Genomic DNA, 63745 nt, shown 5'->3' on the forward strand with positions numbered 1-63745 from the left:
GTGCATAATACTCTCCATGCGCGATATTAGACTGAAATGTACGCACATATGTGTAACGTCGCGAAGTTTTTTCTTCGCAGAAAGAGTATTTGCACACAAATTGAACACGTTAGACACAAAATCGCGTTCTTTGCCGTGTCAAAAACTGTCCTCTAAGAATTTACAAATGTTATTTTCACTGTAACGAAGACATGTAGGTTCTATTTCTAATTAAGTTTGTGCTCGATTAATAAGTTCTTATACAGTAATATTTTTCAATATGTCAAAAACGGAATTTCCCCATAACATACCTTAATATTCTCAAATGATGCTCCACGATGACGGCCATTTTTTGTTCAGCTGAATTGTTCACTTTCTCATCATTCTTGTCCAGTTCGTCTAAACGCTTATACAGAATGTTTAATTGGCCGCACGCATGTGTTGCGAATACAGCAGCCAAGCTACAGATACCTGCTGTAGAGGCACTCATTACGAATGTCGACAAAAATTGCACAGACAGCACAATTTCATTCGTGGGACTAAACCTCGTGTCGATAAATTTTTGGTACGATGGACATGTCATCGGATACATCGTCATGGTCTGATTATCGATCACGATAGTTACAGTTTTCATCGCCCTGGCTATACTAAAAAGCATAGTACTGCCTTGCATAATTACTCCACAAATTCCGGAGATGAGGCGGCCGAATTTGGCGTATTGTATCATAATCTCACAGTTGTCGATCCTTTGGATTAGTTGCCAGTCTGTCTCCATGTGTTTTATACAATCACGAAGATCTCTCCTACGTTTGAGCAATGTCAAATAATTTACCGAACCCATAGCCCTATGAAAGAGTGGACCTATCGCATTCAGTATCGCCGGGATGTTCTCTGCTTCGAATAATATGTATAACAGACACGGCCCCCCTATAAAAATTGCCATCGTCCAACAAATTAAAATCTGTACCGGCACAAAGACATTTTCTACAACGCTAGATTCATTTATTTCCGGCCAAGCGCCGATCGGTTTGAGGAACCAACGATTCAGTTGAAGACTGTTATCATAGTGGTTTATGAACTTGTTTCTTAGTACTAGTTTCGAATTCGTCATGATCACTTCGCGAAAGCTCCCAGTGCACTGTCGCGATGAACAGTGCTCCAGGAGCGGTTAGACATGCAAAGAAGCGCCTGCGCTAACTTCGAGAGAAGTTTAACGGTCGTTCACGTTGATATTTGTTCTCAAGTTTCGCGTGTACGTCAAATCAATAATTACTTCTAACGGGTACTCTGTTCTATCAGTTTTTCACAGAGCTGACATTTCCTTCAGTGAAACATGGAAATATCTCCAATATTCCCAAACTTTCAAAACTTGCGATATGATGGGAACGAGATAGAATAGCACTGTCTTCTCGAAAACAATTGAAAGAATCGCACATTTTTGTTTTTCATATTTACAATAATTGTGAGATCCTTTCAAATGAGCAAACTCAAAAAGGTCCCACAGTGCCCTCTGGTTTCCCTGATTACGTTGGCAAAATATATGATATATAATGGCGTTCTTAAATCATAAATTTATGTCCCATTTGAATATATTGTAATTTATATATTTTTTAATTTAAATACAATATGTATTTAAAGAGTTATGGTGGCAACTAGAAAGTTTGCTAATATTTTGTACAAAATTTGCAGTGTAATCGATCGTTTAAGTCGTCATGGTCCGAAGCATATTTAAATATATCATTGAAGTCTTCATCACCTGGAATGTCGTGCGACCATAAAGATCATATTGGGCTTATACGAAAAGCAGTATACGTATTCATACACTCACATCACCAAACGTTGCAATAGAAAGATGGACCAGTTTTCCCGCCGTTAATTTAATTACCATACTCGATCGGGAAATAATCAGTATCAAACCAAGAGCCGTTTTGTGGGGCAAGCGATACCACTTAGTCATGTAGGCTGTTTCGCCTATTTGCTTACTCTGTTAAACGACTTATTTTACAATGTAAAAAAATTTTAACATGTTAAATATTTCATTTTATAATTTTGTAATTGTGCTTCAATTATATACCATTAAATATTTTATTTTCATGATTTCCACTATCTTCTAAAGTAATTGAATATTTAAAATGTCGCGTATGTGTATGTGTTTTTAATGCATCTCATTTATTTCAGTATGCCGTAAACGTACCGTGTGCAAATACATCGCATTCATCTTCGCTGCAAAATTTGTCAGAGATTAAAAAGAAATAGGGGGAAACATAACTGTTTACAAATGTGCTGAAAAATATACGAGGGTGGTCCCTGAAGTACCCGACCTGACCTAGAAATGGCGGTAGTTGTTTGAAAAATATCACTGTATTAGAAAGTACACAATCTATAAAGCATATGTTTCAAGTTTGAAGACGCCACGTTGTTTAGTATTTGTTTGGCAGCCATCAATAGTGAACGTTTTCAGTGAATTTGTGAAAATGGAGAAAATTAGTCATCGTTATGTGATACAATACTTTTATTTGAAAGGCCTCAGCCCAACCAATATAAAAGCTGAACTGGATTCTACTCTAGGTGAGTCTGCTCCTTCGTTTACAACAGTAAAATATTGGGTAGCAGAGTTTAAACGAGGCCGTAAGAGCTGCCAAGACGAGCATCGCAGTGGTCGACCAAATGAGGTGACGACTCCAGAAATGGTGAAGAAAATCTACAAAGCGGTACTGGATGATTGTCGACTGAAAGTGCGCGAGCTAGCAGACATAGTAGGCATTTCAAAAAGTGCGGTACATCGCATATTATCTGACAAATTTGGGCATGAGAAAGCTGTGTGATGCAAGATGGGTGCCGCATTTGCTCACACTCGAGCAAAAACAGTGTCGTGAAGATGTTTCAATTGAGTGTCTGGTGAACCCTATTCGCCAGATTTAGCCCCCTCGGATTATTTTCTGTTCCCAAACTTGAAAAATGGCTCAGTGGTCAAAGATTTTTCAACGATGAAGAAGTGATGTCGGCAGTTAATGGCTATTTTGAGGAGCAAGACAGTTCTTATTATAAAAAAGGTATCGAACTTATTGAACATCGCTGGGAAAAGTGTATAGAGCTGAAAGGAGATTATGTTGAAAAATAAATACATTTTTTTCCCAAATTTTTGTGTTTTCTTTGTTGGGTCGGGTACTTCAGGGACCACCCTCGTATATACTTCGGAGGATAGCTGTGAGAGACGCAGATTTTAGGTTCACGATGTACTGAAGTAAACGAGTCACAATAAGAAAGGAATACATCAAGTTATTTTTGGATGAATAGTGTCTTTTTTACCTGTTCTGTAAGTATTTCGCCGATGTAACAAAATATAAAAATGTTGAAAGTCATGGACATATATATGATCATATAAGCGATTGATGTTTGCTTCTCTATTACATTCCATCCCTGAAAAATTTCATATATTTTTCGCAAAGGAGATCATGTGTTTAAATTACACCATTATTACTAGGGATGTTATAATTTTATATATAAGCTAATAATGTGGTATCAACGAGACATTTTTCTCGGCAGCTGATCGGCTCTGAATGAAATTCATGGAATGCCATAGATTGCTTCAGTTACATATTCACCTTTTTAATTCTTTAGCATACCGTAATGGTGTAATATCCGAGCATACATAAGTTAAAAGTACATCCTAGCAATTCCACGAAACATATCTGATTCAAAAGTGCCTCCATACGCGCCACGAAGCTGTAATATAACATAAATTACGATTGTGCTACTACATGCATCTCATTTTCTCTCTTGAGTGTGAATTATATTTCTTCAACTGCGACCAATACTGCATTGAACGTTGAAAACGTAGAACAATAACAATTGAATTAAACATATAATTGAATTGAACGCGATATAAATAAATAAATAAATAAATATATATATATATATATCAAGAAGAGAATTTATAGATAAGAATTCATGTGTAGATGAAAATGTTCTTGATGAAATTTCTGTCTGCAGCGCACCTCAGTATTCTCAGATGGTGTTCCACGATGATCGCCAATCGACGTTGAACCGTGTCGAGCTGATTTCGGTGGTCCACCAAGCTATCCAACCACCTCATCAGCACGTTCAATTGGCCGCACGCGTGCATCGCGAACACCGCCGCTAGGCTGCAAGCGCTAACCGTTACTGAATTGACGACGATGCTGGAGACAAGTTGCAATACTAGCGCTATCTCGCCTTCTGGACTGTATCTGATATCCACAAACTTGCTGTAAGAGGGACACGGCAACACGTGCACCGTCATGCTCTCGTTGCCGATGTAGGCGATTGTCGGCGTGATACCTTGCAGCAGGCTATGGGAGAACACGCCGCTGTGCATGAAAACTGCGCACAAGCCAGCGACGAACCGGCCGAATCTGGCGTACCTTAACATCACTCGCCGGTCTTCGAGTTCCGTCACTGTTCGCCAGTCGGTCTTCATGTGCTGCATGCAACGGCGTATTTCGCGACTGCGGAACAGCAACGAGAAGTAATTCATGCCGCCCATGCACCAGTGGCTCAATGGGCCCACGGCTTTCAATTTCATGTGAACGTCGCTCTCCTCGAACAGGATGTTCAGGATGCACGGTACGACCGCGAAGGCTATCAGGGAATAGCAGATGACTATCTGTATCGTCGACCGCACTCTCTCTCCGATTGTTGTAGCGGCTGACTTCGGCCACGCACCCACCGATTTGAGGAACCAACGGTTCAACTGAAGACTGTAGTCACTCGCGTCCCGCGGCGAGACCGCGGATTTCACTGGCTCGCCGGTGTCCATGATCACTCGAGGAAGCCGCGGAAGCTACTGAATGGGGCTACCAGTCACCGCGTGACTGGCGGATAGGAAGTGGCGCTTGCGCCTATGCTTGCGTCTATGCTTCTTGGCAGGTAATAATAGGATATTTTTTGTGTGCGTCTACTAGTAAGTCGATCGATAGTCACAGCTCATGGAATTACATTGTATCCGTGAGCCGTGTGAGTGGCCTCAGAGGTGAACTGAGACTTCGATGATTATACATCGGCGAATTGTGTGCTTATCTGTTCTCGTTTACAGTTTATAAATGTTTTCTTATTATCCCGCATTCACATTTAGGTATCTGAGAATCGCGACTCACTCATGGCGATTCAAATGTGACTCAAGAGAAAATATTTCCGACTCGATGTAACAAGCATTCTGCAAACTCGCGAGGTAAGCATTCTTATGATCTTACGAAAAATATTGTTAATGAAGTCCCGAGTGATTATCCTATGCTAAAAGCGTCAATGCTTTTAAACGACTTAATGAGAAACACGTGCATATATATTTTGGCATTCATAGTCGTTTATTCTATTTATTAAATACTTGTTCTATCTTGAAACTTGCACATATGTATTGCACACCTGGCTTGTACAAAATATATATTTACGTTTCCTAATTTAACATTATTTATGTGGCTGGTGTCATCGTTCTTAATATATTTAAATATACCACAGAAGTCTTAATTACCTGAAACAGCAAAGTCTTCCTCTTCCTATTCACAATAAAGTTAATTATTTTGAAAAAGTTAACATTAGCATGTTCACACTCGTAAATATTATGTATTTAAAAACACTGACGGATAACAAATAAAGTAAGGAGAGGAGTATTGCAATAATTTATAATATATATATAATTTATAATATCATCATTTATGTTATTAATGTTATATTAATGTTATATTAATGTGTATATAACAAATATAAATTTAAAAAATGTATTAAATTTGTATTAATACACTGTCATTATGGGTGTGATATTTGTTTTACTTACATCACCAAAAGTTGCGATAGACAATTGAAATAATTTTCCGGCTGTTATCTTGATAACATTACTCGATCGCGCTATGATCAAAACGAGACCGAGGGCAGTCTTGTGCGATAATTCATACCAATTGGTCATGTATGCTTTTTCGCCGACATTTTTGCACTGATAAGTAAATATACACTTACTAAATCTTATATGTTTTGTATATATATATATATACAAAAATATATGAGAGCGAACTAAAAAAAATATCACGCAAAATAAAATTCAAATGCAATCTGTGATTGAATAAAAATGGAATAATAAAGTCACAATATGAAAGATATGATGTTTGCACGTGTGGGGAAAAAAGTCCCAAATGCTTAAATATTAATCATTATTTCGAACTAATACCTGTTCCGTGAGAATCTCGCCGATGAAGCAAAATATAAAAATATTGAAAGCCATAGATATGTATACCATAACATACGACGTTATTTTCGCCCCGTCGAAATCACTCCAATTCTGAAAAATCAGAAAAATCACGTTTAACATTTTATAAATGAGGAAGCTACAAAACGCTACTACAACATATTCACCTTTTGAGGTCTTTAGCATACCGTAATAGAATAATATGCAAGTAAACACATATTCATCGTGCACCCCACCAATTCCACAAGACAGATATATTGCATAATATTCTCCATACGCGATATAAAACTGCAACGTATACGTGTAAATGTATCGCGTGCTTGTCGTAAAAAGGGGAACTTTAGTAAACCGTAAACTTCCCCTCCAGTAATTGACTTTCAGTCGATACAAATTATTTATCGTTAATATATATATACATAATTAATTAATTTATCACTCATTAACTAGAGTAATTTGCTCTTATTTGCCTTTTTTATGATTACTTTAACATTTCGCGAGTAAATTCTCATGAAACACAATGCAGCCTTCAATACACGAGTCAACTACCTCAGCACTCTCAAGTGATGCTCCACGATGACGGCCAGTCTCTGCTCCGCGAGCTCGTTTCCCTTATCCCCGTCGGCGACAAGTTCGTTCAACCACGAGAACAACATGCTTAGTTGCCCGTAAGCATGCATGGCGAAGACTGTGGCGAGACTGCACGCGCCCACAGTAACCGAATTCACTATAAAACACGACACCAACTGCACCGCCAGCATGATCTCATTCGCCGGGCTAAATCTCGTGTCGATGAACTTGCTGTAGATCGGACAAGTCATCGGGTGCATCGACATGGTCTCGTTGCCGATGACGACGGGTATAGATGTCATCGCCTTGGCCACGGTGAAGAGGAACGTGCCGCTCTGCATAAAGATCGCGCAGAACCCGGCGACGAAGCGGCCGATTTTCGCGTATCGCAGCATCACTCCTTGATCGTTGAACCTCCGTACTAGCCTCCAGTCCGTCTCCATGTGCTGGACACACTCGCGAATGTCACCGCCGCGCGTCAGCAGCAGACAATAATTAATCGTGCCCATAATCCAATGGCTCAGCGGACCCATGGCGATCAGTTTCATCTGAACGTCCTTCTCCTCCAGCGACACGTACAACAAACACGGCACCATGATGATCACTATCAGAAAAGTGCAAGCGAGAATATGCGCTCGTGAGGAAAGCCTGTCTATCGTCGTCGACGTGCTCGCACGTGGCCAGGCTGCGATCGGCATTAAGAACCAACGAGTAAGTTGAAGACTGTAGTCGTTGTTGTTCTTGTATGTGAATTCGACGTCTGTCGGCACGCGTCCGAGTTTTGTCATCGTCACTTCGCGAAGGCGCACGATAGACTGCCTGCTGACAGGTGATGCACCTGCCCGTACATTCACGAACGGGCGCCTGCGCGAATCATTAGAGTGAACGGGTCTAATGAACGGGCAGGATGATGCGCTTCCTGAAAGAGGCGCGTGCACACCTGATCGATAATTGATGCACACGGAAGTATCGCGCGCCCGTTGACCGTGTGGGCGGAGAACCATGAAGGGAACGTACGCGGGACGGTGAAGTGCTCCACGTTGTTAACTTGGTCCTATGGGGGTGTATGTGCGACTTTATGTAGGGTTGGGTAAGTTAATTTGTATTTTAAATTAAGTGAAAGTTAATAGTCCATAAAATTAACTTAGTTGAGTTAAAAATATGTCTAAATCGAAACTAACTTGAAAGTTAAGCTAATAAGTTATCTTATTAAAGTTAAAAATTAATTATACAAAGCCACATATATATACATATACTTTTTACCCACGTATACTTTTTTGCATAATTAACTTTCTAATCGCATATTTCACTGAATAAAAAAGTTAGTCTATTACAAGGAAATATCGACTGTTCAGAAATTTGTGCAAAAAAGAATATTACCCTTAAAAATATGTCAAATTACGATAATTAATATCTTGCAGCCATGAATCCTGTAAATATTTGATTTTCTGTTACATAAAACGTTAACGCGTTTAATTTGAACACCATGCAATTATATTGCGTTTAGGAATAATATGGTTCAAAAATATCTGTATTGTAACGTATATATAATCGATCACATATTTTGTTTATTGAATACTGTTTCCTACTTTAATGAGACACATCTCAATTTTATATAAAATATATGTATATACTTAGTACGTTTCTTTGCTAAAGCTAATATTCATACTGAGGGTGTCATAGTTCGCAACATGTTTAAATATACCACGGAAGTCTTAATAACCTGAAAAAGCAATATCCCTTCTTTCCTATTTATAACATAGATTAACAACATTTCAAAAGATTTTTATATTATTTTTGAAATCAGTGCATGAACGTAAACCAATAAGTGGAGCCCTATAGGTGCGTAATAATTTATAATGTAAAGTAAAAACGGCATATATAAATTTTTTATTAATACAGTTCATAATGAGTGCAATGTATGTTTTACTTACATCACCGAAAGTTGCGATAGACAATTGAAATAATTTTCCAGCAGTCATCTTGATAACGTTACTCGATCGCGCTATTATCAAAATAAGCTCAACAGCAGTTTTATGTGGTAATTCGTACCAGTTAATCATATATACCTTTTCACCAACATTTTTGCACTAGCAAATACAAATTTTAAAGTTTTTTTATGAGAGATGAGAAATGTGAAGAAATTTAATCATATATATAATTTAAATAATTTTAATGTCTTTTTCCAAATAGAGTTTAGAACGTAATTAAATGCATAAAATATTGTTAAATAATTACCTGGTCCGTAAGAATTTCGCCAATGTAACAAAATATAAAAATGTTAAAAGCCATAGACAGATATATAATGACATATGACATTGTTTTTGGTGCGTCAAACATATCCCAATTCTACAAAGATCGAAATGTAAATTTAACTGAATAATAATTAAATATTAATTCTTTTTGATATTTTGATTGAGTGATCTGAACGTTAAACTGAATATTTGATAAATAAAGCAATATATGTTACAGGCGGTCACATATTCACCTTTCACATCATTAGCGTACCGTAATAAAGTAATATGCGAGTAAACACATATTCATCGTACATCCCAACAATTCCACAAGACAGATATTTTGCATAAGACTCTCCAAACGCGATATAAAACTGCAATGCACATATGTAAATATATAAAAGTCTATTTGCATTTTCTTCTTACAAGAAGAGAAAGCAGAAAAAATCGTGTGTGTATGGAAATTTGATTATTAGTTTACATTCTTATATAGCTAATTTGTAGTGAAATTTTCGAAAATTATTTGGTATGAATGAATCGAGTGAAACAGTCGATTTCAATGCTGAAGCGATATACCTCAACACCCTCAAGTGATGCTCCACGATAATGGTCAACCTTTGCTGCGCCGACTGATCCCTTTTATTATTTGTATCCACGACGAGTCCGTTCAACCATGAGAACAGCATGTTCAGTTGGCCGTACGCGTGCATAGCGAAAACCGCGTCGAGGCTGCAAGCGCCCACTGTGACTGAATTCACAACGAAACATGAAATTAACTGGACAACCACCATGATCTCATTCGCCGGACTAAATCTCACGTCGATGAACTTGGTGTAAATCGGACAAGTCATCGGATGCATCGACACAGTCTCATTGCCGACGACGACGATTGTAGTTGTCAATGATTTGGCTATGGCGAAGAGGAATGTGCCGCTCTGCATGAACACTGCACAAAATCCGGAGACGAAGCGACCGATCTTGGCTTGTCGCATCATCACCTCTTGATCCTCGATCTTCTGCACAAGTCTCCAGTCCATCTCCATGTGTTGCACACATTCCCGAATGTCATCGCCGTGCGCGACCAATAACCAGTAATTAATCATGCCCATAAACCAGTGGCTCAGCGGGCCGAAAATGCTGATTTTTATTTGAACATCCTTCTCCTCCAACGACACGTATAACAAGCACGGCACTGCGATGATCGCTATCAAGCCGGAGCAGGTAAAAATATGCGCGTGCGACGAGAACCTCTCCACTCTTGTGGTTGTGCTCGCTCGTGGCCAAATGCCGATTGGCATCAAGAACCAACGGGTAAGTTCAAGACTGTAGTCGTTGTTGTTTTTGTATGTGAATTCGACGTCCGTCGACACGTGCCTGAGTTTTGTCATCGTCACTTCGCGAAGGCGCACGATAGACTGCCTGCTGACAGGTGATGCACCTGCCCGTACATTCACGAACGGGCGCCTGCGCGAATCATTAGAGTGAACGGGTCTAATGAACGGGCAGGATGATGCGCTTCCTGAAAGAGGCGCGTGCACACCTGATCGATAATTGATGCACACGGAAGTATCGCGCGCCCGTTGACCGTGTGGGCGGAGAACCATGAAGGGAACGTACGCGGCACGGTGAAGTGCTCCATGTTGTTAACTTGGTCCTATGGGTTTGTTTGTATATGTATGACTTTATGTAGGGTTGGGTAAGTTAATTTGTATTTTTAATTAAGTTAAATGTTAATAGTCTATAAGATTAACTTTTTAACTATACTATTTTAATTTATATGAAAAAAAGTTAATAAGTTCAAGATAATGCATTTTAAATTGATTAGTTTCAGTTAAAAATTAATTCATTTTTTCGTTCATTCGTTGATGTTAACTTACGATAATTAATACCTTGCAGCCATGAATCCTATAAATATTTGATCTTCTATTCTATAGAATTTTAACTTTTAATTTTAATATCATGCAATCGCATTGCATTTGTGAGTAATATGGTTGAAAAATAACTGTATTGTAACGTATATATAATCATTTATACATTTTGTTTATTAATTATTGCTTTCTACTTTAATTGTATGACATATATTTCAGTTCTATATAAAATACATGTATATACTTGTTATATTTCTTTGCTAAAGCTATTATTCATTCGGAGGATGTCATCGTTCGCAATATATTCAAATATACCATGGAAGTTTTAATTACCTAAAAAAGCAACATTCCTTTTCTTCCTATTTATGACATAAGTTAACAATATTTTAAAAGATTTTTATATTATTTTTGAAATCAGTGCATGAACGTAAACCAATAAGTGGAGCCGTATAAGAGCGTAATAATTTACAATGTGAAGTAAAAACGGTATATATTAATTTTTTATTAATAAAAGTTCGTTATAAGTACAATGTATGTATTACTTACATCACCGAAAGTTGCGATAGACAATTGAAAAAATTTTCCAGCTGTCATTTTGATAACGTTACTCGATCGTGCTATTATCAGAATGAGTTCAAGAGCAGTTTTATGTGGTAATTCGTACCAATTAATCATATATGCCTTTTCACCAACATTTTTACACTAGTAAATACAAATTAAAACATTTTTTATGAGAAATAAGAAATTTGAAAAAATTTAATCATATATTAAATTTAAGTATTTTTAAATATTTTTAATTCGTTGTCTTTTCGGATAGAGTTTAAAAAGTAATTAAGTACCACGAAATATCGTTAAATAATTACCTGTTCCGTAAGAATTTCGCCAATATAACAAAATATAAAAATGTTAAAAGCCATCGATATGTATATAATGACATATGACACTGTTTTTGGTGCGTCAAACATATCCCAATTCTACAAAGATCGAAATGTAAGTTTAGCTAAAGAATAACGAAATATTAATTCTTTCCATATTTTAATTAGGTGATCTAAATGTTAAGCAGGATGTTTAATATATAAAGCAATATATACTACAGGTGGTCACATATTCACCTTTCAGGTCATTAGCGTACCGTAATAAAGTAATATTTGAGTAAACACATATTTATCGTACATCCCAACACTACCACAAGACAGATATTTTGCATAAGACTCTCTACACGTGATATAAAACTGCAATGTATATATCTAATTGTAATGTCCTGCTGCATTTTCTTTTTATAAAAAGAAAAATCAAGAAAAACGGTATATGTGGAAATTTGACTATTAATTTACATTCCTATATAGCTAATTTCAAGTGAAATTTTCGAAATTTATTTGCTTTTAATGAATCGAGTGGATTTCCAGAAACAGTCGATTTCAATGCTGAAGCGATATACCTCAACACTCGCAAGTGATGCTCCACGATAATGGCCAGCCTCCGCTCGGCCGACTGATCCCCTTCATTATTCGTATCCGCGACGAGTCTGTTTAACCATGAGAACAGCATGTTCAGCTGGCCGTACGCGTGCATGGCGAAGACCGCGTCGAGGCTGCAGGCGCCCACCGTGACTGAATTCACTATGAAAGCTGAAATTAACTCGACAACCACCATTATCTCATTCGCCGGACTGAATCTCGCGTCGATGAACTTGGTGTAAATTGGACAAGTCATCGAGTGCATCGACACAGTCTCATTGCCGACGACGACGATTGTGGTTGTCATTGATTTGGCTATGTCGAAGAGAAATGTGCCGCCCTGCATGAACATCGCACAAAATCCGAAGACGAAGCGGCCGATCTTGGCTTGTCGCATCATCACCTCTTGATCCTCGATCTTCTGCACAAGTCTCCAGTCCATCTCCATGTGCTGCACGCATTCACGAATGTCGTCGCCGTGCGCGATCAGTAACCCGTAATTAATCATGCCCATAAACCAGTGGATCAGCGGGCCGACGATGCTGATTTTCATGTGAACATCCTTCTCCTCCAACGACACGTACACGGCAATACGATAATCGCTATGAAGCCGAAGCAGGTGAGTATATGCGCGTACGACGAGAACTTCTCCATCCTCGTGGCTGTGCTCGCTCGTGGCCAGATGCCGATTGGTATCAGGAAGCAACGAGTAAGCTGAATACTGTAGTCGTTGTTGTTTTTGTACGTGACTTTCGCGCTCCTTCGCACACGTTCGGAGACCGTCATGATTACTTCGTAAAGTCGTTTGATACACTGAATTTGCGGTGAGCAGTGCTTCGATTAAAGCTATATTTGGACAAGCGTTTGCGCTTGAGCGATTCATGAAAGCGCATCTGAAAGGATAGGGTGTTGCGCTTTCGAAGAGAGACACGACTGATCGATAATTGATGCTCTCAGTAAAGAATGCAGTAGGGATGTACCGAAGGCAGTGAGTGTTGTTACGTTATCAATGTTCTCTTATGATGTTGTGCGCACAAAGTGCGATATTAATTGTAGGAAAATATTAGCTCATTAATTAATCGACCTTTCGACAGTCGTACAAATTGAATAAATGTTTAATTTGTATTTATATTGAACTTGAACGTATTACGCGTCTAATTTCAGGAAACATGTAAAATAATTCTTCAGCTGTTATCTTGATAACGTTATTCGATTGTGCTATCATGAAAACCAGACCAAGAGCAATTTTGTGCGCAGTAATTCATACCGATCATATGACTACTGTACGTAGAGGCGTTTCATGTATTTTTCGCTTGTAAAAATTTTTTTTACAAGGCGCTGTGGCGAGAAGATTAAAATATTTTCGCGTATGTAATTGCGAATTTGACTTAAGGTTTTACTTGCCTCTTGCGTATAGGGTGTATAGTGTATATTGCTGTTAATAATACTGAAATGTAAAGCATCATAAGAAATGGTTATAATTCACTCTTTCGAGTGAAATGCCAAGGCTTAAAAGTTGCTCCACAATGATGATTATCGCACGTAATAGTATTTTTTTATAAATCCATAAATATTTTTGTTAGATATTTATTGGGTTGGCAAATAAGTTCGTTCGGTTTTTTAATCGGAGTAGGTTTACTCATTCTGCTATCTTTTTTCCACAGCGTTATAGCACAACGCGCTTGTGCAGCTGAAAAACAACGTTCCACCTAACCTATTTGTAAACATACGCCGGTTAATACCAGAGTATTGTGCGTACTGCACGGTTGCAAATATGGAAGAAAAGAACGTCCATTTTCGCCATATTTTACTTTTTTATTTCAAAAAAGGCAAGCGAGCTGCGGAAGCTCATAAGAAGATTTGTAATGTGTATCGGGACGATGCTTTAACAGAACGTGTGTGTCAAAAATGGTTTGCCAAATTCCGTTCTGGAGATTTTGATGTTAGTGACGCGTCCCGTTCTGGTCGTCCAGCAGAGATTGATTCAGCTGTAATAAAGAATACCGTCGACAAAAATCCATCGCAAACAGTACGAGAGATTGCTACGACACTTAATATATCCCACACAAGTGTAGAAAACCATTTGCGTCAGTTGGGATACGTTTCTCGCCTCAATGTTTGGGTGCCGCACGAATTGACCGAGGCCAACTTAACCGCTCGCATTTCCATCTGTGACGCGCTGCTGAAACGCCAAGAAAACGATCCATTTTTGAAGCGGTTGGTTACGGGAGATGAAAAGTGGATNTTGGATCGTCTACGATAACGTAGTACGTAAAGATCATGGGGAAGCAGCAGTGAACCACCACAAACAACCTCGAAGGCAGAATTGCACCCGAAGAAAATTATGCTCTCAGTGTGGTGGGATTATAAAGGTATCATTTATTATGAGCTCTTACCATCAGGCAGGACGATCGATTCAACTATATATTGCTCCCAATTAACGAAATTGAATCAAGCAATACGTTCGAAACGTCCAGAATTGGCAAATCGAAAAGTAGTAGTCTTCCACCACGACAATGCCAGACCCCATACTTCATTAACTATTCGGAACAAATTGTTAAGGCTTGGCTGGGATGTTTTGCCTCACCCTCCTTATTCACCGGCACCCTCTGATTAGTATTTGTTCCGGTCGTTGCAAAATTCTCCGAACGGGAAAAACTTTGCTAATAATGAAGCTGTTAAAACGCAACTGGATCAGTTTTTTGCCGGTAAACCTCAGACGTTTTATGAATGTGGGATTATGAAATTGGTAAAAAGATGGCAAGAAGTCATAGAAAAGAATGGTCAATACATTATTGATTAGTATATATTTTGTATATTAAATAAATTGTATTTTATACCAGTCAAAAAAACCGAACGAACTTGTTTGCCAACCCAATATATTTCAGGATAAATAAATATATATTTATAATTAGGATATTTACATCCTAAAGTATTGTGTGTGTTTATTTAAATAGTGCTATAGCCAGAGAGAACCATAGAAAACCTATTACAACGTGTGCAGATTTACGTTGTAGTAACGGTCCGCAACATATTGAGATAGACGAAAGAAGTTTTGATAACCTGAAATAATAACTTATTCTAACAACAATCTGCAAGATTATTATTGACACTTACGTCGCTGAAAGTCGCGATAGAGAGTTGGATCAGTTTGCCAGCAGTTATCTTGATCACGGCGCTCGATCTTGATATAATCAAGACTAAGCCAAGAGCTGTCTTGTGAGGTAAGCGATACCAATCGGTCATATATGCCGTTTCTCCAACTTTTTTGCACTAATAAATAGTTCGCTGTATTAAGGATACACAAATATATTAACATCTGTATGAGTCGATATTGCTTCCTCACCTGTTGCGTTAAAATTTCACCTATGTAGCAAAAAATGAAAATATTGAAACTCATAGATACATATACGATCAGGTATGCCACTATACTCTTCGAGTCAATTTTATTCCACCACTAAAAAAATCGTAGTGCATTTTCTTTCGGGCGTGTAATAATATCTTTTGAAAATCATTGAAGAGATATCGTTAATTAACTCCGATTACATATTCACCTTTCAAGATGATTAGCGTACCGTAATGGAGTAATATCCAAGCATGCATAAGTTAAATGTACATCCGACTAATTCTATTAGACATATTTGGTTCATAACTTCTTCGATGTACGCTATAAATCTGAAATCCATGCATTTAAGTCAAATCTTTCTTTCATGGGTATTTTCATTGCACTTTAAAAGACTTCGTGTGTACATTTTATATGGTACACTATATAATATATTAAGTATATGTAAAAAAATTTAGTCTCTTTTCGCTTTACGTTTGCGCTTTATTTTTATATAGTCAATAGACTAAAACTTTTGTACACATTTAATATATTATTATTTTTGCCTATGTCCAATTTCCGTTGCCTATATACACTTTTTGTTCAGAGTTAAGTAATTTATAATATTACACAGTTTNTAAATAAAATAATTGTAAGTCTTTTATATATCCGAGACAGTTCGCAGTAACGATTCCTTAACAAAACCTTAATATCAATGATATATCAATTTTCTCGAACCCATGCATGGATGGAACATGCAAATTGACGATCATGCGATAAGTTTAAAATCATATATCTTACTTTTAGATACTTAAATCTGTTACTCCACCTCAAAACGCGCAGGTGATGATCCACGATGTCAGCCATCTTCTGCTGTGCCGACTGGTTTTCCTTCGCATTCTGACCCTCGACAAGCTTGTTCAGCCGCTGGGTTAGGATATCGAGTTGCCCGCACGCGTGCATAGCGAAGACAGCGGCTAAGCTGCACGCGCCAACGGTGGTGGAATTCACTATGAAGCACGAGAGCAGCTGCATCGCCAGGACGATCTCGTTCGCCGGACTGAACCTTGCGTCGACGAATTTACTGTAAGACGGACACGGCAGCTGGAGCATCGAGATGCTTTCGTTGCCGACCAACACTTTTATCGTCGTCATGCCGGACACGATGCTGTAGGAGAACACGCCGCCGTGCATGCATATCGCGCAGAAACCCGCGACGAAGCGGCCCAGCTTCGCGTTTTTCGCCATGATGTCGCGATCCTGAGGCCGCCTGACGATCCTCCAGTCCGTTTCCATATGCTGCATACATCGGATTATGTCGGTGCTGCGCAGCAAGAGGGAGCAATAATTCATTCCGCCCATGAGCCAATGGCTCAGCGGACCGATCGCCCGCAGTTTCAGGTCGAGGTCCTTCTCCTCGAAAAAGACGTTCAGCGCGCACGGTATCACGGTGAAGGCGATCAAGAAGTAACAAGTGAATATCAGTGTGTTCGACATCGCCCTCTCTCTCCTCGTGGCCGCGGAGAATTGCGGCCATGCGCCTATCGGCTTCAGGAACCAGCGATTCAGCTGCACGCTGTGATCGTGCAAGTCTCTGCTCGCTGACTGACACATGATAGCTACACGACGGCACGACGTCTACTAATAGTCTTTCACATACGCGCCTAGTAGTCACCGCGGCGTCTGCGCGAAGGTAAACGGTAGTTTACCACGAAGAGAATCCGATCGATCGACTAGCAACGTCGGATTACTTGTTGCTTTGCTGACATCGGGACGAACGTGTATAGATCGAGTCGATGGACTGAGTAAAGACGGCGGGGAAAAGTGATCTGCCGCGCTCGCAGTTAATTTGCCATGCATCAAATATAACGTATCTTTGTCCAAAGAACGACTGTCATGGTGAGCAAGGAGTGATTTTATAAGTGTGCCATTGTTAAGATTTTTCTTTTCTTTATAAGTAAAGGTTGACGCGTGGTTTTCTATTTAATTTATTCTAATGATCATGCGATAATTTATAACTCACAGAGCGACAGTGCGAAGAATGTTTAAATACGCAAGGGATGTTTTAATTACCTGAAATGAATAACACTTTAATATTGCTTGGGAAACTACTTGGAAAATTATAGTATTGCCAATTTCTTTTTCCTGCTTTCTTTTTTTCTTTCTTTCAGAAAATCGTACAAAGCTTATGCACCGACGACTCTCCTAAGATATTCAGCAATCATGTATGCAACGGTATACCTGTTGCATTTTGTCTTGTTACATATAGTAATGTCTACTTTGCAATAGATATGTAAATAGTAGTAAAGATAATAATGAAAAGTTAATAAATATAATTAATTAATTAATTGATATAAATTTGTGCACATTAATATGCTATATTAATATTGAGCTTGATATTATTTATTAGACTGTGTTTTGATAATTCGTAAAAAAAAGGAAGGTATATGTGGCATCATAAATTTCGAGACTTACGTCTCCGAACGTCACTAAGGATAATTCAATTAGTTTTCCAGCAGTCATCTTAATTACAACGCTGGATCTTGAAATGATCAAAACCAGACTAAGGGCAGTCTTCTGAGGTAAACGGTACCATTCGGTTAGATAGGCCGTTTCGCCGACTTTCTTACACTGTACCATTCATTTATACAAGAAATTGCGGTAAAAAGCTCCAGATTAGAGAACCATCGGTGACACATAATAAATTCGGTAGACATTCTTGCTAATGGCATTGCAGATGCGGGACTTTTATGCATATCGTCTTTTACCTGTTCGCTGAGAAGTTCACCGATGTAACAAATTATGAAAATGTTGAATGTCATTGACACGAATAGAATACCGTATGTCATCAAGTTCTTGGTATCTTCCGTGTTCCATTCCTGAAAAATCGGAATGCATCAAAAGACCGTTTATCATCGATATTCATCGGAATTTGGATCGGAATCAACTTTTTCTTCCTCCCACAGAATAATGTACATAATTAATTGATACAATAATAAATCTGAGAAATAGAGAGAGAGATATTTCCCGCCCTACCGTGATGGAATAATATCCGAGCATACACATGTTCAACGTGCAGCCGACCAGTTGAACAAGACACACCTGATACATGACTTGTTCGATGTACGACACAAAACTGCAAATAATAATATCTTCGGTATTACGCATCCCGATCAGAGATCCTCGCCGCTTATCCACGAAGGTAACAAGTTACCCTTCCTACTACTCAATTTAGCTTCCTGATTGGTGTTGCGTTCTTTGTGGATTTGTTCTCGACATTTCGCGAAAAGTTGTATCTCTCCTTTACGAAAACGCCGGGGACAGATCCATGAAGAACGCGGCGTCAACCCCGGAAGTCGAATTACTACACACCGCGGAAGCCCAACTATCGGTATCTTTTGCTACCTTAACACACGTAAATGATGTTGCACGATATTAGCGAGTTTATACTCGACCGATCTGTACCCTTCCTCCCCGTCGTCGTCGCCGACCAGCTCGTTCAGCCAAAGGAACAGCACACTGAATTGTCCGCAGGCGTGCATCGCGAAGACCGCGGCCAGGCTGCACGCGCCGACCGTGATCGAGTTGACTATGAATCCCGACAGGAACTGTATCATCAGCACGATCTGATTCGTCGGGCTGACCGTCGTGTCGAGGAAGTTACTATAAAACGGACACGGCAGTCGGGGTATCGTGACGGTCTGATTGCCGATCACGATGACCAACGACGACATGCCCTTCACCATGCTGTACGAGAACACGCCGCAGTGCATGAAGACCGCGCAGAAGCCGGCGACGAAGCGGCCGAATTTGGCGTTCCTCAGCATCACCTCGCGGTCCTCCGTTCTGCTCACCAGCTGCCAGTCCACCTCCATGTGCTCGATACACCGGCGTATCTCGCTGCCGCGCAGCAACAGCGACAGGTAATTCATCGCGCCCATGAGCCAGTGGCTGACCGGTCCGATGGCCTTCACGCGGATGTCGACGTCTTGGTCCTCGAGGAAGATGTATAGCACGGAAGGTATCACCGTGAAAGCTATCAGTGAGTAACAGGTGAACCGGATACCGTGCGACAGCATCCTTTCCGTGCTGTTCGAGGTAGGCCAGATGCCGATCGGCTTTAGAAACCAGCGGTTCAACTGGAGGCTGTAATCATTGTGCCGCTTGTAGAGACTTCTCTTCGCTGCCGGCTCCCGCAGCGAACGAGTCATGTTCGATCCGCGAAAGCGCGCGATGCACTGACTCCTGACTGGTTCTCGCGACTTCCGCGCGGCGGCAAGCCCAGGGTAGCGCTTGCGCAGACTCTCGTAATCGTGCCGACTCCAGGAGAGAAGCACCTTCCGGCGAACTTTACACTGATCGATAGTCTCCTGCCGCTTGTTGCATTAGCAGTTGCCAACGCTACTAGATTGCAGATAGTACACACATGTCAAGATGCGGAGAGAGGAAGGAAGAGGCAACGTAGTAATTCTAATACAGGCGAGCTTTTGCGAGTTGGTAGTAGGGAGCGGATCCTGTGTCTATAGCTGCGTTCGATTTGGACGCTGCGTCATTCAGGGTGTCTAGGCTGAAGTATGATACTCGTCATGTGCGGTACAGCTCATTAAACTGTAGGAAGGTGTCTTTTAATCGTTTTAATGAATTTTATCTGTACATAAACATTGGTAAACGTTGGTTGGTTTGTTTCAGATATTATGTGTAATCGTGATGTTCGTTATAATAACGTAAAGCCATTGTACTATATAACAATCTGTAACGAATATTGCTTTTGTTTCTGCCAGATGACTTTGTGCCGATAGAGACAATATCCGAATAGAATTCCCATCTTTGTCTGTGTACGTATTATCTAAACCTATATAGACTATGTAGCATGTTAATAAGACAGAGATCTACTTGGACATTGCCTTTGTTTTACAGGTCTGTCTTACACGTCACAACCTTCACCATGCCAGTGCTCATTCCAGTTTGTTACATAGTTAAATACATAAAGCTAAAGTTGGCCCACTAAAATAGCGATGTCCGTCCTTTGAAAGCAAGCGGGTTACTAAGCGCTTCTTTTCTGCGTGAGCAAATATAGCAACACAATGACCTGTTGCACCATCAATTGCAATTATAGGCGGTAACATAGTTCGACAGACGACGGTATGTAAAGTAAAGAGTATTTACATAGGTTTGTAAGTAAGATAGAAGACAAACGAAAGGAATGAGTCACAAGTTACGATTACAAAAATTTATCGTAGAAGCGCACACATGATGTACGATTGTTTACATAATTTTACATATATAGTGCCGTACGATAATTTTCTGTAAACTAGATTTACGTGCAAAATGTTTATTATGCAACAGATATTTTAAGTTTTAACGTTGTATCTTATAATATGTTTTATAAATATCCCACGATATTTATATAGTCAGAGTTCTAAGCATATTCAAGTATGCCACAGATGTTTTAATTACCTAGAAAGTAGGCATAGTTAATTTGAATTTTGATCAGCTGTTACGTATGTAAACACGAATACATATAATCCCGGTTTCTGCACAGCGTATAGCAACGTATAATAAATTAACACTTGTTTTATATTTCTCAGTAAATACATTTGAAATCTTTATAATACTCACATCACCAAAAGTTGGGATCGACATGTGAAATATTTTTCCAGCAGTAATTTTAATAACAATGCTCGACCGCAAAATTATTAATATCAGACCAAGCACAGTTTTACGTGGCAATTTATACCAATTTGTCATGTAAGCTGCCTCACCGACTTTCTTACACTATCGCACAGTTGAATTTTACGATTCAATCGCAGTAAAAAATTTTATGTTAAAATGAGACGGTTCACTGAAATTATATATATTCGTGTACCTTTTAATAAATTTCCCTCATGTTAAACACAAAATTTCAGTGGACCGTTTATAGTATAGTATAGTAGTAAAATTTGTTTACTATGAGAGATTTGATAATAATTTCAATAATTTGTTATAAATTGAAAAATTAGTCAGAATCCCTGAGAACGTAAGCGCGTTTATCTCACCTGCTCCGTAACGAGATCACCGATGTAGCAAAATATGAAAATATTGAACATCATCGACGTTAATACAATGAGATACGTTATTAAAGTGTTCGTACTTTCCTCGTGCCATTCCTAAAATACAGAACGTATATAATCTAATAGTATTTATAATAAAAATAGAAACAAGCAACGTGGATCTTATTACATATTCACCTTTTCACGTTTTTAAGCATACCGTAATGGTGTAATATCCTAGCATACATAAGTTGAACGTACATCCGAGTAACTCCACGAGACACACTTGTCGCATAATTATCTCCATGCGCGAGAGAAACCTGAAATGGACACATTTAACAATAATTACCATTCCAAAATATATCAAGTCAAATTAACGAAACGATGTCAAGAGTAATTGCAACAATTCGCAGTGTTCGATAGCACTCCAAGAAAATTAATTTCAATGGAATCAAATTCAATCATCTATTCATTGGAACCAAACGAATTTCCCGTGCACACACAACACCCTTAATTATTATCGTTAAATTTTACCTCAACGCTCGCAGGTGACGCTGGACGAGGTTCGTCAATTTCCTCTGAACGACGTGGCACTCCTCTTTCTTGCTGTCTAGTTCTTCGAGCCGCGACATCACTACACTGAGCTGGCCGCAGGCGTGCATCGCAAACACCGCTGCTAAACCACACGCGCCGACAGTCGTGTTGTTCACCACAATGGCCGACAGGCACTGCAGCGCGAGCACGACCTCGTACACCGGACTGAACCTGGTATCCACGATCTTGTTGAAAGACGGGCATGGTAAGCGGCCTATTGCGACCGTCTCGTTGCCGATTACCACTAGTAACGGCGACGTTCCTCTCGCCACGTTGTACGAGAAAATACCACCCTGCATGATAAGCGCGCAGAGAACCGCGATGGTTCGTCCTACCCTGGCGTTCCTCAGCATCACTCGCTGATCGCACTCCTTCTTGGCCATTTGCCAGTCCGTCTCCATGTGGTCGATGGATCTGCCTATCTGTTTCTTCTGATACAACAGCGAGCAGTAATTGATGCTACCCATGAGCCAGTGACTCGTGGGCCCTACTGCCTTCAACTTCAGGCGGACGTCTTTCTCCTCGAAGAGTATGTACAGTATGGAGGGTACCACGGTGAGAGCTATCAAAGTGTGACATATTAATCTCAGAATCTTGAATATTATTCTCTCGGTAACCGAGCTCGTGGGTAATTCCGGCCAGGCGCCTATCGGCATTAAAAACCAGCGGTTAAATTGAAGACTGTAATTGTTATTTCGTCTGGAAACGTCCACCATGGCCTTACCGGGCGAACGCATCGTGCTCGGGTTCACCGGAAGCGCGTCAGGTACTGGTCTCGACTACTGACTGCGAGTCTCAACGGCAGCCAGTTAGTCACGAGCAGCGCTTGCGCGGCCGCATGGTTTATTCCTGACAGGCGAAAAGACATTGCTCCGCCGGCTGGCTGAGACGATGCATGATCGATACTTATAGTACGCGCAACTTGTTGCATCGTGCCTCAATGTATATTCACGGTGTACGAAGTAATAGAGATAGAAACGACTGAACAAGTCAGTTGTACATTGTGCTGTATGGAAACACGATGAATTGTTCATTCGTTAATATGGCCTTCTATACCAGAAGATAAGTATTCTCATAACTGCACCAGTAAGTAGCGAATAGTTATTAATAGAAAATAGTTATTAATAGAAAAAGTACGGAAATACATTTTATTTTATCACGTGAACGGTGATTTACATCGTCTCCTCCCTCGCAACAATTTTATATCTTCGCTCGGAAATTTTTCAATTAATTTAAAAATCTATGTTTAAAAATTGTTAATTAATAACAAATATATCACACGATGTTTCGTATTTCATTAGAAGATTCGATCGTATTGTAAGAGAAGTAAGGTCTGAGTGCAATGAGAAATTGAATCATGTGCGTTGCGAATAATTTATTTTCGTAATATTACTACTTACGTCACCAAAACTGCTCAGAGTCAATTCGATGAGATTTCCGGCGGTAAATTTGATCGACGAATTGGACATTGCGATTAGCAATGCGATAGCTAGGGCCCTTTTTCCTAGTAAACAATGCCAATCGATCATGTAGTATATCTCACTGACTTTCCTTTTCACTATTAAATATACAAGAATCGCTTTACTGATTTATTTTATGTCAAACGCAGAATCATATTCATAACGATAAGAATTATATCATACACGAAGACTGTCTTGAAAATTATTATAAAATCATCGATTGTTCGATCAATCATGAAAATATACGAAAGAAATATGTGCTTTGACAATGACGAATCATACCTGTTTTACGACGAGTTCGCCTATGTAACGAAATATGAAAATATTGAAGGTGAATGATATGAGCAAAATAATATACGTCACGTAATTTGCGAGATCGCCGGTTTCCCATTCCAGTAGAAACCATTCCACTCCTGAAGAAACTCCCCACGTGTTGAACACAGCAGAAGATTTCGCTGACGAGACTTTGGCGCGTGTCGGCCGAGCTCAGCCAGGCACCGAATCCTCCTGGATAGGCAGAAGCTTTCACGAGAATTGGCCTCAGTATCCATCGATTCTGAACTGGATGCTCAGCTGCAGGTCTTTCTCGTGATCGTACACGACGGGCTGCGACTTCTCTATCGATGGTGCCTGCATTATCGTGACGGAAGCTAGATAGCGACTGAAAGAATCGCTCGAATATGGAAAGCCGGTATCGCGAGCTTGCGTGCTTGGTTGCCCTGCTAGCGAAGAAGAACAATCGGACGACCGGTCATGTCAGGAAACGAAGGGTGCATTTTATAGTCATATTGCTTCTTCCGCAAGAGGGTTCGACTCTTCCTCACGTGGTATGTCAGTCGGTTACTGTTTATTGCACTGTTGAATTATGCGTGTAAAACTTGGCCTCCTGGTATTTTCCGCGAACGATCGCAGAAAATCACAGGAGTTTTCTGCTCGTGAAGCAATGTAAAATGCCGTGTGAACGTTCGTATATATATTTAATTACGCGTATATATATATTTAATTATGGAGTATGAAGAATAAAAGTTTTATGATTTCCTTTTAAAATAAATTTTTTGTGAACCTGAAATATTTTCCTTTACATATTCGTTGCTGTATGTATACATTTACATATAAATCGTATTTACATGTAAAATATTTATTATACGAAAAATAATAGATTAGATAAGCTCTATTGAAAATATCATAGCATAATTATGTTTGTTATATTTACATGGTCAAAGCTCGAAGCATATTCAAATATGTGACAGATGTTTTAATCACCTAAAACATTTGACAAGAGTGATTAATTCGGATTTTGATAGGCTATCACGTGCACGTAATGCTCGATGAAAATTGTTGTCATGTATTATTCATAAGCTCATAAATTTGGATATCAGTAATTAAAGGATACGCAATGAATAAATATATAGAATTTATTCATAGTAATTAGTGTAACGTATTAAAAAATTTCAAAATACTTACAACGCCGAAAGTCGCGATTGACATGTGAAATATTTTCCCAGCGGTGATTTTGATAACGATACTTGATCGCAAAATTATTAGAATTAAGTCGAGAGCGGTTTTATGCGGCAATGCATACCAGTTTATCATGTAAGCTGCCTCGCCGACTTTTTTACACTGTCGCGAGACAAAATCCATGAGACAAAAATAATATTTTAACTATAAGTTGGTTAATAAAAGAATCGACGAGAGGTAAACACGACTACCTGATCTGTTACGAGTTCGCCGATGAAACAGAATATGAAAATATTGAACATCATTCCTGTGAGGATCATGATATACGTTATTATAGTATTTGTACTTTCTTCACGCCACTCCTAGAAGGTATGCAACTTGATAGCATTCGGAGTAAAAATAAACTGGAGCAACGTGAATTTTTCATTACATATTCACCTTTTCAAGTTTTTAAGCGTACCGTAATGGTGTAATATCCTAGCATGCACAAGTTGAATGTACATCCGACTAATTCCACGAAACATATCTGACGCATAATCGTCTCCATACGCGAGAGAAACCTAGTAATCGAGACAATTAGAAATAACTGTAACATTCGTGATTCAACTCTTTACAGTTTACGTTTAAAAATATCAAATTCCCGAAGAAACATAAAGAAAATTTGGCCAATATCTTTCTAATAATCTTTTAGCATTTACCATAATTAGAAAGATATTATAAGAGATACATTTAAAAAAGTGTCATTTAAAAGACCAAATTGCCAACGTGAGACTGCATATTCCATTGACAATGATAAAAATGATCTGTACGTAATCACTCGCAAGACCCTTCTTACCTCAACGCTCGCAGATGCCGCTCGATGATGTACCCCAATTTTAGCTGAAGGACGTCTCGTTTCTCGTCGGTGAGCTCTCCGAGCCGCAACATCACCACGTTGAGTTGGCCGCAGGCGTGCATCGCGAACACCGTGGCTAAACCACACGCGCCGACCGTCGTGTTGTTCACCACAACGATTGAAAGACACTGCAGCGCGAGCATCACCTCATATACCGGACTGAACCTGGTGTCCACGATCTTATTGTACGACGGACAAGGTAAGCGGCCTATCGACATGGTCTCGTTGCCGATCACCATGCTTATCGGCGACAATCCTCTAGCTAGATTGTAACAGAACACACCACCCTGCATGATGAGCGCACAAGTGCCTGCTATGATTCTTCCTATCCGGGCGTTCTTCAGCATCACTTCCCTGTCGTGCTCTCTCTTCGCCATTCGCCAGTCCGCATCCATGTGTTCAATGGATCTGCGTATACGTTTCTTTTGATGCAAGAGCGAGCAGTAATTGATACCACCCATGAGACAATGACTCGTCGGCCCTATAGCCTTCAATTTAAGGCGGAAGTCCTTCTCCTCGAAAAATATGTACAGTATAGCGGGCACCACGGTGAAAGCTATTAAAAAGTGACACGTGAGTATCAGGACCTTCCCTAGGATGTTTCTGGCCGACGAATTCGTCGGCAGTTCCGGCCAAGCGCCTATCGACTTCAGGATCCAACGATTCAGCTGAAGACTGTAGTCGTTATCTCGTTTGTAGAGATCGAGGGTGGACTCGTGAGGAGTGCGCTTCATGGTTCACCGGCGAGGGACGCGTAAGGGTTACTGATCGCCACTACCCGCCTGCTTCTTCTCCAAGTGGTAGATACGGTGGCGCTTGCGCGGACATGACGAGAAAAGAGAAGAAATTACTGTACCGTCCGGCTGAAACGGAACGTAATCGATATCTATATCTCCCCCAACTTGTTGCATCGAATCGCAGTATACTGTACGGCACACGAGCAATAGAGTTATCTACATCTGAGAATGATTTGATCGGATAATCTCCGATAAGTCAATGATTACTGTGAAATTAGCGGTTGTCATCGCCTCTCATCGGATGAGTTAATACTCTTGGAGTTATCTGTGACAGACGGACAGACGACATTCCTCGTCTTCAAAGAGTTTCTCGTGTGCAATAGAAAATATGAGTTTTCTCAGTTGTTGAAGCTACACGTGTGTGTATGGTTATTGGTGAATAAAATATGAAATAACGATAATGAAATTGTGGAGAAGGTAAGGAATATGCTAATTGATATAACGAGAATCAGCTGCATCACTACACTGATTATTAGTAAGTCAAATAGATTTACATTTAATCTGTTTTCGGCAACTTTCGAGTTCGGCGCATAAATATTTTAGTTTTTGTTACATCGCTACCGTTCTGAGCATATTTAAATACGCAAACGACGTTTTCATCACCTGAAATAATCACGATTGACAGATTTAATGGTTTTATGTTAATGGTTTTGCGAATTTTGCTGCAACAAGGTTTCTAAAACTCTAAACGTGTATTAGTACCTGGAAATTACAAGCAACATAATTGTTTCGACGGTAATTAGAGTGTTTATTGATAGTTCGGGATAGCGAAATTTCGAGCAGAAGTTATGGAAGACTGCAGACACGAGCTCGTCATTACACAAATTTGGTTACAGAACCGTTAATATGTGTGTTATCGAACAGACTTACATCTCCAAAAGTTGCGATAGATAGTTGAATCATTTTTCCGGCTGTTATCTTTATAACGGCGTTCGATCTCGAGATTATTAGGATCAGATCGATCGCAATTTTATGATGCAATTGATACCAATCTGTCATGTATGCCATATCGCCTATTTTTTGACACTGTACAAAGGCTGATTTGATCAATATATTTCTGTAGTGATAATTTTACTTCAGAATGTTACAAGCAGAGAGAAACTGATACGATGCGACTACCTGGTCCGTAAGAATCTCAGCAATGTAGCAAAATATAAAAATGTTGCATGACATGGCAATAAATATAGTGAAGTACGTGAGTAAATTTTTCGTGTCGTGCAGTTCCCATTCCTGTAAGTATATGTGGAAATAAAATACATCAGAAAAGAGGACGCGTCAGAAAACTACCCACGTATATATAATACGACTTCAATATCACTTTCGTGTAATGTCTCAAACTCGCGAAATGTGCATTTTGCACCTGTTGCTTCTCGATGCGAAATTTTAGCATACCGTAATCGTGTAATATCCGAGCATGCACATGTCTGTCGTGCACCCCAACAGCTCGACGAGACAGATCTGATGCATAATCGTTTCTATTTCCGACACGAAGCTGAAATGAAAACGCGATGAAACCATTTTACGAGACACAGCCAACGTGAAACCCTTTCTCGTAACTGCGATAATATCTTTGAACTTTAACTTTCCTTGAAAGACAGCTCGATTTATGATCACGATTGTTGAGAAGAAATGATGTTACAAAAATGAGAGCTCTTTTGTACAATGAAGCTCAGAATCGGCTGTTTAAATACTTCTCCGTATACATTCTTACTGATAGCAAAGTCAAATCACACTCCAAAATAGTTGACATGCAGCTGTACTACCTCAGCGTACGTAGATGATGTTCCACGATGCCAGCCAGCTTCCGGCGCGAGGTCTCATGCCCATCCTTCGTCGACGACGCGTCGACGAGTTCGTCCAGTCTCACCATCAGGATGTTCAGCTGGCCGCAGGCGTGCATGGCGAAGACCGCGGCGAGACTGCATGCGCCCACCGTGATGGTGTTCACTATGAAAGTCGAGAACAGTTGTAGAACAAGTACGATCTCGTTCGTCGGACTGTATCTTGCGTCCACCAGCTCTGTGTAGAACGGACACGGCAGTTGGTGCATCGTGATAGTGACATTGTCGATCTGCACGACCACCGGCGTGAGACTAGTGATGATACTGTAGGAACAGACGCCGCCCTGCATGAAGATCGCGCAGAAGCCGGAGACGAATCGTCCGAACTTGGCGTTCCTCAGCATCACCTCCCGATCGTGCACACCCTTCACCTGCCGCCAATCGGCGCGCATGTGGTCCACGCACTTGCGTATCTCGTAACTACGCAGCAGTAGAGAGCAGTAGTTCAGGCCGCCCATCAACCAGTGTATCATCGGGCCGAAGGCCTTCAGTTTTAGGTGCACGTCCGGCTCGAACACGATGTAAAGCGCGCACGGCACTACCGTGAAGGCGATCAGAGAGTGGCAGACGAACTGAATGCCGCAGAACAGCAGTCTTTCCGCGATGCTGACCGGCCGGTCGTCATCGGGCCAGGCACCGATCGGCTTCAGGAACCAGCGGTTCAGCTGGATGCTGTACTCGCTGTCCCGCTGGTGCGCGGCGTTGTGCGTGGGAGACACGCGGAAGGAGTGTGACATGATCGTGACTCGAAGGTCCACCGGCTATTGAACGGCAATGTCACGACGGAGGACAGCAGGTCGCTTTCTTCGGCGCTTGCGCGTTTCTCTAATCTTTCCTTCGAGAATAACGACGCTCCCTCCGCGAGGAAGAAGCCTCGGCGTTTCCATCGGATGAAGGGTCACTAACGATCGATACGTGCGAGACAATGTATGTGCGTAAGGGAATACATTGAGGAATAACCTATGCTCGTATGCTCTATGCTGTTGCTTGGACGAGAAGAGGAAGCAAATCCAGAAATCGATATCCGGAAAGTTGACACTTTATTTCGCTAAGAAGTTACCCGTATCTGTGAATTCATGTTATATTTAATTCTGTCATCGAGTGATGAAGCGTGTAGAACTTGAGGAGGCTTTGTTGAAGACAACAGGACAAGTGTGCGTCGGATTCCTTAAGTATTATGTTCCTTAAGTAATTACATGTTATATATAAATACGCAAGTTTTCAATTTACTGTACGTATCTCTACTTTCTATATACTGTATTCTTCCATTTCGCCCCTTTTCACTCAATACATGAGGTCGGATAATTAATTAGCATTTATCCCGAAATTATCGATGTATCGATCTATAATGTAATTCTCACGTTGCGGGGAAATTTTACAAAGTTAATGTACGTAACATGTTCAAGTAGGCTACAGATGTCTTAACCACCTGTCGAATGGAAGAACCTCACGTAAGTCGTCCGATTGTTAACCGAAAACTTAATAATGCCACTGAGCTACTCACGTCACCGAAGGTACCGATGGATAACTCGAAGAAATTTGCGGCAGTGAGTTTGATGGACGAATTGGACATAGCTATCAGCAGCACGAGGCCGAGACCCTTTCTTCCTGGTAATCGATACCAATCGATCATATACGACATCTCGCCGATCTTTCTGCACTGTTTAACAGAGTGTTTTTTTTTTCTCATTTCTATTAAGTTAAACACAATAATTACGACGGTAAGAGCTGCTTTGCAGCGTGAAGGTACATTCTAAGTTTGGAAACAATTTTTCCATTACTCTAAGATATAAACATGGATTGATTTATTGCTCAGCAGATGTACATCAGAGGTGCAGGGAAGTGTTTTGACGGTGAACACTGTACCTGTTCGGCAATAAGCTCGCCGAGGTAACAAAGTACGAAGATATTGAATGTGATAGATACGAGCAGAATAACGAACGTTACGTAGGAGGTTGTCTCTTTACTAGCCCATTCCTGCAACGTAAAGGTCTTTACATTTCGAGTATACGTTGAACGTGCGTCGTCATAGATCATGCATACGTCAGTGTTCGACGCTACTTGAAACAAAACGATGCGCTATGCGGCACGAATATTTTTTACGTACGATATGCATACCGTCATACTAGAATATCCGAGAAAACACAAGTCTAACGTACTTCCTACAACTTCTGTGACGGATATTTCACGCAGTATCCTGTCCGTCAGCGATATGAAACTGGAAGACAAGTGTCACATTGTACCACTCGGAAGGTATTCGCGAAACATATGAATTTCATTGAAACACGCCATCGCAAGCACAATCGACGCTTAATTACAATGATGATAATAATAGCAATAAACACAGCAAGAACAAGAGTAACCGATGCGGAAATACTTGCGGAGGAAGGGCTCACTTCAAGATCCGAACGTGCTGCTGCACGATCATCGCCAGTCTGTCGTCCACGTTGCCGCGGGAATTCTCGCGTCCATCAATCAGATGCTCGATCGATCGTATCAGAAGCTCCAAACGGCCGTAAGCGTGCATCGCGAACACCACCGCCAGGCTGCAAGCACCGGTCGTCATGGAGTGCGCGACGAAGCCCGACACGCATTGCAGCCAGAAGAAGATCTCGTTGACGGGGCTGTAACGCACGTCGATGATCATTCTGGCGACCGGCCACATAAGCGGCTGATACGTCAGGTTCCCGTCGGGTTCCGTGATCTTGCCTTTGCTGAACGGCACGGCGATGTAATAGAACGCGGCGCTGCCGTACATGAAGAAGGCGCAGGCCGCCACGAGGCGCCGGCCGAACTTGGCGCTTTTAATCATGATGCTCCGGTCGTCGTAATACCGCGTATTCATCCAGTCGTTCTCGATGTACTCGATACCCTTGCGTATGTCGCCCTCGCGGAAGATTATCGAGGAGTATTTGACGATGTCTTTTAGACAGAAGCTCACCGCTCCGCAGATCTCTACCGTATGCTGCAGGTCCTCGGCGTCGAGCACAATGAACATGACGCACGGGATGACGAGGAAGCATACCAGACTGACGCAGATTATGTTCAGCAGCAAGTATATCGATCTATTTGCCCTCGAGAGCCCGGGTGATCGCGGCCAGGCGCCGAGCGGCTTCAGTATCCAATGATTCAGCTGGAAGCTCAGCTGCACGTCCTTCTTGTAATCGCGGTCGACCGCGACGGTACTAGACTGCCAGGACATAGCGCTTCCTCGCATCTTCGAAGCGCGCGAAAGCTCGCCAGCTACTGAGGGGGTTGCACGATAGCTGTCGAACGCGGGAAGCCGAACGTCGCGACTGCGCAGTGACTGATCTCTTTACAGTCACCATTACGCGCGATAACTTTTGTTCTGAGAAAGAAGCGATCAAACGATCGGCAGGATATGAAGGGGGAACTTTGCAGACCCAGCGACTTCCGTAAGGGGGGCTCGACGCTTCCTTATATGTCGTACCTGGTGCGTTATTTTCTGCTCAAGAAGGTGATTTTTTAGTTTATGGCGGAAGGTGGTCCTTTTCAACATTTCATTTAATTGTTTCGTTTCTAATTTTTTGATACTTCTGGCTATTGTATTCTTTAAATATCACCCCTGATGTGTTGTGACCCGGACCCCGCCGGTCGGTGGACGTTCGTCCCTACCCCGGCCGGTGGGGTGTCGCTGGTCGACCGTGTTCGGTTGGCCCTGGCGTAGCTCTCCGGATGCCCAGGCGTTCTTGAATGTGTGTGGGTGTAGGTATATGAGCGAGTGAGCGAGTGAGTGAGCGAATGTCTAATAAAAGCTGTTTATTAAATTATCCCACGTTGTTGGATACAAGATAATCTTATCGACGGGCCGTGCTTTAATCTCGGTGTTTCACACCAGTAATATTCGGATGACAATATTGGCGACGGAATCCCGTGTTTACGTGGTGACGTCGGCTTGGTTGTTGTTATTTCCCGGAATCTATCGGGAGCAGTCGTGACGCTCGGCCCGTGGAGCTCGCGGTGTTAGCGGTGAGCGGTCGCGGTATTATGATTCCGGCGCGGTGTGTTGATGGTTCGCGGTGTTTAAATTCGACGGTTTCGCATCGAAGTGCAAGGCGGCGGAATGCACCTGCTAGACTCGGCGTCACGGTACGCGGTGGTTGCAGCACGTGGAGTGCTCGCGTCGGTCGACTCCCGGAGCGGAGGGCGCGCGGTATCGTGCCTCCTTATAGGAACGGTGGAGTCGGCCGGGCGAGCCTGGCCGACGTGTAGTAGGCGGCGGTAGTTTCTCGGTTGCGCGGCGGTCGTTGGTACCTCCGGTGAGGTGCGGCGGAGAGACACGCGTCGTCTCTAGATTCGCGACGCGGTACGCGGAACGATACTCCGGGGCGTTCGCATGCCCCGGAGGCGCAAGACCCGGTGACCAGAGTGGAGTGGCCGAGGTCGAGAACACTCGACAGAGGCGGCGAACACACCGTCCTTACTCGTGCCGATCCCTAAGTCCGTCACGGGCAAGAGGGCCGGAAGCTCCCGGTGGAGACGGCGAACACACCGTCCCGAGATGGAAGTTGAGGAGTCCGGTGCCCGCGACTTCCACGGGAGAGACAGCGTACGCACTACCTTAGACTTTCCGGATGGAAGGATGTCGAGTCGGCTGCGAACTCACAGCAGTGACGGCGTACACACCGTCGCTGTCTCTCGACCTGGGGATCGGGATCCGGAGCAGCTTCGATCTTACGATCCGGCTGACTCCGGTGGAATCAGGTCCCGATACTGCGGCGAAGCGGTCTTTTATACCGCTTCCGAGATGGTTTTTCCGACACGCGCGCGTTTGACAACAACAATTGTTGTTGTCAAGGCGTACACGTGTCGGACGTGTGCGCCGCGCGTGGATTTGTTTATTGGCGCGAAGCGCCGTTCTGCGGCCGACGGATGGTCGGTCGGCCGCGGTGTTTGCCGGGGGGAATGCATCGTCGCAGTGTTATATGTTTACACCAAGTTTCAATAAGATATTCTAAAGCCTGTGTGACATTTACATTTCCCTGAAAGCTTCAACACCCGCTATTTCGGAAACTAAGCTGTTTAGGACACATGTTTATATAAATCTTTTTACTTGAAATAATCCAAAGAATCGCTCCCTTAAATATAGCTGGGTACTTAAAAAACACTCTGTATATAAATAGAAAGATTTCTATTTATTATACTTCACTCTTTCCTCTCCTATTATATTCAGTTATTTCTTTTCCTTTCACTTGACATGAAGAAAGTTAATTAATTAACATTTATTCCCGAACAATTAGTATAATGATTTATAATATAATTCGCATATTACGGAGAAATTTTATGAAGTTAATGTGCGTAACATGTTCAAGTAGGCCACAGATGTCCTAACCACCTGTCGGTTGGAAGAACCTCACGTAAGTCATCCGGATGTTAACCAAATATTTAACAACGTCATTTTCTGCAACTCACGTCACCGAAAGTACTGAGGGACAACTCGAAGAAATTTCCGGCGGTGAGTTTGGTGGATGAATTCGACATAGCTATCATCAATACGAGGACAAGACCCTTTCTTCCTGGTAGTCGATACCAATCGATCATGTATGACACTTCGCCGATTTTTTTGCACTGTTCATAAGATCTTTTTGGGTTAATTATGTCACGTCAAACACAATAATTACGACGATAAAAGTTTCTTTCGGTGTAAAAGTGCATTCAAAGTTGGGAAGAGTGTTTTAATCACTTTAGAGATATAATCGTAAGTTAATTTATCACACATTTGGTGTATATTAAAAGTGCGGACAAACACTTCGACGATAAGCGTTATACCTGTTCGATAATAAGCTCGCCGATGTAACAAAATATGAAGATATTGAACGTGAAGGATAGGAGCAGAGTAATATACGTTACGTATGCGGCGATCTCTACACTTCCCCATTCCTGCAATATAAATATCCTTACATTTCGCACATACCGTTGCAAACGCGTCATCATGAATCGTGTACATGTCGATCTCCGGCATACTTGAAGCAAAACGGTGCGCTTTGCAGCACGTGCTTTCCATATGAAATGCATACCAATGTGATAGTATAATATCCGAGAAAACACATGTTTAACGTACATCCTACAATTTCCACGACAGATATTTCGCGCAACATCCTGTCCGTTAGCGATATGAAACTGGAAGAGAATTCGATTCGAAGATGCAATTTCATTAAAACAGTGTAATCGCAAGCGCGATTAACTTATTATTACATGATTACAATGATGACAGTAAATACATCGAGGACGAGAAACACCGAAACAGGAATATCTCTCGAAGAAGCGACTCACCGTAAGATCCGAACGTGCTGCTGCACGATCATCGCCAGTCTGTCGTCCACGTTACCGCAGAAATCCTCGCGGCCGTCCACCAAGTGTTCGATCCATCGCATCAGAAGCTCCATACGGCCGTAAGCGTGCATCGCGAACACCGCCGCCAGGCTGCAAGCGCCGGTCGTGATGGAATGCGCGACGAAGCCCGACACGCATTGCAACCAGAAGAAGATGTGACTGACGGGGCTGTGTCGCACGTCGACGATCGCTCTGGCGACCGGCCAGACGAGCGGCCGATACGTTAAATTCCCGTCGGGCTCGGTGATCTTGCCGCTGCTGAACGGCATGGCGAGATAATAGAACGCGGCGCCGCCGTACATGAAGAACGCGCAGATCATTACCAGGCGACGGCCGAACTTCGCGTTCCTGATCATGACGCTCCGGTCACCGTAATGCTGCGTGTTCATCCAGTCGTTCTCGATATACTCGATGCCCCTGCGAATATCCGCCTCGCGATAAATCAGCGAGGAGTACTTGACGATGGCCATCACGCCGAAACTCAACGGCCCGGAAAGCTTCAATTTGTTGTAAGTGTCTTCGACTTCGAGCGCTCCGAATATGACGCACGGAACGAAGAGGAAACCTATCAGACCGGTGCAGATTACGTTCACCAGCATGTGGATGAATCTTTCTATCCACGAGAGTCCAGCTGATCGCGGCCAGACGCCGAGCGGCTTCAGTATCCAACGATTCAGCTGAATGCTCAGCTGCACGTCCTTCTTGTAATCGTGGTCAGCACTCGATCGACGGGACATAGAGCTTCCCCGCATCCTCGAAGCGCGCGAAAGCTCGCCAGCTACTGAGGGGCTTGTGCGAAAGCTACCGAGCAGAAAGCCAAACGTCGCGGCTGCGCCGTGACTTTCTTTACAGTTACCGCTACGTGGTAAATCTTTTGAGAAAGAAGCGATCAAACAATCATTAGGGCATGAAGGGTGAACTTTACAGACGCAACGACTTCCGTAAAGGGGTCCGACGCTTCCTCCTATGTCGTGCGGCCTACGTCCTCTCTGTGTGGTGATACTTTCCACGAGTAATCGGGAGAATCGCATATGGCTCCTCTATTTGCTACGTTACGTAGCGATATCGTGTATAAATGATTTCGTCGCGTGCATACGCGTGTGTGAATATACTTGTAATATTTATACGTGTATGCTGTTCAATTTATACCGCGCAGGTAAAGACTTTCCTTGCTTTCGAGAATCATATTTGAATGCAATACATGAAATGTATTTTTGTACGTATAAATAATATTAATGTTATGTATAAAAAATATACTAACGCTTTTATGTTGCTATATTTTGCTATATTTTGAAACATTAATTATTTATTAATGTACAAGTTCGTGATGACAATAGAAATGATAAATCTGACACATGTATTTAATGGTACCATCCAGTAGGGAGAGCGCTACAAAGTGACAAGTTCTGTTCGGGAAATAGTACCGAGTTACAAATCGAACGGTGCAATAATATTATATACTTTGACTGTTTAATTCGAGGCATGATCATCAATAATTGATGATTAGACATGTTCAAAATTCAGAATTTCCCGTTGTGTTACCGTTGGTTCGTGAAGGACTTACCATCATTCGACGAGTACTACTAATCGAATCATGCTTCCTCAAATCGTAAATGTTCGTAGCATATTCAAATAAGCAATAGCTGATTTAATGACCTGTTTGTGAGGATAATCGTTTTTCTTACTATAATAGATATGCTTTATTCAGCAATATTCGTTGTAGTTACATAATGCGCTAAATTATTTTGTTTTATCACAAGAATGATTTTATAATATCGTTTCCGTAGTCTTAATACTTTGTAATATTTTACTGTTTTTAAGACGTACGTATATGAAAATTATATTTTTGTGCAAGAAAATATTAATGTCAGGGTGTGAGATTATAATTATGATATATTGGTATAATACTCACGTCTCCGAAGCTGCTAATGGACAAATCGATTATATTTCCAGCGGTGAGTCTGGTAGAAGCGTTGGACATACAAATGATTAAAATGATAGCAAGGCTCTTTTTTGCCGGCAGTCGATACCAATCGATCATGTACGAGCTCTCGCGTACTTTCATGGTCTGTTACAAGATTTGTTTCACAATTCTGTTAAAGGTAACTATCGTGAAAATTGTCTTAGATTACTTCACGTCTACTATTTGAAATACACAGGCGTATTATGACGTTACGGAAAGTAATAATGGATGTACCTGTTCCGCTAGAACTTCACCTATGTAACAAAATATAAATATGTTGAATGTAAACGATATAAGTAACATCAAATATGTGAGGCCACTAATAGGTTGATTAAAGTCCCATTCCTACAATAACATAAAATAGATTTTTGCGTGACTCGCAAATAGACGATATGAAATATAATTGCATTAATATCCAGGTATCTGAACACTACTCGAATACTACTTAGGTATTTTCCGTCTACTCGGATATTTCTTTCAAATTATTAGGTCACCCATATACCGTAATTATAAATGTTAATGTTATCGTAGAAAAATAAAAAATAAGGTCAAATATTTTTAGTGCAAAATGAGCTATTGCGAGAATCATTGACAGATGACGCGTGACGTTACTCGAATGTTATCCGCGATTTTTCGCTCCCAGTATCTGAATGTGGAAAATACTAAGTTTATACTCGCAACATTTGCAAATATACGCAAATATTCTTGTTTCTACATACGTCTGTGATACATCATTCACAACAGCACACATGACACGAATTTATCATCAAATTGACATATACCATCATACAATAATATCCAAGGAAACATATGTTCATTGTACATCCCACAACCTCCACCAGAGATATTTCATGCAGTAATTCCTCGGTTTGCGAAATGAAACTAAAATGCGGATAATCATAAGCGAATAATCACATTTCCTTCTTGTAAAGCATCTACTTCACGATGCAATTTTTTCCTATCTAATTAAATTTGCGTAATTATTTAAATCTCTCTTAGTACTAAATATATATATATATATATATATATTATAGAGCATCGGTACAAGAAAGGTACAATATATTTTTAATACGTTCCAATAATTACGCAAATGACACGAGCGCAACGTTTCAGAGCGCCGAAGAGTGAACTTACTTCAAGATGCGTACGTGCAGTTGAATGATATTCGCCAGTCTCTCATCCACGGTGTCATTGATATCCTCTCGACCATCGACCAGGTAATTCATCCAGGACATGAGCACCTGCAGCTGACCGCAAGCGTGCATCGCGAATAGAGCCACCAGGCTACATGCGGACACCGTGATGATGTGGGTGATTATGCCGGACAATAAATGGATGAGAAAAAATATCTCGTTGATGGGACTCCGACGGGTGTCGACAATCATCTTAGGCACCGGGAACACTAGCCGCCGATAGGTCAGATTGGCATCCTCGTCGACGATCTTGGCACGCGTGAGCGGCAGGGCCACATAATAGAATAGAACGCTGCTGTACATGAAGGCACTGCAGATGACCACTAGCCGGCGACCGAAGTTCGCGTTTTCCAGCATGATCCTCCGGTCCTCCGCGCACCTCACGTTCTTCCAGTCGCCCTCGATGTATTCGACGCACCTGCGAATGTCGCCCTCGCGTAAGATCAAAGCGCAGTACTTCATCACCGCCATCATGAAGAAGCTGAGCGCGCTGCCGAGCTTTAGTTGATTGTAAAAGTCCTTGATCTCCAGGACGATGTACATGCTGCAGGGAATCAGGATCAGGGCCAGTATCGTGTAACAGATTAGATTCATTATTCTGCAAAACAATGTCTCGGTCCAGGAGTGATCCACGGACTTGGGCCACGTGCCGATCGGTGTCAGAGTCCACCGAGTCAGCTGCACGTTGACTCGCAGGTCGTCCTTGTAGTTTTCGTTGTAAGGCCCGAGCCCATCGCGGCTGCCAGGGTAACGGGATAGAATTTCCATTATCACAGTACGAGTGATTGATGCGCACTGAAAGTCGCGCGGCGACACGCGCCCGTACTCGCCGCGATGCGCTTGCGCTATCTCAGATTTTCCATGGGAAAAAATAAATGGTCAAAGCGGAACAAACTTGCGAGTAGCGATCGTCCGAGAAGTTTGCGTAATTGCCTGAGAGAGAAGGGTACGCGCAGTTACGAGAGAACCGCCGTTTCCTGCAGGTTACTTTACAATAGCTACCGCGTTGGCAGACGCGAGGGAAACGAAGTAAGGATATATTTAGATCACATTGGTTGAAACAGTGGTTGAAAAATTGCGAAGAGAGAAGAAATTACGCGCAGGTCCGACTGGTCTTTACATTACATGTCTCTTTAGCCGGGAAGATAATGTTCTTTGAAAGTGAACCGTGGAAGTGAGTTAGTAATGCTTTGTGGAAGAGGCTGTGAAAAATACGATTTAAATAATATCTTGGGCACTTGTTGTAATATGTGTAATTAAAAACTCCGAATTATGTTTCTTGCTGATGGAAAAGTATTCATATTTCAGAACACGAATCCGTGAAACGTGAAAACTGAATTGGATTTGCATGGATATTTACAATCTTAAATATAAAAAAACTATATCGTGTATATAGTTATTAATAATTTCCTTACAGCAGCGGTCTGATCGTAACATTCTCGATGACGGCGATGCTCCCCCTGACAATTGGCTGAATGAGGCGATAAGTGCAGGCCATGGTGACCAAAAACAACATGGTAGTGATAAGTATGAGACGTCCCGCTTTAGCCTTGTCCAGCATGATCTTGCGATCGTTCACATCTTTATCGTTTCGCCAATCCTTCCACGGTATCAGATTGAAAGACAGTAAAAAGCAGCATACACAATTGAGGAGCCTCTTCAGCAGCCTTTTCCAGTGCCAAGATCGCTCCAGGACCGGCCACACGCCGATAAATCTCAAGATCAGTCTTTGAACCTGTACGATGTATTTGATGTCGTCCTCGTAGTTATAATTGCCCAGTTCGATCATTGTATCCGATGTGGCGAACGTAATATAAAAGGATTATGCATGGAAACTTGCTCACGAAACGATCGCGCGATCGCAACTGACGGCTGTAAACTTGTCTACTGCATTATGCACGTTACCGCGTCTACATGGGTGGTTCACCCGGCGCGGTTTGATCACGGCGCAATTGAAAGGTTGGTACGCTTGGTTACAAGTGCAATTTTTTGCTGATCGGAAATAACTACAGCATGAGATCGATACGCGCAAAAGAGCATTCGGCGTTTTTACAGCCCGACGAGTTTCCTGACGATGTTTCCCGGCGAGTGGGTCATCTTGTGTCAGGTGATAGGCTCAAAGTTGCAAAAAGCATAGTTACATAAAAACAATAATATGCGAATTGTAAATGAGGTGAATGATGAATTTTGTGGAGTGTTACTACGCACGAAAAGGGTTGCGAAGGTATTGAATTTTTGGCGATAAATCCTCAGTGCTTGTGATATGCAAGGAGGTGGATCGTACACCGGACAACGGAAGCCTCTAAAATTAAACTTGCAATCTGTGTAAATACAAGCGCGTCCAGTGTACATTGCGCTACATGTCATCGTGTAAATAAAGTTTCAGGTAAGTAAAATGTTATATTTTATTTTTGACACTCGAGGAACTCAGTATGTTAAAAGTCTCGTTTAATCATAGATTTTATAACATATTACATAGTAACCGTTCGGAGCAAGTTTAAATATGCCATCGCGGTCCTGATAACCTAAAAGTTAAATATAAATTACATATTTAAAAGATATTAACCGCTGAATATTATTTTAAATAACTGCCAGTTTATTTTAAAACTTTTGTTTGCTATAATTGTGCTTCAGGCAAGATGTACGATTACTGACCTCGCCGAAACTGCTGAAGGAGAGATCAATAAATTTACTCGCCCTGATCTTTGTAGGGCAACTAGCCATGGCGATCACAATGATAAAATAACGAGCTTTTTTACTAGATAAGCAGTACCAATCGACCGTGCAGCAAGTAGTGTTTAATTTGCTCCCCTGTTACGTAAAATGCAACAAGTATGTGTATTATTAAATTGTTAATTATATTAATAATAATAATATTAATTATTAATAAATCTTATTTCTATAATTATTGAAATTTAAAAAATTCTTTTAAACGTATTATTTTTATTATTTTTTAGTTGCTTATATATCTCCGATTATGTTTGATATATAGGCAAACTTATATTGTTTACGCACTCTACCTGACTACTTAAAACTTCCCCAATGTAACATAATATAAAAATGTTAAAGGTAAAGGATACGAGCATTATAGCATACGTCAACGAAGAGATCGCGTCGTTTCCTTCCCACCCCTAAAATGTGTTATTATTGCAATAAAAATATTTAAAACATTCACATTATGAATTTGCGTCGATGCGAATCCATAGTGTGAAGGACTGTTTTTGCGTACCGTTATTACGTAATATCCTAGAAGACACAATATTAAAGTGCATCCAATGATTTCGATAAAACATACTTCTCCTATGACATCTTGTATTTGACGCACAAATCTAGAATGTTTATTACAAATTTATAGATTTCAATATAATCGTTTATTGTGTTAAAAATTACGTTATTATAATAAAATGTCCAATAAATAAAATTTAATAAACAAATAATATTATGGTTAAAAAATATAAAATATTATAACGTTATATGAAGGACACCGTTTTCAAAACTAACGAATAGCAGCTTTTACTGAGAAAAGAGCCCATAATAATTTCAGCTACTCACTTACGTATCCTCACGTGATGTAGAATGATTGTCGCTAATCTCCGAGCAGCGACGTGATCCTTCCACAATTGATCGTCGCTTGCCAAATTCTCCAGCCAACTGATCAGCATTTCCAGTTGTCCGCAGGCGTGCATGGTGAACAACGCGGTAACCCCGCAGACACTGGCAGTAACGATGTATATGACGATACCGGACAGACATTGGACGGAGAACACGATCTCGTAGGCAGGGCTCTGCTGTGGATCGAAGAAAATGTAATAATTTCCCTGCACCAGCGGTCTGATCGTGAGGTTCTCGTTGACGACGATGCTGCCTCTGATTATCGGCTTAATGAGCCGGTGAGTGAAGCCGCTGGTGAACAAGAATAACGTGGCAGTGATAAGTATAAAACGTCCCAATTTAGCCTTGTCCAACATGATCTTGCGATCGTTCACGTCCTTAACGTTTCGCCAATCCTCCTCAACGTGTCTTACACAATCCCTGATACGATCTTCCTGGTGGATAAGCATGCAGTATATAACGTATACCATGGTGTAGAAGCAAAGCGCGCCCAGCATTCTCAGCCTAGCTTTGAAAGTGTCTATGATGACAAACATATGCAGCGCCCACGGTATTAGATTGAAAGACAGTAGGAAGCAGCATACGCAGTTGAGGAGCCTCTTCAGCAGCCTCTTCCCGTGCCAAGATTTCTCCAGGACCGGCCATACCCCGATAAGTCTCAGGATCAGTCTGTGAACCTGAACGGTGTATCTGATGTCTTCCTCGCAGTTATAATTGCGTATTTCGATCATTGTATCCGGTGTGGCGAACGTAGTACAAAATGATCACGCAAGTAGAAACTTACTCACGAAACTGTCGCGCGATTGCAACTGACAGACGAAACGGCTGTAGAACTTGCTAACTACATTACGTATGTTACTGCGTCTGCGTGGGTGGTCCGTCCGGTGCGGTTCTGTCACTGCGCAGTTGAAAGTTCACTCCATCGTGTGATTTTAACGTTTTCTAAATCGAGATTCTAAAAATGACGAAATCGCCCATGAACTTTGCGTTTGGCTCGGTTTTTATTTTTCTGGTTCCGTTATGATTCCCGTTATTTCTGTTAACAGAGTTTTCGCATTTCGAACTTGAGGGTGGCAGGTGGTCGAGCAATAATAGAAGTTCGACTGAACAGATGTATGTGATAACAGGTGTCTCTGGGCTAAAAATATTGTGTTGTGCGGTGCGCTTGCATGCGTAAAACGGCTGCGCGTAATAAACGGACACACGAGAAGGGTTGTAAATTTAACATATCGAATTGTCCGCGATGAGTCCTCAGTACTTGTGGTATATAAGGAGGAGAATCGTGTCTTGGACAACGGAAGCCTGTAAAATTTAAACTTGCGATCTATGTGAATATTAGCGCGTCTGATGTATTTTGCGTTGTATGTCATCGTGTAAATAAAATATCATGTAAGTAAAATGTTGCAAATCATTACTGACATTCGAGGGACGCAGTATATTAAAAGTGTCTCGTTTAATGATTCATTGTATAATATATATAACAATCGCATAAATATGGGAGGGGAGAGAGAGAGAGAGAGAGAGAGAGAGAGTGTGACTGAGTGAGTGTGTGAATAAGTGAGTGTGTGTATGTATGTGTCCACGAATACGTAGTACTTGCTGAATCTCAATAATCTGATCATCGTATTCTGCAATGTAACGACGCGATTCCGCGCGATAACGCGATTATGCGATATGAAATATATATAGATTAGCATGAATATGTATATTAGCATGAAATATATATAACGCGCTATATTTCTTACAAGGACTCCATCGACTTAAGACAGACAGATAATAACTATCCGTACAAAGTTTTCCGAATGTTGTTGAGATCGTCAACGATAATATATCAGTTACAATTATCACCGATATCGAATGTTACCGATTATTGGCGATGGCAAAAGAAGACTGTCGGTCATTTACTGCATGAACAAAGAACAGTAAGAAATTAAATATGTTCATAATATATATTTGTGTATATGATGAGAGAATAAAATACATTTTAATCTAAGAGATACTTCACATTAAATATTATTTATAGCTTGTAGAACGCTTGAAGAACGTTTCACGTTATTTTTAGGATAAATTCGTCATACAGCGAGTGATACGTGTGTATCGTCTCACCAAAGGTACAAATCAAATGAACTTTTGGAGCAAATTAAAATAGGCCATTGATGTTTTAACGATCTATGAAAAAACAAGAGGAACTTTTAATTCCCCGGTGACAGACGTGAATGACAGACTTCTATACTTACGTTACCAAACGTGGGCAAAGACATCTCTATAAGTTTGCCCGCCGAAATTTTCTCTGGAATATTGGAAATCGCCATTATCAAAATTAGAGAGCGAGCCCTCATATACGGAAGACGATACCAGTTTGTCGTGGATGTCATCAACCCAACCTCGAGGCTCTATTACGGTTAATACACATTTTGACTGTGCATTTTGATTGTGTGTTTTTAAGCTATGTTTGTGATTGTTGCCTAATTTGACAGAGCACACAAGAATATCAACGCCCGTACCTGATCCGTTAGAAGTTGACCGACGTAACAGACAGTAAAAATGGAAAAAGTAAAAGATGTAAGCATCACGGACAAAGTTAATGTGGCCGTAGAGTCGCTACTCTCCCATTCCTATAAAGTTAATACAATTAATTATAACTATAAAATGCGAAACATACGATATAATTACATTTGATCAATATCACTACCGCATTTTTTATTTCAAAATTCACGAAGAATGCATAAATAAAATTCTCAGAGAAAACATTTCTAAAGATTACCATAATGATATAGTATCCCACGAGACATAGAAGTAAAGTAGATCCAACTATTTCGACTAACCATATATATCGCATAGCATCCTCTACTTGTTTCAAAAAACTGTAAAGGAGCGATTTATCTAATTAGCAAGATTTGTTTAAAGTAATGAAATGAAATTACTGAAAATAATCCAATGTAACTTATCATGATTTTCGAGATCTTATAATATTATTCCTGAATATTTGTACAATATATATGTATATTTTACGCCGATATGTAATTTTTTAATACATATATCATATACATATAATTTAAAAAGAATTTTACACGTTAATTTCGCTGTGTAAATTACAGTTTGCAATTAGAAACATTGAAAGAAGGAGTACCTTCACATTTGTATAGAGATTTTCTCATTTATGCTATTTTCAACGAACTCACCTCTTCACTTTTACTTGATGTTCCACAATATCGGCCAACAACGTCGCGACGGCACGGTCCTCCGGCACCGAAATGTCGTTGAGACGTTGAAATTTGCCGGTTAAAACAGCCAGCTGTCCGCAAACATGCATAATGAAGAAGGCGGCTAATCCGGCCGCGCCGCACGTCACCGAATAGGTGATCAGTCCTGCGAAAAATTGCAGGGTAAAGACGATCTCGTATGCTGGCGAGGCCTGTTCGTCGAACTTGACGAAATAGCTCGGACAGGCCAACGCTCTCACCGTGATGTTCATCGGCGTCAACATTCGTCCTTTCGAGAGCGGCATAAGCGTACGGTAAGACAATCCACCGATATACATGAAGGCGGCTGAGAAAATCGCGAGTTTCCGGCCCATTCTCGCCTTAGACAACATTACTTTCCGATCATTCCCATCGACGATATCCCGCCAATCCTGTCGCATCTGTTCCAGACAGATCCGGATCTGCTTCTCGTGATACACAAGTAGAGTGTACTTCAAGCAACTCATCCAACAATTCAGCAGCGGCCCCAACAGTCTCACCCTCCTCTTCAAGTCGCGTTCCTTTAGGAACACCAGTAGCAAACCCGGCACCAGTATAAACGCGAACAGCAGGTAACAAGAGACGTTTAGTAAGCGAATCGCAAGTCTCTCCGCGTTAGATGCGGTTTTAGAAATTGGCCACACGCCGATCATTCGTAAAATGATACGGGTCACTTGCTGCGCGTAATTTAAGTCATTCCTTTGCATACCCGTCGAGATCGTTTTCGAGCGTTTCGTGTTTTGCTCCATCGTGAGATTTTAACTTTTTTTAAATTGAGATTCTAAAAACGACGAAGTCGGACGCTGACTTTGCGTTTGGCTGACTTTTTATCTTTCTGATTTCGTTAGGATTCCCGTTATTTCCGTTAACAAAATTTTCGCATTTCGGGTTTGAGGGTGGCAGATAATCGAACGGTAATAGAAGCTCGAGCATGACTGAACGGATGTACGTGATAATAGACAGCGTCTCTCTAAAAGTATCGTGTTGTGCGGTGCGCTTGCGTGCATAAAACGACTGCGCGTAATGACAGGGCGCATGAGAGGGGTTGCGAATTTAACATGCCGAATCGTCCGCGACCCTCAGTGTCTGTGGTGTGCAAGGAGGAGGATCGTGGCACTGGACAACAGAGGCCTTTAAAATTTCAATTTGCAATCTCTGTGAAAGCGAGCGCGTCTGGTGTACTTTGCGTCATTGTCATAAATGAAATGTTATGTAAGTAAAATATTACATATTATTTTCACAGTCGAGAAATGTAATACGTTAATGCCTACATATACGTTAAAATATTTACGTTATATGATAAAAAAAGACATTTAAATGTCTCGTTTAATCCTAGATTTTATCAGACTTAAAACAATCATATAAATATGTGTGAGAAGATAGAGAATATACAATATAAAGACTGGAAAAAATGAGTTTTCATTCAATGTTTAATATACTCGTTTAGTCATACATTTTTTAAGACATATAATGTCTTTCCATATGAATAGGAGAATAGTGTATATTAACGTGAAGATGAATTTACACTCAATGTTTAATATATAAGCAGAATAAGAAAAGAATTCGGAGATTTTCGAACTCGATATCGATATACTATTTAAATGACGCTGTTTACATCTAATAGAAACCCGTGGGCTTCAGTCCATATTTCCTGCGAATAAGGTTCATCTAATCACTTGTTTCATCTAATTAGCTAATCTTAAATACTGGTTGTCCGTAATATATTCAAATACGCTACCGATGTCCGCACGATCTAGAAAAAAGAAATAAGTGATTGCACGTTCGATGACGCGATTCATTGTCGAACGACTAGAAAATTGAAGCTTCTTTAACGCGATCTGACGTGAGTGGGAAACACTTACAGCACCGAAGCTATTGAAAGACAAATCTAAAAATTTTCCCGCGGTGATTTTAACAGGCACGCTAGATACCGCGATCACCAGGACGAGACTGCGAGCGGTTTTGTGAGGGATGCGATACCAATTCAGTGTACAAGAAGTGACATACATCTTCGTGCTCTATAATCGTGTGATCATTCCATCAACAAAACTCCCTTCATACTCCCTTCGTACTTATCGAGCGGCGGTGGCAGCTCGTTACCTGGTTAGTGAGGAGCTCACCGATGAAGCACAGTATGAAAATGTTAAGGGTAAACGTCAGAAGAAGTATAGCGTACGTAAGCATAGACACTGCGTCGTTATCCTCCCATTCCTACAAAATGCACATCAGAGATATTTTCCTTTGCACCTTCCTCCTTGAGCCGTGTACGTGCGAATTATTTTACATTCATTTGAAATATCTTTATCTCGTGTACCATTATTATGTAATATCCAAGAAGGCACAATATGAACGTGCAACCGACTACTTCCACCAGACACATATACTGCAGAATATCTTCTACTTTGTCTAAGAAACTAGATGACATAAATACGTCACTAGAAATACTAATGGGCAATACATCCTTAATTACAATAAGATATCATACTACCTCTTAATCCTTATGTGTTGCTTCACAATAGCCGCCAATTTCCTGTTGACGTTCACATCGGAAGTGTGTTCGATCCGGGTGAGATCCTCCATTCTGGCGATGAGAATCTTGAATTGGCCGCAGCCGTGCAGCACCAGCAAAGCCGCCAGGCTGCAGGCTCCGCTGGTCACCGAGTACTGCACGACACCGCAGAGGCACTGAATGGTAAAGATGATCTCGTAAGCCGGCGTCTTCTGCGGATCGATGAACACGTAGTATCCGTTGTATCCCAACGGTCTGATCGTGACGTTCTGCAGCGTGACGACGGTACCGCGCGATAACGGCAGGATCGTGCGATAGAAGAATCCGCTGCCGTACACGAAGGCAACGCAGAGGATCGCCAGATTCCGGCCTATTCTCGAGTTACCCGTCATGATCCTGCGGTCCTCCGCTAGGCTCACCTGTCCCCAGTCCTCCTCGATGTGCCTGATGCAGTCCTTGATCCGGTTGTTCTGGTAGATCAACATCGCGTGCTTCAACATTGCCATCAGGCAGTAGCACATCGGTCCGACCATTTTGAGCCGACGACGCGCGTTTGACTCTTTGAGAAATATTTTCAGCAGCCCCGGCACGAATATGAAGTAAAGAAGGACCTGGCACAACATTCGGAGCGACTTCGTCCAGACGAGCCTGAGAGCGGACGAATCGCCGCACGACGGCCACACGCCGATCAGATTTAAGACACTTCGGGTCACGTGCACGGTGCGTCTGACGTCATCGTGATGCGAGCTGTTCACGTGCATGACCGGTCAATCCGTTTGATCCTGAAGTTGCTGAAGAACTGATCGAGCAGCAGTGTTGAGCAGCGGAAGGACGCGCACGACGGTGCGCTTGCGTCTTCGACGCAGGTTGCGGAAGAGGTGAGGGACCGACTGCGATTGTGACTCGCAGTGATCTCTCTTACCTTTTGCAAATTGCGGAAAAGTTCGCGACCGATGGGGATACGTCGTCCTCCTACGACGTCGGACATCGCGATGGGAAGTATAGACGGCAATATAGTAACAAAGCTAGAAAACAACAGGCATGATGGCAAGACCAACTGCAAACATTGTATCGATTGTTCGATGATGGTGTATTCATTGTCCCGTGTTCGACGATCACCTCGCCTTAAGAGATCGAGTAAAAAATATGTATAGATCGGCACGAGATATAATATATTCTTGCGCGGCGATTTACCGGCTTAAGATAGATAAATACTAGTAATTCGTACAAAGTTTTTCGGATGTCGTCGGCAATAATATATTAGTTATAGTTATCTCACGCTGAGATATCGAAGGTTACCGATTATTGATGATTGCAAAAGTATGACACTATTTAAGAAATACTTCACATAGTTCTTATTTACAGCTTGCATACATTTCACAATGTCTTCAAGATAAATTCGTCGTGCAACGAGTGATACGTGCGAATAACTGGAGATCTAGACACGAATTAAATTCATCGGAGAGAAAAGTTGACGAAGTGGTGAACTCACTGCTCGTTCGTGCTCGCGTGTCTTCAAAGATTCAAAACGTCACGCACGGAAAAGAGTCTGAAAACGGTAAACTATGCAGATGAAGAAGCTCGCCGAAGGTCGGGATTTTTTCTACGAGAGGTATTCTATCCACGTACAACTTTCCGAGCAACCAGGAGAAAGTAAGTATAACTTGCTTTTTACTAACCGGTGACCTGCGGTTGTAGTTATCACTAAATAATCAGGAAATGACTGACAAGTGCGATATACTTTTGTTCCTTAAAATGACACAACCACATGTTCAAGTGAATCTATAAGAACATTCTTTTTGCAAAATATTCGGACAAAATATTTGGAGAAAATTGATTATCACGACATGTTTCTGTTACAGAAAATATATATATGTATAATAATATATTATAATAATATATGTATAATAAGAAAGCTATTTATTAACATCCGTTATTTTAATATATTTATTTCAAAATTAATTAATTAATATTTCTACGAGATGACGCTACGTATCTACATCTACAAGGAAATATTCAGACAAACATTTTGTTGTAATATAAAGATGTTAAATTATTTATTCCATAACCTTCCGAATAAGATTAAAATATGTCACGGCCGTCTTAACGACCTAGAACATGATATTTACATATATGTATATATATATATATATATATTTCGTATTTATTATCGTTGAATTCTGTAGGTAACATTACAAATATAGCCGACAAATTATAGTCTATAATTATAATCTAATTATAATCAAATATCTCATATTAAACATGTTAAACTTACATCTCCGAAAGTCCTAATAGAAAGATCAACAAACTTTCCAGCTCGAAATTTTACTGGGTTATTCGATACGGCCATGATTAAAATTAGTGCTCTTGCTTTGTCATCAGGAAGACGATACCAGTCCAATGTACATGCTGTCAATGACAGTTTTTCACCCTGGTTTAACAAATTGCACATATAAAAAAGAAATCGTGGAAGCAGCAACCTGCGTTTTCATCCTTTAGTTGTCTGTTAAAAGCGTCAGAGCTACCCTCCATCCTGCTATAAATCGATGAAATACGGCAGACGTACCTCTGTAGCGAGCTGTTCACCGATAAAACAAAAGATAAAAATATTGAATCCGATTGACGTGAGTAGAACGAGATACGAGCCCATCGCTACAACATTTTGATCTTCCCACTCCTATAAGATTAACAAGATTATGTACAATTCGCACGGCGCGTGAGTGCAACGAAATAACGATATAATGCCAAATCGCGCGGATCGTTATCATTCTATAATCATTTAAGCGCACCGTGATAATATCGTGTCCTAGGAGACATACGATCATCGTACATCCCAACAATTCCAGCAGACTCGTGTGCTCCAAAGTGTTCTGCACCAATTGCAAGAAACTACAAAAGAACGCGCGCAAAATAGACCATTGTTAGAAAGTTTCTCCCCGATTTCACATATTAGACAAGGGCACACGCTGATAAAGCGATATACGTAATGTGTTAACGTGATGTATCTGTTTCATAAAGTGTCCGATCGCGATTCTTGGCAATTCACGATTACTGACACAAATGACAGTAATAATACTGACAGATGTATAAATGTGATTGATAGTTAAAGTGCATTTATGTAGATGAACAATGAAACTCTCACCTTTGCATCCTGATCTGATATTCCACTGTCACAGCCAGCTTCATGTCCAAGTTCTTGACTTCTTCCTCCTTTACCAAATTGTCCATCAACATCATCAGTATCTCCAACTGTGCGCACGTGTGCATGACGAAGAGCGCGGCGAGGCTGCAGATCGATACTGTGATGGTGTACTTGACTAGTCCGGAGAAGAACTGCATGAAAAACATGATCTCGTAAGCGGGGCTGATCCGCCCGTCGAAGAAAACGAAGTAACTCGGACACGGCAAATATCTGATCGTGATGTTCTGATCGGTAACGGATTTTCCCTTGCTCAGCGGCACCACCGTGCGGAAGTACAAGCCGGACGTATACATGAATATACCGCACAGAATAATCAAGTTCCTCGCGATCTTGGCCTTGTCGAGCATGGAGTCACGAGCATTCGCGCTCGCGACATTCCGCCAGTCGTCCTGCACCCACGTCAGGCAATTCCTCATTCGATTCCTGCTGAACACCAAGCTGCAATACTTGAGCACCGCTAACGTTGTGAACATCACGGACGATATAAGCTTCAATCGAATGCGAGAACGTTTCTCGACGATGATTATATAGAGGACCGTCGGGATTAACTCGCTACAGAGGAGGACATAGCAAATCAGAATCAGCAAGGTGTTTCTGAGATTTTCGACGAACGAGGTCCTCGCGTTCATATTCGGCCAGATACCCAATAAGCGACAGATACAGCGATTTAATTCGATCGTATATTTTATGTCACTCTCGTAGTTTTTATTCGGGAACATCTTCGGGTGTGAATTGTGTGAACGAGTGTACTACACGGCTGTTGCGGCTTTATCGTGCGGAACGTGGTGTGCGTGATAAGACGCTCGTGATGGCAAGTTGCATGCTATCTCATTACTGATCGCTGCGAGCTGTCATCCAGCCTGAGCATAACTCGGTGTGTAAAGTGCGCTTGCGTATTAAACGATTGACCATCCAAATAAATCGATAATAACGTGCGTAGAACGCGTAACGTGTAGAATTCTTAAAAGAGTGAAAGTTCTATTTACGTTCGTACGAACGGATTCTCTTTACAGGAGACAATATAGAGGTCGATGTTCCGCGAAGACTCATTAGTAATGCGAACGCAATATCATGCTAGTTTTTTACGTACTGAAACGTTGTTAGCAATGAGTAATTTTGCACAAACCAGTGTTACATCCAAAGTCGCTCGTGACCTCCGCCTCGACCCTTTTTGCGACCCTATTAAATTTTTTTCTTCCTCCTTCTCCGTTAGAAACCATCTTATTCTTTTCTCTCTCTTCCTCTTTCTCTTATTCTTTCAGCGCTCTACCCTTCTAAGAACGCTGTATATAGGCCGTGAATTTGGTAAAATTCAGACAAAAAACTCGGTTGCAATAATAGTAATATTACTGTAGAAAGTGTCTACTAGAGGTAGGGAAATCCATTTATTCGAATATTCGGTAACCCGGATTTTTGAATTCCGGAAATTGGAAATTCATTTTTGACTTCGATATTTAGATATTGGCGGCACTATTTAATTATTCGCGAATGACGGATATTCCTGGATAATGGATATCCATGGATATTTGCGGAAAAAGAAAATTAGAGCTGTGTTATTCTAGTTCTGTAAAATTCAAGTGGTATTTATTTATCTACAATTTACTCACGTTTACTCACCCACAAATTTCGTTTGTCCATTTTGCAAAAGATAGATATAAAAAAAAAGAGAAACGGATAATTCACTTACATAGCCCTTCTGACCGCATCCTCAAATTAAGCATTAAAATTATATGTTTATTCGCTGTTTCTGTTTATCCATGCCTTATTCTCGTTTGTCCACCTCGCGAAACCGAATTAACAAATAAATCCCAAAAATACTCCTTTTTCAGTTTTATATTTTAATACCTTGATTTTGTAAGGTAAGTAAACAATGGAGCAGGGACAAACGAAAATAACGAATAGATAAACAATAACAATGAATGGACAAACAATTTTAATACTCAATAATTTTGCAGAAAATTTTGAATAGAAAATTAATTATCACAAAATATTTCTTTTACGAAAAATGTATAAAAAAGAAAGCTATCTGTATTATATTAGCACTAGTTACTTTAACATATTTATTTCTACATTAATTAATTAATACTTCTACCAAAATACGCTACGTATCTACATCTATAAGAAAATATTCAGACTAACATTTTGTTGTAATATAAAGGACATTATTTAATCCATAACCTTCCGAATAAGATTCATATATGCCACGGACGTCTTAACGACCTAGAATGTGATATACTTTTATCAATTATATACTTCATATTTAACAAATCGAAGGAAATTAATTTTGTAAATATTCGTCTTTCATCGAACTATATACGTAACATTACAAATATAGTCAACAAATTATAATATATTATCTGTAATTATAATCTAATTATCAAATACCATTAAATACGTTACTTACATCGCCGAAGGTCCTAATAGTAAGATCAACGAATTTCCCAGCTTGAAATTTTATCGGTTTATTTGACATGGCCACGATTAAAATCAGTGCTCGTGCTTTATCATAAGGAAAATGGTACCAGTCCAATGTACATACTGTCAATGACAATTTTTCACCCTGGTTTAACAAATTGCACGCATAAAGGAAAAATCGAAGAAACAGCATCTTCCGTATTTATTCCTTCACTGTCTGTTAAACGCGTCGGAACTATCCTCTGCTGTTATAAATCGATAAGACACGACAGACGTACCTCTATAGAAAGCTGTTCACCGATGAAACAAAAGATAAAAATATTGAATGTGATTGATGTTAGTAGAATGAGATACGAGCTCATCGATATAACATTTTGGTCTTCCCATTCCTATAAGATCAAAAAAATTATGTACACTCCGTAAGTAGGATGGATAACATGTAATGCCAAACTGTGCGGATTGTTACCAATCTATAATAATGTATGCGCACCGATATAATATGATGTCCTAAGAGACATACCATCAACGTACATCCCAATAATTCTAACAGACTCGTGTATTCCAAAGTGTTCTGCACCAATTGCAAGAAACTACAAAGGGACGCGCGCAAAATAGAACTTTTTAGAAAGTTTCTTCCTCATCTGACATATTAAACAGGGGCACGCGCTGATAAAACATAAAGATTTCAATCGCGAATTTGTGAAATTCATAGTTACTAACACAAATGACAAGAATAATACAGACAAAAGGATCAATGTTGTTGGCAGATAAAATGTATTTATGATACAATGAAATTCCTACCTACGCGTCTTGATTTGATATTCTACTGTCAATGCCAACATTTTATTCAAGTTTTTGACCTCTTGCTCTTTTACTAAGTTGTCCATCAACATCATCAATATCTCCAATTGCGCGCACACGTGCATAATGAAAAGCGCAGCAAGGCTGCAAATCGACACCGTGATGGTGTACTTGACTAGTCCGGAGAAGAACTGCATGAAAAACATAATCTCGTAAGCGGGGCTGATTCGTCCGTCGAAGAAAACGTAATAAGTCGGACACGGCAAATATCTGATCGTGATGTTCTGATCGGTAACAGACTTTCCCCTGCTCAGCGGCACCACTATACGAAAATACAAGCCAGCTGTATACATGAATATACCGCACAGAATGATCAAGTGCCTTGAGATTTTGACACTGTCAAGCATAGAGTCACGAGCGTTCGTGCTCGCAACGTTCTGCCAATCCTCCTGCACCCGCATCAAGCAATTCCGCACGCGATTCCTGCTAAACACTAAATTGCAATATTTGAACACCGCTACTGTTGTAAACATTATGGACGATATATGCTTCAATCGATTACGAGTGCGTTTCTCGATGATGATTGCGTAGAGAACCGTCGGAATTAACTCACTGCAGAGGAGGACGTAGCAAATTAGAATCAGCAAAGTGTTTCTGAGATTTTCGGTAAGCAAGGTCTTAACGTTCATGCTTGGCCAGATTCCCAGTAAGCGACAGATAAAGCGATTCAGTTCGATCGTATATTTTATGTCACTCTCGTAATTTTTATTCGGGAACATCTTCGGGTATAAATTTTGTGACGCGTGTACTATATGGTGTTACGACTTTGTTGTACGGAAAGTGATATGCGTGACAAGACGTTCGTGATGACAAGTTGCGCGCTCTCTCATCACTGATCGCTGCATGCTGCCATCCAGTCTGAGTATAACTCTGTATGCAAGTGCGCTTGCGTATCGGATGATTTGTCAGCCACGTCGATCCTCTTTTAAGCCAATTAAAAATCTAGCAGTTATCAAATCAAATGTTAATTCTTTTGCACAAAGTTCTTTCTCTGACAATCGGCGGCCACATACTACGTATGCCCTTAATATTGCTCGTTAGTCAAATACATAATATCGTACAGGAAATATTCGTTATGTGATATCTTCTTAGACGCGAGCACAATTGAACATTGAAATGTGTAGCTGATCGTAAGGTGAATTTGTCGATCACATAAACTTGTGTAGAATTAAAGATTCTAGTACTACGTGCGGAAGAGAAATCGAAAGCATTGAAGTTTGAAGACAGAGGAGGTATTGAGAGTCAGGGTTGCTTTCCATGAGGGATATTCTTGTTCTATATTTCCCTTTGCGCGCAACTTGGACGCGAACTACGTCAGGATTACACGTTAAAAAAAAAGTTGACTGTAAAGTGAACTCTCTGGTCGCTTTGCTAGAGTGGAAATTTAAAATGCTACGTGCGGAAGAAAAATCGCAAGCGATGAAGTTTAAAAGCGAAGCAAATCATCGAGGGGATTGCGGGATTTCCGTTCTCTGTGAAGTATATTCTTACCTCGCAACATTTGTCGAGAACTTTTGTGAACAGAGAACCGATGTTCAACTCTGTTGCTTCCTGTAGCTAGCGATTGCTTCAATCTCAATATTTACCGCATATTTCTCACAATAACCGGACAACTTATATAAATGATATTTTAATTTTCGTAGACATTGTCTTTCTTTTCGCAAAATAATGTAAGATATTTCGAATCAAAATAATATGTCGACTATCGCGGCATGAACACATTAAATTAACAGTACATGTATCATTCTGTATAAGAAATATATTTCAATTGTGAAAGTACTTTTCTCTTCTATTTACATTGGCCTAAGTTTTAATTTGATATAAACTATCTAGTTGTTTACACATAATACATTATTAAGATGTACATCCATTTTGCATAATTCCGATGATGCAAACTCGACGCATTCACTCAATAACGCTTCGAAGCATATTAAAATACGCTCCAGAAGTTTTCATGATCTAAAATACATTCATTTAATTGCTCGTTAACTCATTCCGTTTTGAATAAAGAACAATATAAATTTGAAAGTATCCTCTTACATCACCGAACGTTCTGAACGACAGGTCCATGATCTTGCCAGCGGAGATTTTGGTTGGAGCGTTAGACATGATCATCAGCAGAATGACGCTGCGAGCTTTTTTATCCGGAAGACGATACCACTCGAGTTCGCGGGACTCAATTGCTACTTTTTCCGCCTATCATTAATTTATCACACACACGTAGCAACGGCCACAAAATTTGCATCAAATTTTCATTCGCTATTTCAAGAATAGTGTGAGACACAATTGTTTCTATATTGCTCTCTTTAATGTGCAACTTATTTACAGTGCATGATAAAGGCTTTAACGGAATTTCTGCAATATTAAATGTGCGATTTCTTTTGTATAACGATTAATTATTTTAATTGTGGATTGCCGCATTCTATCATTCAAAGATCGAATATATTAATATAAATATATAAAACACACCTGTTCTGTAAGCTGTTCACCAGCATAGCAAAAGAGAAAAATGTGGATTATCACATTTAAAACGCTTAACGAATAGGAACCTATAACTCCTGAATTACTGGTGTCCCAATCCTATATATAAATATATCTTTTTAATAGAGATATTATATTAAAATATCAAGTGTAGTCTAAAAATTTTTCGTTTAACTTGTACCATCGTAGTCAATTTAAAATTCATTAAACATAAATATCCAATGAATTATCAGCTTTTTACCGAATCGTTTTATTTAATTCTTTATCGCACATATCCGAAGTACCCAATATAAATTTTCATAAAAATTGATTGATCAAGTTATACGAACCACTATTATAAAATATAGCAGGAGACAGATAGTTAGCGTATTCACCATTATTTCTAGCAAATATATTTCCTGCATAGTATACTGAACCGTCCGCAGAAAACTGAAATGCAATTACTAAGAGCATGATCTTGGCAGAAAATATCTGTACGAAGAAATTCAAGGAAATCTAAACAACGAAGATACAGGAAACATTGATATTAGAAGTGAGCGAAAAGATCATCATGAATATTTTTATTAAAATACACTATAAAATATCATGTTAGCCGATGCAAACCGCCAAACGATAAGCACCGCAAATATACGTAAGTCACAAGCTCACCTGCGTATTCTTACTTGAAGTTCCACCACCTCGGCCAACTTCTTATCTACTTCATCCATTTCTTGACTCTGTTCCTGGACGAGGCTTCTCATTAAGTAAATCAGGAGTTTCAGCTGACCACTAGCGTGCACCACGAAAATTGCTGTAAGACCGCATGCGCCCGTAGCGACCGAAACTATAAGGAATCCCGTTAAGGACTGGGCTACAAACAATATCTCGTAAACGGGGCTCGTTTGCACGTCGATGACTATAAAATTAACCGGACAGGCCAAGGGTCGTATGGTGATATTCTCACCGATGGCGATCTCTCCCTGAGACAATGGCAAGATTATTCGAAACATAAGCGCGCCAGCGTACATGAAGACTCCACAGATTGTGACCAGGAGTCTGGCTGTTTTCGCGCTTTTGAGCATAGTATTACGTTTATCCACACCGAAGACTTTCTCCCAATCCTCCTCGACGTGTTTCAAGCATTGTCTGATGTGATCATTACGGGAGAGAAAAATGCTATATTGAATGACAGTCATAAAGACGTAGAGGAGAAGAGGGGTTATCTGAAGCCGTATACGCAACGATTCCTCCAGAAGCCAGTAAATTGTGCCGGGTATACTGTCGCAAGTAAGAAGAAGGTAGGAGCTAAATATTAGAAAGAGATCGTAAAGTTTCCGGAATATGGATCGCTTCCCGCTGACGGATGGCCAGGCACCGATCGCAAGCATAATATTGCGAGTTGGTTGCATAACGTATACAATATCATCGTGGCTATGCGCGTTTCGCGGCATCTCTCTATGAAGGCTGACGAACGTTCCGCGATACTCACGGGCTTCATCCGTTGTGCCACCTACTGTTAGCGCGAAATCCGAACGCGAGCTGAACCGCGACTGGTCGTGGAAGCGCAAAGCTGGCCCTGAAGTTGACTTCATTGCTCGTATAGCTACGCTTGCGCGCTTTAAAGATTCAAGTGTTACATGAGAGAGAGAGAGATAGAGACCAGCGAGAGCAACGAAGTTTGCAAAGGAAGTTAAGCGAACCCCGAGGGACGTGATCATTTTCTACGGAAGGTATATTCTTATCCACCGGTGTTCGTCGACCTTTGCGGCAAACAAAAAAATCCTGGTGTTTAACTTTGTTCTTTTTGCAACTTGTGACCGTTGACTGGGAAATACAACATGATAGTAATTAAGCATTGCAGTATCCAAAGGACGGTAACAGGCCAATGCAGATGCTGTCAACGCTAATTTTTCTCTCCAATCTTCAGGTAACTCTAATCTAATATCATTATCATCTTGACGTACAGATGAGCTTGCATATGAGTGAGTAAATAATTAGATTAACATAAAAAATGAAACAGTATAAATATACATTTATCAGTATTCTTAGAAAAATGAGAAGTACAGTCTATGTTCTAAAGACTATATATGTTCTAACGAACAAGATATTTTTTTATCGAAAACAGTGAAGGGGTTGATATTCCGCTAAGAAAAAGTATTAGCGATGAGAACGCGATGCCATGCGAAGTCTTTGCGTGCTGAAACGTAGTAGACATTCGTGTAACTTTGCAAAAGAGTGATATAAATTATCTTTTAAGATAGGTATATTCGAGAAGACTTCATATCACACATGCATATGTATACACGTACTAAAATTTTATATTTTATAAATATATACTACGGATTTTTTTTTCTTTTATATGTACACTAGACGATGTTTTCCCACACTGGCTAGCAGTTTCGACAATTAACATTTAATCGCAATCAGTCGATTACATTTCGGAGCATATTAAAGTACGCTCCTGCTGCTTTTATAGCCTAAAACATACAGTAACGCGACTTATTGCTTCAATTTGCTTTCGACAAAAAGTTATACATTGAAAATAACTGTATGATTAACCAAACATATGTAAATTATACATAGTATGAATACCAGAACACAGTATATAGAAACAAACATTTAATCAAATTTATTAATATCACATCTGTAAATAATTGAACATTATTTATGTGTATAATAATATTGTCATTTATCAATATGATAGCTGGAAAGAAAAATAAGTTGAACAAACTCGAATAAATGAGAGGATATGTTCCAGAAAAATTTTCATGTTCAAATTGTAGAAAAAAATTAATATCTTTTAGGATACATATAAAAATATTGAATAAAAATTGTGGCAATATTATGGACAAGTGAGTGTACTTGTTTAAGTCCATTTCCTTACATCACTAAATGTCTTAAGCGAGAGGTCAAACATATTTCCAGCGGAGATTTTGGTTGGAGCGTTAGACATGATCATTAACAGCACAATATAACGAGCTTTTTTATCCGGAAGAAGATACCATTCAAGCTCGCAAGATACAGTGGCTACTTTCTCCGCCTATAATTAAAATTATAGAAGACACATAGATGTATCCATATAGCATGAATGCATCACATTTACATTATTAGTACTACGAAAAAAGTGCAAAGTATATATATATATATTTACGAATATATATAACGTTTCGCTTTTTTTTAAGTTTCTTGTATTATTTATCATATCCAGCATAATGTACTCATATATTCAAATGTCATATATCATATTCATTATAAGAAATAATTATTAAATATATGCAATTTTATGATATGTTACCATAATTAATACTGGCATATAAAAATAATTATCAAAGTATTTTCACAAAATCGAATGCAATTAACCTTACAAAGGATTAATTAACTGTCATATGTCATCAGCTTTCTATCGTCAGCCGTATTATTAGATATCACAAAATGCTTTTTCATATTATGTAACATGCTAACGCCCATATAACTTACCTGTTCGGTAAGTTGTTCACCTGTGTAACAATACATAAATAAATGAATTGCCAGATTTCCACTACATATTAAGTAAACGCATACAGCGGATGTATTGTTACTTTGCCATTCCTATAAATATGATATTTCCAGTAGTTCTTAATTGTTTCAACGTATATATCAAAATATCAAATCTCTATACATCTTTAAATTTCGAAACTTACAATAATTATAAAATACATTAAAATGCAGAGTGTTAGCGTGTTCACCATTATTTCCATTAGAAATACTTGTTGCAAAGCGTGCTGCACCATTCGTAAGAAACTAGAATATTATTACCGATAACGTCAAATCGGTATTATAACGCGAGGACAAATTAAAGTCCGCATTGAAGGCGAATTATTAGTGCGTTATTAATTCGGTAAATGGTCGACAAAGAATCTCAAATCAATTCTCTCACACATTAAATAAATTAATATATAATTAACATATTATTAATAATTAATATTATCCCAAGTAATATACTTATGCTAAAAGCTTACCTCCGCACTCTCACTTGATGCTCGACTATATCCGCCAATTTTTTATTTACCTCGTATTCCTTCTGCCATTGCTCCTCGACAAGTCTCACCATTAAATCTCTCAAAATCCTCAGTTGCCCGGAAGCATGGACTACGAAGATTGCAGTGAGACCGCAAGCGCCTGTCGCGATCGAAGCTGAAACTAATCCGCTGACGCACTGAATCGTAAAAAATATTTCGTAGATAGGTGTGATTTGCATGTCGATGAAAATGAGGTAACTCGGACAAGCCAAGGGCCTGATAGTGATGTTCTGTTCGGTGACTATGTCTCCTTGTGACAAAGGAAGAATCGTTCGAAACAGAATGGCATCGCTGAACATGAAGATCGCGCATATTATGACAAGACGTTTGGCAAACCTCGCGAATTTCAACATCATGTTCCGTACGTCCGCGCTGAGAATATTCTCCCAATCTTCCTCGACGTGCTTCAAGCACTGTCTGATCTGATTATCGCGAAATATAAAGATGCCATACTGACTGACACTCATAGTGTCGTAAATGAGAAAAGGAATCATTTGGATGCGGGTACGCGTGTCTCCTTGTGTCATCCAATAGGAGAAACCGGGAATCAGATTGCAAGTGAGAAGAGTGTAGGAAACAATAATTGAGAGGATTTTGTAAACCCTTTCGCACAATGTTTTCTTCCCGTTGGACGGCCAGATGCCAAGTATACTCATGAAATTGCGCGTAGGTCGCGTGATGTACATAATATCGTATAGGAAATACTCGTTAATTGGCATCTTTTTAGGAACCTCGAAGAACGCTTCGCGATACTTCCGTCCTTCATCCGACGCGCCCTTGTACTAGAAATGTGGAATCTAAATGCGAGATAAATCGCGACTGAACGTTGAAAGTTAAAGACGACCATAAAGTAAACTCTGCCTTTGCATGCGCTTGCGTTGTATTAAAGATTCAAATACAACGCGCGGAAGAGAGATAGAAAATGAAGAAGTTTGAAAGCTAAGTGGATAGCCGAGGGTCGGGATTGCTTTCTATGAAGAATATTTTTATCTGTCGAGGCTTGATCAAGGTTCATCGATCCTATCAAGAAACAGGAGCACGCTATATTATACCGAGTATACAATTTTCTACCGGAAATAGTGAAGAAATGTTTTCTTGTAAAGGAATGACGTGGCTGCGATATTGCAAACTCTTCATATAAGTTGAAAACAGCAAGTAATTTCAAGTAATTTCTTAAGTAATACTCTAAATTATCATATAAAATATAAGTTCTTAGGATTTCCGTCTTATGTGAAATATATTTTTAAAACACAATCGAAATTGTAGTGAGCAGAGAAGTGGTCACTGTACAACTCTGTTGCTTTCTTTATAATAACTATACTTTGCTATATATGTTCACGAGGTAATTCCCCGCAATAACAACGTATGTAAGGGGTATTTTAATTTTTTCAGTCACTTGACTTTCTTCTCTCAAAGTAACATAAAATAATTAAAGTCAACATAATAAAATAACCAGCATCACCGTATGAATATATTAAATTAGTTGTATGTATTGTTCTATAAGAAAAATGTATTGTGAAGGTATTTTTCTCTTCTATTTTTCCTTCTAAGTTTTAGCTTGATATATATACATTTTCTAACATACGTATAATGTTTCTAACTATATACATAGAATATATTATTGACATGCACATTCGCCTTGCATCACAGTTCCAACGTGAATTCGACACATTCACTCAATGACATTTCGAAGCATATTAAAATACGCACCAGAACTCTTTAAAATCTAAAATATTCATTTATTCGATTGTCACTTAATTCCGTTTTCGATCAAGAATAATGCATTTGAAAGCATCTTCTTACATCACCAAATGTCTTGAATGATAGCTCAATAATCTTTCCAGCGTAGATTTTAGGTGGATAGTTAGACATTATCATTAATAAAACGACACTGCGCATTTTTTTCTCTGGAAGGTGATACCAATCGAGCTCTCGAGATTCAGTTGCTACTTTTTCTGCCTATTGTTAATGTATTATAAAAAGCAACAGTTATTGTATCTACAATAAATTTTCGTTTGTTATTTCATGGATAATGCAAACAGTTTCCACTTGTTTTTATACAAGGTGTGGAGAAAAAGAACGAGACGTAAAGTTTTTTAATGTTTAAATCTTAATAATGTTTAAATTTTAATCATATTTTAATTGGTCATATTAAATTATAATCATCAAAAGAAATATAACTTCCTTCAATGAAACAGGTGTTTTTTTTATAAGATACAAGTTCTTGCCGAATACGATATTGGTTTTCATTAGATATTTGCAATATTGAATGTGACAATTTTATATAAAATCAAATTTTGTTATGACTGTGACATAATACATCCTATCTTTATCTGTTATTATATATAATTATATATAAATAATTATATACAAATTGAAGATCAAACATGTATAAAACATACCTGGTCGCTAAGTTGTTCACCAGTGTAACAAAACAGAAATATGTGGATTGTAATGTTTACAATGTATAACGCATAAGAGCCTACAACACCAAAATTGCCACTGTCCCAATCCTATAAATGTATTTCTGTACATGTAGTAACATTCATGTAACAGATATTGACACATAAGGTGACACAAAATAAATCTTTGTTAATGTAACTTATTTGTTGTAACTTTGTTAATGTAACTTTTTTAATGAAACGTGTCATCTCAGAAAAAATTAAATGTAGCAATCAGAAAAACATTAGATACATTTCAAACTTTTTTTTTACCAACACACGAACACTGTCATTTCTTGCAATTTATCATTCCATATGTTGAAATATTCGATTTGCTTTTTTATTGAAATCAACTGAAACTTTTACGAACCAGTACTGCAAAATACAGCAGGAGGCAGATGCTTAAAGTATTCACCATTATTTCTACTAAGCATATTTCCTGCATGGTATATTGTACCATTTGCAGAAAACTGAAATGTGATTACTAATCACGTTATGCTGTTATTATTTCAACCAAGATAAAAAGAGATACTTAAAAAATATAGGAATAAAAACAGTAATATATCGCAAATAACAGGAAAATATACGGTAACGTATTTTTCTTAATAATATGCACAAGTTAGACAATATATATCCGAAAACGAGAAGCACTATAAGCATCAGTAAATTAAAGACTCACCTGTGCACTCTTATTTGATGTTCGACCACCTTAGCTAATTT

At 40.1% G+C, this 63745-nt stretch overlaps 16 protein-coding genes and 1 pseudogene across 16 annotated transcripts; all 17 read right to left on the reverse strand.

Moving 5' to 3' along the window:
* Positions 1-6: 6 nt before the first annotated feature.
* On the reverse strand, positions 7-1090 carry LOC106749348 (the record flags this gene model as incomplete). The annotated part of the gene is made up of 2 exons (XM_014628720.1): positions 291-1090; positions 7-31 (listed from the first exon to the last, which is right to left on the reverse strand). Coding segments are annotated over exons 1-2 (825 nt in total), but the record flags the coding sequence as incomplete, so codon positions are not given.
* Positions 1091-1681: 591 nt separating this feature from the next.
* On the reverse strand, positions 1682-4777 carry LOC106749364 (odorant receptor 4-like). The gene is made up of 5 exons (XM_014628735.1): positions 3978-4777; positions 3606-3705; positions 3289-3399; positions 1808-1963; positions 1682-1735 (listed from the first exon to the last, which is right to left on the reverse strand). Exons 1-5 carry the CDS (start codon positions 4775-4777, stop codon positions 1682-1684), a joined length of 1221 nt encoding a protein of 406 aa, XP_014484221.1.
* Positions 4778-5425: 648 nt separating this feature from the next.
* LOC106749349 (odorant receptor 82a-like) lies at positions 5426-7548 on the reverse strand. Its single transcript, XM_014628721.1, has 5 exons — positions 6740-7548; positions 6382-6481; positions 6176-6286; positions 5789-5944; positions 5426-5485 (listed from the first exon to the last, which is right to left on the reverse strand). Exons 1-5 carry the CDS (start codon positions 7546-7548, stop codon positions 5426-5428), a joined length of 1236 nt encoding a protein of 411 aa, XP_014484207.1.
* Positions 7549-8423: 875 nt separating this feature from the next.
* On the reverse strand, positions 8424-10633 carry LOC106749350 (odorant receptor 82a-like). The gene is made up of 6 exons (XM_014628722.1): positions 10612-10633; positions 9571-10513; positions 9269-9368; positions 8999-9109; positions 8695-8850; positions 8424-8483 (listed from the first exon to the last, which is right to left on the reverse strand). The coding sequence occupies exons 1-6, from the start codon at positions 10631-10633 to the stop codon at positions 8424-8426; spliced, it is 1392 nt and encodes a 463-aa protein (XP_014484208.1).
* Positions 10634-11135: 502 nt separating this feature from the next.
* LOC106749351 lies at positions 11136-13544 on the reverse strand (annotated as a pseudogene).
* Positions 13545-15325: 1781 nt separating this feature from the next.
* Positions 15326-17501, reverse strand: LOC106749352. The gene is made up of 6 exons (XM_014628723.1): positions 17351-17501; positions 16471-17242; positions 15895-15994; positions 15666-15776; positions 15437-15592; positions 15326-15382 (listed from the first exon to the last, which is right to left on the reverse strand). The coding sequence occupies exons 1-6, from the start codon at positions 17499-17501 to the stop codon at positions 15326-15328; spliced, it is 1347 nt and encodes a 448-aa protein (XP_014484209.1).
* A 480-nt stretch (positions 17502-17981) lies between these two features.
* Positions 17982-19720, reverse strand: LOC106749363 (odorant receptor 4-like). Its single transcript, XM_014628734.1, has 5 exons — positions 19047-19720; positions 18678-18777; positions 18410-18520; positions 18109-18272; positions 17982-18000 (listed from the first exon to the last, which is right to left on the reverse strand). Exons 1-5 carry the CDS (start codon positions 19718-19720, stop codon positions 17982-17984), a joined length of 1068 nt encoding a protein of 355 aa, XP_014484220.1.
* A 1324-nt stretch (positions 19721-21044) lies between these two features.
* LOC106749353 (odorant receptor 82a-like) lies at positions 21045-23001 on the reverse strand. The gene is made up of 5 exons (XM_014628724.1): positions 22205-23001; positions 21877-21990; positions 21677-21770; positions 21261-21416; positions 21045-21098 (listed from the first exon to the last, which is right to left on the reverse strand). The coding sequence occupies exons 1-5, from the start codon at positions 22999-23001 to the stop codon at positions 21045-21047; spliced, it is 1215 nt and encodes a 404-aa protein (XP_014484210.1).
* Positions 23002-24933: 1932 nt separating this feature from the next.
* On the reverse strand, positions 24934-26811 carry LOC106749354 (odorant receptor 13a-like). The gene is made up of 5 exons (XM_014628725.1): positions 26018-26811; positions 25637-25742; positions 25434-25544; positions 25189-25344; positions 24934-24987 (listed from the first exon to the last, which is right to left on the reverse strand). Exons 1-5 carry the CDS (start codon positions 26809-26811, stop codon positions 24934-24936), a joined length of 1221 nt encoding a protein of 406 aa, XP_014484211.1.
* Positions 26812-27690: 879 nt separating this feature from the next.
* Positions 27691-29452, reverse strand: LOC106749356. Its single transcript, XM_014628726.1, has 4 exons — positions 28638-29452; positions 28267-28366; positions 27994-28104; positions 27691-27900 (listed from the first exon to the last, which is right to left on the reverse strand). Exons 1-4 carry the CDS (start codon positions 29450-29452, stop codon positions 27691-27693), a joined length of 1236 nt encoding a protein of 411 aa, XP_014484212.1.
* Positions 29453-30090: 638 nt separating this feature from the next.
* Positions 30091-31362, reverse strand: LOC106749357 (odorant receptor 13a-like). Its single transcript, XM_014628727.1, has 5 exons — positions 31112-31362; positions 30834-30933; positions 30582-30692; positions 30220-30375; positions 30091-30144 (listed from the first exon to the last, which is right to left on the reverse strand). The coding sequence occupies exons 1-5, from the start codon at positions 31360-31362 to the stop codon at positions 30091-30093; spliced, it is 672 nt and encodes a 223-aa protein (XP_014484213.1).
* Positions 31363-34017: 2655 nt separating this feature from the next.
* On the reverse strand, positions 34018-38417 carry LOC106749358. The gene is made up of 10 exons (XM_014628728.1): positions 38167-38417; positions 37815-37914; positions 37267-37377; positions 36982-37137; positions 36674-36725; positions 35010-35940; positions 34754-34856; positions 34506-34616; positions 34149-34304; positions 34018-34071 (listed from the first exon to the last, which is right to left on the reverse strand). The coding sequence occupies exons 1-10, from the start codon at positions 38415-38417 to the stop codon at positions 34018-34020; spliced, it is 2025 nt and encodes a 674-aa protein (XP_014484214.1).
* Positions 38418-41773: 3356 nt separating this feature from the next.
* LOC106749359 lies at positions 41774-42568 on the reverse strand. The gene has a single exon (XM_014628730.1). It carries the CDS (start codon positions 42566-42568, stop codon positions 41774-41776), a length of 795 nt encoding a protein of 264 aa, XP_014484216.1.
* Positions 42569-44029: 1461 nt separating this feature from the next.
* LOC106749360 (odorant receptor 82a-like) lies at positions 44030-45828 on the reverse strand. The gene is made up of 4 exons (XM_014628731.1): positions 45020-45828; positions 44602-44701; positions 44342-44452; positions 44030-44230 (listed from the first exon to the last, which is right to left on the reverse strand). The coding sequence occupies exons 1-4, from the start codon at positions 45826-45828 to the stop codon at positions 44030-44032; spliced, it is 1221 nt and encodes a 406-aa protein (XP_014484217.1).
* A 950-nt stretch (positions 45829-46778) lies between these two features.
* Positions 46779-48349, reverse strand: LOC106749365 (odorant receptor 4-like). Its single transcript, XM_014628736.1, has 5 exons — positions 47568-48349; positions 47394-47493; positions 47180-47290; positions 46942-47097; positions 46779-46832 (listed from the first exon to the last, which is right to left on the reverse strand). Exons 1-5 carry the CDS (start codon positions 48347-48349, stop codon positions 46779-46781), a joined length of 1203 nt encoding a protein of 400 aa, XP_014484222.1.
* A 1235-nt stretch (positions 48350-49584) lies between these two features.
* LOC106749361 lies at positions 49585-51509 on the reverse strand. The gene is made up of 5 exons (XM_014628732.1): positions 50731-51509; positions 50408-50477; positions 50155-50265; positions 49864-50019; positions 49585-49590 (listed from the first exon to the last, which is right to left on the reverse strand). Exons 1-5 carry the CDS (start codon positions 51507-51509, stop codon positions 49585-49587), a joined length of 1122 nt encoding a protein of 373 aa, XP_014484218.1.
* Positions 51510-52956: 1447 nt separating this feature from the next.
* Positions 52957-54785, reverse strand: LOC106749362. Its single transcript, XM_014628733.1, has 5 exons — positions 54007-54785; positions 53726-53795; positions 53484-53594; positions 53195-53350; positions 52957-53010 (listed from the first exon to the last, which is right to left on the reverse strand). The coding sequence occupies exons 1-5, from the start codon at positions 54783-54785 to the stop codon at positions 52957-52959; spliced, it is 1170 nt and encodes a 389-aa protein (XP_014484219.1).
* Between the last annotated feature and the right edge of the window lie 8960 nt (positions 54786-63745).

This window comes from Dinoponera quadriceps, unplaced genomic scaffold (genome assembly GCF_001313825.1).
Source record: "Dinoponera quadriceps isolate SergipeBrazil2010 unplaced genomic scaffold, ASM131382v1 scaffold3646, whole genome shotgun sequence".
Classification (NCBI taxonomy): domain Eukaryota; kingdom Metazoa; phylum Arthropoda; class Insecta; order Hymenoptera; family Formicidae; genus Dinoponera; species Dinoponera quadriceps.

Bases quoted from the DNA above. Each gene is read 5' to 3' on its own strand.
- LOC106749361 (XM_014628732.1), bottom strand. From the start codon at position 51,509: ATGTTCCCGAATAAAAACTACGAGAGTGACATAAAATATACGATCGAA. The intron at 50,478-50,730 runs GTGAGAGTTTCA...GTTCTTTTGTAG, and splicing joins TATCAGATCAGGATGCAAAG to TTTCTTGCAATTGGTGCAGA. The intron at 50,020-50,154 runs GTACGTCTGCCG...TTGTTAAACCAG, and splicing joins GTGAACAGCTCGCTACAGAG to GGTGAAAAACTGTCATTGAC.
- LOC106749356 (XM_014628726.1), bottom strand. From the start codon at position 29,452: ATGTCACACTCCTTCCGCGTGTCTCCCACGCACAACGCCGCGCACCAG. The intron at 28,367-28,637 runs GTAGTACAGCTG...TTTTCATTTCAG, and splicing joins CATCATCTACGTACGCTGAG to CTTCGTGTCGGAAATAGAAA. The intron at 27,901-27,993 runs GTAGTCGCATCG...GCCTTTGTACAG, and splicing joins CTGAGATTCTTACGGACCAG to TGTCAAAAAATAGGCGATAT.
- LOC106749359 (XM_014628730.1), bottom strand. From the start codon at position 42,568: ATGATCGAAATACGCAATTATAACTGCGAGGAAGACATCAGATACACC.
- LOC106749365 (XM_014628736.1), bottom strand. From the start codon at position 48,349: ATGCACGTGAACAGCTCGCATCACGATGACGTCAGACGCACCGTGCAC. The intron at 47,291-47,393 runs GTACACGAGATA...TGCATTTTGTAG, and splicing joins TTGGATATTACATAATAATG to GAATGGGAGGATAACGACGC. The intron at 46,833-46,941 runs GTAAGTGTTTCC...TCTTTTTTCTAG, and splicing joins CTTTCAATAGCTTCGGTGCT to ATCGTGCGGACATCGGTAGC.
- LOC106749362 (XM_014628733.1), bottom strand. From the start codon at position 54,785: ATGTTCCCGAATAAAAATTACGAGAGTGACATAAAATATACGATCGAA. The intron at 53,796-54,006 runs GTAGGAATTTCA...GTCCCTTTGTAG, and splicing joins TATCAAATCAAGACGCGTAG to TTTCTTGCAATTGGTGCAGA. The intron at 53,595-53,725 runs GTATGTCTCTTA...TTGATCTTATAG, and splicing joins TATTGGGATGTACGTTGATG to GAATGGGAAGACCAAAATGT.
- LOC106749352 (XM_014628723.1), bottom strand. From the start codon at position 17,501: ATGCATGGCAAATTAACTGCGAGCGCGGCAGATCACTTTTCCCCGCCG. The intron at 17,243-17,350 runs GTAAACTACCGT...TGTGTCAGTCAG, and splicing joins TCGATCGGATTCTCTTCGTG to CGAGCAGAGACTTGCACGAT. The intron at 15,995-16,470 runs GTGGAGTAACAG...CATGGATTTCAG, and splicing joins CATCACCTGCGCGTTTTGAG to ATTTATAGCGTACATCGAAG.
- LOC106749360 (XM_014628731.1), bottom strand. From the start codon at position 45,828: ATGGAGCAAAACACGAAACGCTCGAAAACGATCTCGACGGGTATGCAA. The intron at 44,702-45,019 runs GTGAGTTCGTTG...GCTCCTTTACAG, and splicing joins CATCAAGTAAAAGTGAAGAG to TTTTTTGAAACAAGTAGAGG. The intron at 44,231-44,341 runs GTACGGGCGTTG...TAACCGTAATAG, and splicing joins GTCAACTTCTAACGGATCAG to AGCCTCGAGGTTGGGTTGAT.
- LOC106749358 (XM_014628728.1), bottom strand. From the start codon at position 38,417: ATGATTGTCGACACCCGTCGGAGTCCCATCAACGAGATATTTTTTCTC. The intron at 37,915-38,166 runs GTAAGTTCACTC...TCCGCATTTTAG, and splicing joins CTGCACGTACGCATCTTGAA to TTTCATTTCGCAAACCGAGG. The intron at 36,726-36,981 runs GTGAGTATTATA...CCTCACAAACAG, and splicing joins CCATTAGCAGCTTCGGAGAC to GTCATTAAATCAGCTATTGC.
- LOC106749350 (XM_014628722.1), bottom strand. From the start codon at position 10,633: ATGGAGCACTTCACCGTGCCGC. The intron at 9,110-9,268 runs GTACGCTAATGA...CGATCTTTGTAG, and splicing joins TCGCATATTACTTTATTACG to AATTGGGATATGTTTGACGC. The intron at 8,851-8,998 runs GTAATTATTTAA...TGTATTTGCTAG, and splicing joins GCGAAATTCTTACGGACCAG to TGCAAAAATGTTGGTGAAAA.
- LOC106749354 (XM_014628725.1), bottom strand. From the start codon at position 26,811: ATGAAGCGCACTCCTCACGAGTCCACCCTCGATCTCTACAAACGAGAT. The intron at 25,345-25,433 runs GTAGTCGTGTTT...GTCTCGCGACAG, and splicing joins GCGAACTCGTAACAGATCAG to TGTAAAAAAGTCGGCGAGGC. The intron at 24,988-25,188 runs GTAAGTATTTTG...CAAATGTTTTAG, and splicing joins CAATCGCGACTTTCGGCGTT to GTGATTAAAACATCTGTCAC.
- LOC106749357 (XM_014628727.1), bottom strand. From the start codon at position 31,362: ATGATCATCGACGTGCGTTACAGCCCCGTCAACGAGATCTTCTTCTGG. The intron at 30,693-30,833 runs GTATGCATATCG...TTTACGTTGCAG, and splicing joins TCGGATATTCTAGTATGACG to GAATGGGCTAGTAAAGAGAC. The intron at 30,376-30,581 runs GTACAGTGTTCA...TCTGTTAAACAG, and splicing joins GCGAGCTTATTGCCGAACAG to TGCAGAAAGATCGGCGAGAT.
- LOC106749353 (XM_014628724.1), bottom strand. From the start codon at position 23,001: ATGCGTTCGCCCGGTAAGGCCATGGTGGACGTTTCCAGACGAAATAAC. The intron at 21,991-22,204 runs GTAAAATTTAAC...TGTCCATTTCAG, and splicing joins CGTCACCTGCGAGCGTTGAG to GTTTCTCTCGCGCATGGAGA. The intron at 21,417-21,676 runs GTGAGATAAACG...ACTGTGCGATAG, and splicing joins GTGATCTCGTTACGGAGCAG to TGTAAGAAAGTCGGTGAGGC.
- LOC106749364 (XM_014628735.1), bottom strand. From the start codon at position 4,777: ATGGACACCGGCGAGCCAGTGAAATCCGCGGTCTCGCCGCGGGACGCG. The intron at 3,706-3,977 runs GTGCGCTGCAGA...GTTATATTACAG, and splicing joins CACCATCTGAGAATACTGAG to CTTCGTGGCGCGTATGGAGG. The intron at 1,736-1,807 runs GTGAGTGTATGA...ACGACATTCCAG, and splicing joins CTATTGCAACGTTTGGTGAT to GTGATGAAGACTTCAATGAT.
- LOC106749349 (XM_014628721.1), bottom strand. From the start codon at position 7,548: ATGACAAAACTCGGACGCGTGCCGACAGACGTCGAATTCACATACAAG. The intron at 5,945-6,175 runs GTATTAGTTCGA...TTTACTTATCAG, and splicing joins GCGAGATTCTCACGGAACAG to TGCAAAAATGTCGGCGAAAA. The intron at 5,486-5,788 runs GTAAGTAAAACA...TTGCTGTTTCAG, and splicing joins CTATCGCAACTTTTGGTGAT to GTAATTAAGACTTCTGTGGT.
- LOC106749363 (XM_014628734.1), bottom strand. From the start codon at position 19,720: ATGCTGTCGCACGGTATCCGGTTCACCTGTTACTCACTGATAGCTTTC. The intron at 18,778-19,046 runs GTAGCAAAAGAT...TATTATTTGCAG, and splicing joins CATCATTTACGTGTGTTAAG to TTTTGTGTCGTACATCGAAC. The intron at 18,273-18,409 runs GTAAAAGACGAT...TGAATGGTACAG, and splicing joins GTGAACTTCTCAGCGAACAG to TGTAAGAAAGTCGGCGAAAC.